The 71,519-nt window shown below is 39.0% G+C and overlaps 5 protein-coding genes across 7 annotated transcripts in view; 3 read left to right on the forward strand and 2 right to left on the reverse strand.

Moving 5' to 3' along the window:
• Positions 1–1,690: 1,690 nt before the first annotated feature.
• Positions 1,691–22,828, reverse strand: gckr (glucokinase (hexokinase 4) regulator). The gene is given in 20 exon segments (XM_038294759.1): positions 1,691–2,037; positions 2,105–2,239; positions 2,338–2,481; positions 2,910–2,993; positions 6,271–6,374; positions 6,451–6,547; positions 6,873–6,949; positions 7,029–7,126; positions 7,256–7,354; positions 9,582–9,700; positions 9,827–9,878; positions 9,880–9,924; positions 10,224–10,318; positions 10,389–10,442; positions 10,524–10,590; positions 10,686–10,759; positions 10,845–10,913; positions 10,988–11,056; positions 11,121–11,270; positions 22,487–22,828. Coding segments are annotated over 20 exon segments (2,115 nt in total). The 3' UTR covers positions 1,691–1,896.
• On the forward strand, positions 22,827–31,870 carry LOC119789701 (XK-related protein 6-like). Its single transcript, XM_038294749.1, has 4 exons — positions 22,827–23,410; positions 26,013–26,209; positions 26,671–27,088; positions 31,227–31,870. The coding sequence occupies exons 1-4, from the start codon at positions 22,827–22,829 to the stop codon at positions 31,729–31,731; spliced, it is 1,704 nt and encodes a 567-aa protein (XP_038150677.1). The 3' UTR covers positions 31,732–31,870.
• Positions 31,871–45,137: 13,267 nt separating this feature from the next.
• Positions 45,138–49,275, reverse strand: enpp4 (ectonucleotide pyrophosphatase/phosphodiesterase 4). Of its 2 annotated transcripts, none has more exons than XM_038294771.1 (7): positions 49,026–49,275; positions 48,643–48,930; positions 48,462–48,563; positions 46,797–46,995; positions 46,543–46,716; positions 46,083–46,352; positions 45,138–45,994 (listed from the first exon to the last, which is right to left on the reverse strand). In XM_038294771.1, the coding sequence occupies exons 1-7, from the start codon at positions 49,248–49,250 to the stop codon at positions 45,897–45,899; spliced, it is 1,356 nt and encodes a 451-aa protein (XP_038150699.1). In that variant the 5' UTR covers positions 49,251–49,275; the 3' UTR covers positions 45,138–45,896. The 2 variants fall into 2 exon arrangements, with proteins under 2 accessions (XP_038150699.1, XP_038150698.1); XM_038294770.1 differs by having other exon boundaries at positions 48,462–48,566; positions 49,026–49,250.
• A 3,322-nt stretch (positions 49,276–52,597) lies between these two features.
• Positions 52,598–62,792, forward strand: clic5a (chloride intracellular channel 5a). 2 transcript variants are annotated; one of them, XM_038294768.1, is made up of 6 exons: positions 52,598–53,347; positions 59,461–59,570; positions 59,831–59,956; positions 60,037–60,143; positions 61,443–61,624; positions 61,699–62,792. In XM_038294768.1, exons 1-6 carry the CDS (start codon positions 52,637–52,639, stop codon positions 61,861–61,863), a joined length of 1,401 nt encoding a protein of 466 aa, XP_038150696.1. In that variant the 5' UTR covers positions 52,598–52,636; the 3' UTR covers positions 61,864–62,792. The 2 variants fall into 2 exon arrangements, with proteins under 2 accessions (XP_038150696.1, XP_038150697.1); XM_038294769.1 differs by lacking the exon at positions 52,598–53,347 and adding an exon at positions 55,723–55,955.
• Positions 62,793–68,882: 6,090 nt separating this feature from the next.
• mgat5 (alpha-1,6-mannosylglycoprotein 6-beta-N-acetylglucosaminyltransferase) overlaps positions 68,883–71,519 on the forward strand; it is a 79,824-nt gene continuing 77,187 nt past the window's right edge. Inside the window, exon 1 of the mRNA XM_038294761.1 lies at positions 68,883–69,020. The gene's annotated coding sequence lies outside the window, so the exon portion shown is untranslated. The remainder of the gene's footprint in view (positions 69,021–71,519) is intronic.

The raw sequence follows: 71,519 nt of genomic DNA on the forward strand, positions 1-71,519 counted from the left end.
GGAAACTATCTTTTGAACTTGAAGATTTTTTTTTTCCTGAATTTTTTATTTTATTTAAGGAGTTTAGAATTAGAGGATAGTATATTTTGAGGTCAGTAAGTGTATTTTGAAACTCCATATCAATGCCAAAACAGGGCCATACATTTTAAGCTAAAAAAAAAAAACTTCAAATCTGAAAGCTTGTTTATTTACTTTTGAACAAAATATTACTGGTTTAAATGTATTTCTTTTAAACAAACCATTATTTTTCTGGTATACATTTTCAGGTTTTACATTTTTTTAACAAGTTTTTTTTTTTATTTGACAAACCTTTTGTCCCTAACTTAGCTCCATACTTTGCTTTAGCATGACGGTAGAATCGCTCTAGAGAGAATGTTGTTTTGTTAGCACTCTACACAACCCTGCAGCATCCTAACGCCTATGTCATGCTTTATGTGGACTTCTATTCTGCCTTCTCTTTGGAGCTTCCATTAGTCTCCACATAGAAGAGTTCCACTTTCTGAAACTGTAGTGCTGAAGGGAAAACCTCAGAAAAAACACCAGTAAGACCAAGGAGGCCATATTGGACTACAGGAGATACAGGTGTACTGAACACTCTCCTCTCTGCATGCATGGGTAATTGATGGAGCATGTGGATGGCATACATTTCCTGTACATCTAAATTTTCATCCACGGCTCCTCTTGTTGGGTTCCTCCGCCGACTGGACAAGAATGGGCTGCACAGGACAAATGTTTCTGCTTAAACAAATTGAACTAAAATTCTTCTCCCAGTGCTTTCTGATAAAGACGCTTGTTGCCCTTGACCTTTTTAAGGTTTTTACTTAGTTTCTTCCTACAGCATTTGGCTCTGCGCTCTGGGTTCTTCCAAAGCTGCTAAACTGTTTTCAAGACGCAAACACACACTAATCCGGTACCTGTGACTGTGTGTTACATCATGCAATATAGCCTACATGGACAGCCACAACCCACAAGCTGAAGATCATCTGTGAAACATTAACTGGCTTAGAGATTTCAGTTATTCCGAATAAAATCACAGCGTGGTTTGTTAAAAACATGTTTACAAGATGTGGAAAAAATGAAATTATTTTCGAGAAAAAGTGGTACTTGGATATGTTAATTTCTTCTTTCACTTCAGATTAGAGCGACAGTGAAGTCAGGCCCTGAAATCGAAAGGTTGACGGTTCAAGCCCCACCTCTGGCTTTCAGTGTCGTCGTGTCATTGGGCAAGACACTTCACCTGCATTGTCTACTGATGGTGGTCAGAGGGCCCGGTGGCGCCAGTGTACGGCAGCCCCGCTTCTGTCAGTGAGCCCCAGGGCAGCTGAGGCTGCAATGTATCTTGCCACCATGAGTGTGTGAATGAATGGGTGAATGACTGTTTGTATTGTAAAGCGTTTTGAAGTCTCCTGACTTAAAAAGGTGCTATGTAAGTACAGGCCATTCACTTGACCAAAAATCTTCACATCATGAGGCTGCCAGCCTCTCTGAGTTTCTTGTCTTCGCTCTCTCTGGTTTCCTTTCTGTCAATAAACTGGTAATCTTTTACCCTGCCTCTTAATGGTGTTCTGCATGTGGGCAAACTTTTAGGATCCCATCATGACACACTGAAAGGGACTTTTAGATTAATCTGTAAGCTGTGATAACAGGGCATAAACATTCAAGATGTGTTTAGTTATAAAACGATGCTGTATTTCATTGGTCGTACCAAAACAACCTACCAGATATTTCAGCAGGAATATATTTAATAACACTCGTACTAAACAATGATAATATGCAATTACTGCTTACTGACTTGATCTCAGTTCCATCATATTCTTTATAATATAATTTAGATTAACCGCTTCTTGTTCACGTATCTTCAGGTATAAACTCTCAGTAGAGTTCATTATTAGATGATCAGAGCAAGCCTGATGATGAGGTGTGTTTTAGCAAACATTCCTCTACGGCCTCTCTGATGATTGCCTTGCGCTCCAATAGAGACTTCGCCTCCTTTACAGAGCAGCCAGTCAGCAAGCAAACCAGAGCCAATGGAACAACCTGAACAACAGTCAGAGAGAGCCATCAGTATAACTTCTTACATTTGAATCTTCCTGTACTTCTGTACCTTCTCGCCTTTTCCGGCAGCGTCAGTATGTGTTTTTAAGTGGTAGGTCATCATGTCCTCTGTGAGTTTGTCCACTTGATAGATTGCCTTCAACAGGGCTTCCTCACACTGTGACTCCGATCGAACAGACAGCTTCTAAAATGAAACATTTTTGCAGTATTAGCAAAAACTTGTGCACTGTGTTGAAGAGAAGATATAAGAGATCAGAACGATCACCTTTTATTTTTTTATACCTGAAGTAATCGTGTGGCTCTGTGGTAGAGCTTGCTGTTGGTGACTTGCAGATTGATCATGTAGTTCTGGTATACCTTTCCCTTGAAGATGTGAGCTCCAGTGCTCACTGCGTTCAAAAGCAGCTTGGTGGACAGCTCCCACTGCTGAGAGATGTAATCAAATCAAATTAGTCTAAGGAAAACCAGCTTATTGCATCGACTTATTGACTCTTCAGCAATCCAATGCATGCTTGGTGTGAGGGATGCATGACTGGGGTTCAAGGAGACAGAAGCAGAGATTCAGAAGGCAACTGTCAATCAGCTCCACAGGCGACCCTGTCCAGGGAACACACTGCCAGCCAAAAGAACCCCAAGCCAGCTCCCATGTCAGATGATGAAAGAGAGCACATAATCCTAAAAATATTTGTTAGCTAATCTGTTTAGTTAATCGAAATATTAGTCTTTCAAATATGTTTGGTTCTTTGATTTAATAATTAAGGTTACCCATGAAGGAGGTGGTAGACTAAAAAGGTTGACATAAATGGGCTAAACTCCTGCTTTAGCTAAATGGTAAACGTGTGCTGTGTACCTACCATGTGCTGCAAACTAATGAAGACAGTTGTTTCTTGGGGCCATGTGAAATTGAGGGCGGATGAACACAGTTTATTTATTTCATCCTACAACAAAGAGGAAGACTATATTATACAGATTAATGCATTTTGGACACCTTCACATTTTGCCAAGTTAAAACCAAAAGCTTCAGTGTATTTCTTAGTACTTGATAGGGTTGAAAAACATAAAGTAGTATGGCATCTATTTTTATCTCCACCACCAGGTGGTGCCCTGTCCTAGTTGGGCCTCCCTGCACACCTGCGCAGGGCCGTGCAGAGACCACTAAAGGGGCAGGTGCTCAAAAAAAAAAAAGGGCACATCTTATCGCATTTTAGGACAGAATATTAACAAAGTCACATAGCTTTCAGAGTTTAATGAACAATGATAAATTACAAAATTGTGAGACATACAATCAAAGCTAAGGGAAATCTCTACATAGAACATAGAACTATGCATATGTAAAATATTTTATTAGTAATTTCTTTCTGCAGGTCTATTTTGTTATAGGAAAGTATTACAATATTCAAACCTGCAATTTAGCCAAAGATGTAAATCAGAGCTGGACCACCAGACATATTTTGTCTTTACAGAATTAAACTGTTAAAAATGCATACAAGGGCACAATGCAACCTTTTAGTGTACTGTAATCTATAAAAAAGAATGTCTGCCTGGTTTGCTGTACTGACAGTGGAGATGGAGACGGTCCATTCAGAAAAGCAGAGCTGCTGCATCAAACTTTAACTAGAACTGCAGAAAAAAAAGAACAAAACAAACATTTATTAATGCAGGTCACCATGAGAAAAGCCTACTCTGTTTGTGTCTTAGTGTATTTTGTAAGTACCTATATACATTTTCTTCAATCTTTCCTCTTCGTTTTTTCTTGTCAGTTTCTCTTTTCTTTTTTTCCTCATTGTCTCATCTTTTCTGTGTTGAGTGAAGGTCAATGTCTTATTTATTTCAGTCTCTTGCCTTTCTTTTTCCCCCAAACTAAATCCAAGATTATGATCCAAAAACTTATTTTCCGTCATGGTGATTTAACTGTTTAACAACAAATTTCCAACTTTTAAGCATTTTTGCTATTTTTGTTCTCTTTTGTTCACAGCAGCAGTTTTCTGTTAGCCATGTCTTTAAAAATGTTAACCTCACTGTGAATGATTGGCACATCCTTCTCGATTGCCAACAAAAGAAGGTCTGACAACCGATCCTCCTTGCATAAGCTGCGCAGTTTTGTTTTCACCAGCTTCATACATTATATCTATCATGGTAGTTCTAGATGAGTTCTCCTTTAAGATACATTTACCTAACGCTAGAATAAATGAAATGTACATCATGCAGCAAAGGAAATTAGAAAATCAGACATAAATCCATTATGGAGATGATAGGTTTTTGACGGGCGATGTGCCCCTACTGCATAAGTAATACTGAAGAATGTCCTACTATCATTAACGACACAGGGAAGCTTTTTAGTTATCTTGCTTTGCTAGCAAAGTCATTAGCTAGCAGCTAGCTCATAGCACAAGAACAACAGCCTAATGTCTGTATGATAAAAATACTGAATCGATAAGAACAGCTTTTCCTCACCTGGCTGTCTCCTCCCGCTCAGTAGTTCTTCAGAGAAAGGTGCGCCGCGTCCTATACTTTCCTCCGTTTAAACCGCTACTCTTTGCTAAAGTAGAGAAATTATACAACGTTCAAAGTTTTCCGTTGTCTGACAAGTAGGAAGCCTACTCCAGTATTTTCACCAAAATTTATGTTTTTTAATTCACAAAAAAACTGTTCTGTAATCATTACAGAACAGTTTTTTGTGAATTAAAAAACATAATTTTCACTGTAAAAGACTAAAAGCACAGAGTAAACAGTGTTTTAGATCAAACAATACTGCATCATCCATGGGGCTCATCTGGTTTCACTTACATGTCTATTCAGGTTGACATTGGAGAGGCGGTGCAGACTGAAGACATAGCCATCCGTCCGATCAAGGTTGATCTTGCTTAGGGCCAAATGAGCAGCGGCCACAGTGTAATGTGGAATGTTCGCTACCTTTAGCTCCGCAGTTAGCCGCCTTATCTGACTGTGCGAGAGGCAAGTGCGTCGTCACCGGCAAAAGGTCAAAGGTAACAATGTGACCGGAGGGCTTATTGTATTGTTTTTCTTGTCAAAAAAAAAAAAAGATAATAATAATAATTTCAGTACATGTGTCAAAAAAAAAAAAAAAAAAGGGACCAAAAGGGCACATTGGGATCATGGAGCAAAAGGGGCAGGTGCTCAAGCCCCCTTAGCCCCCCCCTCTGCACGTGCCTGCACCTGCGGCTCATTGGACCATTACTGGAGGAGTATTGGAGCAGCGGACTGTTACTACCTTGACGCCAGAGTGTTTGCCAATTTTGGGTACTCTAGCCAAGCTGAGATTAGCAGAGTCTAACCTAAGCTTTGTTCCTCTGAGACTTATCTAGTTTTTGTCTTTGCTCTTCGGCAGGAAGCCTTCCTGAGTAACTGGACCTTCTCCCCCTGGAAGGATTTACTGAGAACACACTAAGCAGGGGAAAACCTCCACATGATCCGTTCAAGTCCTCTTAGGAAATCCAAGTTACAGTCTGCTCCTTTACTCCTCTGGGTCCAATGCTTGTCTATCTGTCCGCCCTCCAACGAGTTCCCTCTTCTGTGGATTAACCCCCACAAGCTGGATTCAAGGATTGACAAGAGCCCCCTCAAACGTGAGTCCCTCTCCTGTAATATTCAAGCCTCAGTCAAATTTCCTACAGTCCCTGAACTGATCACTGTGATCTCCCCTTTAGATTTTCCTGTTCCGGTTCATCAGTCCACTGAGTTCGAAATCCAACTTGTGTTAATCATCTACATTTAATAAACCTGTTTAACGTTTTCCCTTGGTCCCTGAGTGGTTCTCTGCTTGTGGGTCAGATCGCTTAAACCCATCATGACAATATTTAGTTTTTTATATTTATTTTGATAATAATTTAATAATATTGATGCAGCTGTAAACCTGACCAGAATTAAACTTTGTGGGATAATTAATTGACCTTCTTATATGCCCCATTGCCCCTACAGAAAAATAGCATCCCCTAAGCATGACTCTCTCTCAGCTGTGCTTTGCTGTGGGGATTCCTTTGTTTAATAAAAATAATTCTAGAAGAAAACATTTTAGAATTGGGAATAACTTGGTGGAAATTTGCCTTCCAGTGGTAAAAAAAAAAAAAGCAAAACCCTAATTTTAAGAAAGTTCTCATAAAATCGAATTAATTTTCTTGTTTCAAAGTGGCAAAATAATAACATTCAAGAGCTATATATTCTTTTGAATAGCACTACAGATGAACAAACAAATACTTGTTGTTCGTTGGTGTCTCCATCAGCATGATGATAAACAGAATGGATGTTAGATGTCTTGTCCCTCACTCTGCGCGCCAGCCTTGCCACCCCGTCGACATCATCTGCAAGGAGAGGCTGTTAAAACACATGCTGACTCAATCTGCACAGAAACCAATCATCAGTGATCACTTGCGTTACCAGAATGAGAGTACAGAAGCAGAACCATGTCCTTGTCAGTGAGACAAGGCAGGACGCTGTTCAGAAAGTCATCATGAGTGATACCAAACTCACAACCCTAAAGACAGAAAGGAAAAAAAAGAGAAAGGGTTTCATCTACCATCCATCTGTTTTATTGTTTGGAAATAAAAAATAATTAAAACATGTCTCCTTCTCCTTTGTCTTTACATTACTTTCAGTAGGTCTAATAATAAAATCCATTGACGTTTAGGAGTTCAATAAGAACGTTAATCAAGTATAACGGCTCTTAAAAGCACCATTTGGAGAACTGCAATCTCTGCCTATGTGTAAATCTGTTCAGTTTATTGTTGAGAAGCATTGTTAAAACTTGAAGCTGAGTTGGATGCATTAATTACCAATTAAGCTGATGTTAATTCACATACCATCAAATTTAAATCACCCTCTTTGTTGCCCAGCTCTTTGTAGCCTCCGCTGACAAAGCCTCTGATGTCTTCATAGTCTAAGAGACGCACAAACGAACACATTTAGAACATGTCGAAGAATAAAGAACATTTGGGGTCGTTTCTGGCTTATTTCACCTGCTCCAAAAGTGGGTTTACATTCACTGGCGTCAATGAGGCCCAGCAAACCGAGGGAGCCCCAGCCCAGGTAACACACCCGCCTCCCACACTGCAAACTGAAGCACATCACTGTCTAAAATGACTCAGAGCACCTTAAGATATTCTATTTATCCAAACTATAATACAACAGCAGCTCTAGTCCAAAGCATGCAGTCAGCTGGATTATGTCATTTCATGGTAATTACCTGTGTCCAGCAGCCTCCATGAGAGCAGCAATCCCCTCTGCTTGTGAGTATGTGATGTCCAGAGCTTGTTTATAAGATTTCATGCGCTGCAGAATCCCACTTTGTAACATAAACAATGTAAAAAAAAAAAAGAAACATCAGTCTCAATTTTTGTTGAACTAATCCAACTGGGTCTTAAATTTTATTTTGGTACTCAAAGTAACCTCTAGAGGTCAGCAACCCCTTGCCGAACATAAAGTGCTTAGGCATTTTGATTGAATCTACTGCTTAAAGGTTTCATACCAACTGCCTGCTTGTATGTGTTTAACTGGCTGAAAAAAAAAATACAACTATCTGTGTTTTATTTGCTTCTATGCCCTGATGTGTGGCAGCAGAGTATTAAAAGAAAGCCCCTCTAATGTGTAAAGCTTGTCCTGGTTTCTCAAGTGGACGGTTTGATGGAGGTGACTTCAAGCTGTTGCCTCCGAAAACAAATAAGCACTTAGAGAGCGGTAGGCTCCTCTGGGTGCAGAAAGTAGGACTCAAGGCACTATAAAGTCATATCGGGGTGACTAGTGATAGCATTGATGCCTGCTGTTGATCAAAGATCAGAGTATTCAACTCTTGTTTAGAGGCTTGACTTTACCTACGAAACTTAAATGGGGATACACAAAATTGCTATGAATGAAACCTTGAAAACAAAATTACTCACTAATATAAAATGGTCTAGCAGAAATTGAAACAATCCTTGTTAATGATAAACCCTTAAACAGAGGCTAGTGCATCCTAAAGACAAAACCCCAAGACTAAGACCTAGACTTCCTTTATTGTCATTGCACAAAAAAACACAAGGTGAATCTTGACAACGAAATGTAGATTACTTGGCTACCAGTGTAATAGAGCTAAGACCTTGTTCCTGCACAATAAATATGTTTTCTATAACTAAGAGCTAGCTATATACAAGGTAAGAGTATATATATACATATATATTGCACTGAGTTATTGAATATCGCACTGAAGAGTTATTGAAAACATTAGATTGAAGACAAAACTAAACTAACGACGAAATACAGTATGAGCAGAGTGTATGCAGTTCAATGCAGTGAGGAATGCTCTGATCTTTATAGTGGAGAAACTAAACATCTCCACAGACGCATATCTTGGCTGTACATCTACATCTTATGGACAAAGGACATTCTTTTGAGGACCAGAATGTTCACATTTTGGACAAAGAAGACAGCTCGTTTGAAAGGGGTGTGAAGGAAGAAAGAAAAACCAACCTTAAACAGAGGAGGTGGGCTCGGGTTTGAGCTTTTAAAAACTTACAGTGTAGTGATAGAATTGATTCCTTCCTACTGACAACGCAACCCCTACCCCCATACAGGGCACCAAAACATCTTGCCTTGTCAGCCAGGCCAACAATTCCCCATAACGACCCCCTATCAGAGGCATAGACCAGTACCGGGTATTCCAGTCTAACAAAGAACCCAAATGACTCCCCATTCCTTAGGTGCGGACCCGTTCTTCCCGTTCAATTTGCATTTTTTCTAAGCCAAAAGAAGGATTTGTTTTGGGACACTCTATAAAGTTGAATTCAACACTAATTCTGACATTTTCAATTGAAAAAGCTTCCTGGGTGGGAAGTGAAACATCTTCAAACTTGGAAACAAACTCCAGTGGATTGTTTTTTAACTTTTTTTGGAATTTTTAAGATAGAGGCAATATGGCTCACCACCCAGGTCGACATGGCCTTGGTGGTCAGAACAAGTTTTCACAGAAGTAAGTTGCACCCTGCACAAGTTGTACTGACTATTTTATCTAAATAGGTTTGTTTTTGAAAAATTTCAGCTTTGTTCTTCAGATTTCCTGTGAAAGAAAACCTTTTTTTAATATTTTAAACATCTAGCTGTGAGTTTTTGACGTTGTCTTTCATTTATATTCTGTTTGCTTTATGCTGTGTCCCAAAGCCTGGTACCACCACCCCTGTGCTTGGCAATTTTTACAGATTAATTTAGTTGGAAACCCCCCACTCGCAAAGTATATTAAGTCATTTGGGACGTATTAGATCAGTCTTCATGTAATCATAATTTACTCCAACTTATGCACCAGTAGTGGAAATCCTAACCAGCAACTGAATCCAGCTGCATGAGCACTAAAACAAATAATAAAAAAAAAAAAAAGAGGAAATCATAAATCTGAGACGAAAGCATTTAGTTGGAAGTAGTGCATTCGACTAAAAGTCTGACTGCACAGCTTCAGTTTCAGCTTCAGAAAACTTAGATTACAGTTCCCAATCAAGCAGCTGCTCATAAAGTCCTCTGGACAGTATCCCTGTACTTATACGTACTTGTATGTGATGGGTGTTTTTGAGAAATTGGCAGCATGAGCGGCAGAAAAGACGACCTCCAGGAGAATCTTAGTGGCGCTGCCTCCCTTCATCCTCGAGGAGCCGCTGATGGCTTCCGGCTGAGCGGACACAAGCATTCACACACTCAATCTGAGTCACTGCCGGGACATTTTAGAGGCTTGACACAAACACAACATGAAAAGTTGGAGGAAGAATTGGGATAATAAGCGCCGGAGAAGGAGTACCCCGAGTGCTGGGTTGATGAGGAAAGCCTTTTGCATTTTGGAGAGCTCTTTCCACCACACTATGAAATGTGAACGTGCAGCCAGGTATTGGCTCCTTCCTACACAGTGAAACACATTCTATTCAGACCACTTTCTTACAGCTTTTTCAAGCAACATTTATATAATTATAAATAGATAATTCAATACTTTGTCATTTTACAATTACAAAGTTCTGTGTATTCTATTAGGATGTTATATAACAAACTAAAAGTAAATAGGCAGAGCTGCAAAAGGATGGTTTCAGACCTTAATAAATCCAAATCTTAATTAGAGTAAGGATCTGCATCCTTTAAGGTGAGACAGTGATATTAGGTCGTATGAATACTTGTGCACGACTCCGTAGATTAATGCATCTCACCTGGCCTGATGTGCAGGATTAAAGCCTATCAATACAGGCGTGTAGACATCAGGATGCTGTAGGCAGACATCCAACTGACCGGCCACAAATGGAGCCTGGTGGGGTGCACCTATTAGAACCACTCGATCTGAAGTATTAATGTGTCCAAATACAAATACCACTTACAGACAATCCACAGGAGATGCCAATGAACAGGACTCTCTTCTTTCCCTCAGATACCTGAAGAGAACAGGAATAGTGATGCATTTCTCCTGTTTCCATTCAGGCGCCTGATGCGCACTAAAACGTGACGTTGCTGACCTTTCTGAGACTGAGCGAGCCCAATATGGGGTCGTCCTCTGGAGCCTCTTGGGAGGAAAATAGAGCTCTAAGGAAAGAGGAGTATAGAATTGAAAATATGATTTTTTTTGGATGCCTGCAGGTTTTTCAGGCTTCTACAAAATTAGAGCAACCAAAAAGCACCTGTCTCCTCCTGCGATGATGTATGAACAGACCGCACTCTGGTTCAGCCGCCTTAGCTCTCTGTTAAATCCTGACTAAAAAATATGCATACACAATACCAAAATCAACCTACTGTTTAAGCTCCTGTTTTATCGGAGCACCCAAGAAAGTTATTTTTACCGTGATGAAGAATGCAAGGCGCCCAGAAGTGCCACAGCCACTAAGTACGATGAGGCTGTCCTGAGGATCCTGTAAAGTAAAACCTAAATATAGTCCCAGGTCTAATCCATGTTAGTGAGCTGAAACATCCCCAAACAAGATACCTCTAAAATGAGCTGCACTCTCTCTGCCACCTTCATTAAGGTTTCCACCACTTGGTTGCTCAGAAGTTTCTAAAAAGAACAATAAGTGTCATATTACTGCAACAGAAGATACTCAACAACCATATGATTGTACCTCATAGGCTAATCCTGACTCTTCCTGAAACATCTGGATGTCGCAGGCATGTAGCATCTTCACGATGCTCCTGGCTGGAGCTCTATCTATTTCACGGGTTATAGGGTTGGACATCTCTGACACAGAAAGGGCAGGCTCATAACCTGTAGACTGAGATTGGAAAAGTGGTGTGAAGACTCAACTTTGCTCCAAAATAGTGTCACTGTCTACAAAAAAATCCCGCCTTAAAATTAAGAATTATATTTTTACTTTCACTTTATTGTTTCCTCATTCTTTCACTTTTAGTGGCTTCAGCACAGTATGCCTCTCTAATACGTTAGCTTGTAAAAAGTGCTGTATTTCAGTTTTAACAGGCCATTGGCCACATATCATCTAAGCAACATCCATCCATCCATCATCTCCTTTTTGGTCCTCGACAGTGTCGCGGGGGGCCGTTGCCTATCTCTGGCAGTCTATGGGTGAGAGGCGGGGTCCATCCTGGACAGCCTGTTGTAGGGCAACACAGAGACACACAACCATGCACACACACAACCACACTTAAGGACAATTTAGAGAATCCATTTAAACTAAACATTTAAACTTAAATTTTTTTTATCACAATTGTCAGGTTGCCTTTAATTAGCATGACTTTATAAGGATTTTGAGTCCATCTCATCACTATGTTGCCTTCTTTTTAAATGCATTACTTTATATGTCAAAAAAATCCCATGTTTTACAGTATTATACATTTTATTTAAATGTACATAATGTCTCCTCAACATTGGGAGCAACACAGATCCGACCAATTCATTAACAGTCATGTTTTTGGGCGGAAGGCGGAATATCCAGAGAGAACCCATGCATGTACAGGGAGAACATGCAAACTCCATGCATGGGCCGGGAATTGAACCCGGCACCTACTTACTGCAAGGCAACAGTTCAACCCATTGTGTAAAAACTAAAAAGGTAATGGTGCTGGACCAACACCAGTGGATGGCATGGCTGCTTAAATCATAACCAACTGGAAACTTTCCTCCAGACTCTGTAACCTTGATTTCCAAATAAAATGCTAAGTTTACTTTCATCCAAAAATTAGACTTTAGACCACCAAGTAATACTCTGGTAAAAACTTCAGTAATGTTAGGGAAAATGCAATAACTATAATCCATTTCTTGGATATGTTCTATCTACCAAACATCCTCCTTTCACCCAACTTTCTTTAATGGTCTCAAATGTATGTTTTGGGTTTACCCTATTGTGTAAATGTATTTTTTTATATATATATTTTAAATCCCAACATTTCATTTTTTCCCCAAAACATGATAATTAGAATAAACTACAATGTCTTTTTTGAAATATGTTTGAATTTTTGTGATAGGATTCGAGTTTGTGTGGGTTGTTTTTTGTGTTTTCCTCTCTCATCATTACCAGAGGAGTACTTGAGCAGCGGGCTGTCACCACCTCGACGCCAGAGTGTTTGCCAGTATTGGGTACTCTAGCCAAACTGAGATTTGCTGAGTCTAACCTTTGCCTTGTCTCTCTGAGTCTAAGCTTTGTCTTTTGTTCTCCAGTAGGATGCCCTCCTGATCCACCGGATAAGCCTGGTCTTTCTACCCCCCTTGGAAGGAATAATTCGAGTCACACTGAGCAAGGGGAAACCTTCACCAGACCCGTTCAAGCCCACTTCAGGAAAACCCGGTGACAGTCCGTTCCATTGCTCCTCTGGACCCAACGGTATTATGCCTGTCCACCCTCCAACGAGTTAATTCCTCTCTGGATTAAACCCCCACAAACTGGACCCAAGGGAAAACCTAGAATACCCCTAACGTGAGTCTTTTCCTGCTATTCACCAGTCTCAGTTTATTTTTCCTACGGGCCTTGAACTGATCTTTGAGATCTCCCCTTCAGAGTTTCCGGTTCCGGTTCACCAGACCGCTGAAGTCCCACTGACATAACCCTGCATATAATCACTCTCTCTTTTTTTTGTCAACCTCTCAATAAACCTGCTAACTTTTCCCCTGGTTCTCTGAGTGAATCTCTGCATGTGGGTGAGATCTTTAAAGCCCATCGTGACATTTTGAGCTTCATTAATGAAAAATAATGACTTTCTAATTATATTCTAGTCATTTCTGTCACATCAAAACAGTAGTAACTGGTCAAAAATCAATAAAAGGGATGATTATCTGAGTATTTCAGAGTTCATCTAATGAACCAAGTATTTAAATCAGGTGTGTTGAAGCAAAGTTGATTTTAAAACCTGTAGAAACCCAGCACCACAGGACTGAAACTTGACACCTATACCCTAAGAATAACCGAATTGTGATCTAAAGCACAAAAGAGTAGATACATGAGATCATAAAGATGTCACAACCTGAATTAGGACAAATGTGAGAAATTAAATGAAATTAAATTTCATGTGCCTATATCTTTTATATAGTCCAGATACGTAACACAGAACTGTGAGAAAAGAAGAGGCACCAGACCAGGTGTTCTCCCCACTGCTCTGCATGCTTAGCATTTTCGCTGCACTAAAACACAGAAGGAGGTGAAGGATGGAATATGAAATTGAATACCAATAAAACATAAATGGTATCTTCTATTTGCAACATTATCATTTGTTTTTAGTGTACGTCCTTTGTACTTAATATTTTCTGTTAATATATGTTACATTGAGTGTCCAAGGCAATCATTAATGCAGAGGATGAGACAGTAATAATGTGTAAGTGTCATGCAGAAGTAATCATACATCTAAAACTTGAATAAATTTAGTCATGATAAAACCATAGGCTTTGATTCTTTCTATTGGGATTTTTGCTTGGACAATAAAAAATATTGTGTTTTTTTTATATATAATGGAAAGCAAATGGAGGTCTATAAAACATGTACAAAGAAAAATGTGAAAAAGTGTCATGCATTCCTAGTCAGCCTTCCTGAGTGAAAACCATCTCTGGAATTGCAGCAGAGTCCTTTCATGTTACTTTCATGTAACATAAACATAGAGACTGAAACCTTTACCCTTTCTGCCATCGGATTTTGAGATGCATACATGTGTGCAAGTTTTCCTCCACAGATATTCTTTCTGCTGATCCCACTGATCACTCGAACCGGACTCCACTCTCTTCCTCTGGTTATATCCCCCCACATTCTGCCTGCGTTGGTTCCTTTTTCAGAAACTCAACACAGCATCCCCTCCCTAAATGATGCAGCAGCAGACTCCCTGGCCGGCAGGGAACAATGTCTGATCTAATGCATAACAGAGACAGAATATCTCACGCTGAACGGCCCTTCTCTCCCTGCCTCAGCTGGCGAGAGCAGTGCACTTTCTCATTAGGATGTTCATTCTGTGTCTCAGCAAGATTCATTTAAAACCTATGAAAAGCTCAAAAAAGCTATTATCAATAATTAAGTCTCCTCTTGCTTCCTCTTGGATAATCTTTGTGTTCCTGAGTAGAAGCTGCTGCAGTGCTTCGATGAACAATGACCTTGAAAGTTCAGGGAAGGTTCTTCGATTGCATAGAAGCTTTAAGATCTCCTCTCACTGGCAGTTAGCTTAAAAATCCCCCAAAGACGGAATAAACCAGTAACTCCATTCAGTGCACTAAAAAAAGAAGATCAACTTTAACTATTATCACCTTAATTTGAGAAATCAAAGACATAATTTAAGTGTTGAGAAGAGTCACATACACCTAATGAGGGTCATGGGCTTGCTTTAGCCAATATACATCCTCTCTGGTAACTCTAGCAACCAGCTCGTCTAATTACAAATTTCATCATTTATGTAATTATCTATATTTTCATAAGCTTTATTAAGCAGATCATTTTGCAATTTAGGTCAGCTACACTCTCAAAAATGTTAGCAAACTTATCCATCTGTCATTCATGTAGCAGACTGACCTCATGCTAAGGCTAATTCTTTCTGGCATTACGATATGAGACATTAAAAAATGCCCAATTGCCCTTAAATCATCAAATTGATCTAAACAGGCTTGTATTTATGTCATGAATCCTGGCACTGAAGACTGGCTTAATAACTAACATCATTCACCGGTCTAACTCTGCCCAGTTTCTAATCACCGCTCATATAGTCCACCTGCACCTACCTCCATTTAAGGGGCTTGCATCCAGTTATCATGGCCAGATTATTCTTGTTCTCTCCAGCCAGTGGTGAGTCTTTTTAGAGTTCCTTGGTGTTTCTTATTCCCTGATCCTGACTTGTTCTGCCTCTTAACCATTGAGTCTGCCTGTTCCTGTCTGAGCAGTTTGCCTGAACTGTCTTTGGACTCCTGGATCTCCTAACCAGTCTGTTGCTGTTCTGATCTGTTTGCCTGACCTGGCTTCGGACTCCTGGACCTCTGAGCCTTCTTGTTATGATCTGTTTTCCTGACCTGGCTTCAGACTCCTGTTGTTCTCTGTGGCTGCAGCATCTGGGACATTCTGGACAGCGCTCAAAGCATCTTGCTGGCAGCCCATCGGCTGTACCCTATCTCGTCCTCTGGCTAAGGACTGAACGGTAATCCAGGCTAGTGACTCACGTGTTCATAATCATCCTCAGATTATTGTGGTCACAAACCTGTGTTTCTCTCCTGCAGAGGTTACTCTCCTAGATGCCCTAGCCACCGCAGATCTGCCTGTTTTTAATCAAGGCTTTTTGAAGTAATCCCAATCCCCATGTCTATCTTGCCTTGAATACTGGGTCCTCTGTTCTGGGCCTTGACAATTTACAGTGGAGACACTACTGATCACAGCTGCAAGTTTGGCTAGACAAAAAAATACATGTCATGCCTGAAAATAGTAGGCCTTTTTTTAATTATGGCCACCTGAAATTTATAATTGTATTTAAGCTTGTGTTGTGATAACCAGAACAGTTATGCTGTTAATAGAGTCAGTGTCTGTATGTATGTTTGTGTTCTCAAAATATACCTGTCATGATTTATTTTTCTGGCTTTTCTTGTTGAATATTTATATTTTATTGTCTATTGTTTGTATTTTAGTGTCTTGCCATATAAGTATATTGCTTTTGTTGGGATCTGGAGGCTTTGTCCACTTTCTCCACCAGAGGGCGCACAAGATCTCTTGGGGGCATGAGCTGACTGCAACACCTGTCTTCCATCTGCTCATCAGGAGGCCCTATTTAAGGAGGAGGAGGATAACACTTCCCTGCCAGAGTGTTTGCCAGTAATGGTAGAGCTAGACCTGAGCCAAACAACCAGATCTGAATCTCTGATTCTTTGTGAACCTGCCTGACCCTGTTTCTCTCTGCCTGACAGATTTAGTCCTGTCTGAAGACCTGAAATCCTGGAGAATTATCTCTGTCTGGAATCTGCCTGTCTGCACTCAGTTAAGCCTCTGCCTCTCTGCCTGCCTGCACTCAGTAAAGCCTCTGCCTCTGCCCTCAGTCCTCTGCCTGCCGACTAGCCTCTGGACCCTAAAGGTTCCCCCCCCTGCAGCTCTGCTCCGCCTTTGAGCATGCAGGTATTTACTCCAACAACTGAAAACCTGCAGTTTACCTGGATCAAACACTAACCCCTCTGTCCTCCTCAGTGGTGATCCCCTCGTGACCTGTCTGCCGAGTCAAGAACCAGTTCATTCTCATTGTACATTTCTAAATAAACCTTTGAACTTTTTCCCTGTCTCACGAGTGTGACAGCTTTTTGTCTCGTTTCTTATGTCCTGGTCATAAGAAGCAGATTGATAATAATTTGTGTTGTTATAATGTGGCAGCGGTCGCCATCATAAGTGCTGTTCGAATAGAGCTGGCAGTAAGGAGGAAGATACGCCTCTTTGGGCATCTATTGACACAGGCCACAAAAATACATTATTTCTTAACATGTACCCTGTGTGAAACATAAAAATATAAACTTTTTTTGGTTCACTATTACATCTACATTTGTATAACTTGAGATTTTGTAGTCATTTTAGGAATACATGTTGTCCAGGATTTGACTAGCATCATCTGTATCCTTTACTGTTGTATATTGATGTCTGTGAGGTTAAAGGTTCAGATTTGGTACAGCGGTCCACATTTTGTTTTTCTACCCTGGATGGTGTTCTTACTGTTGACCCCACCAAATGTGTAGAAACAGGAGCTAGTAAGAGGAGGTATGAGCTACAATTTGGTGTATGTACACTCACCGGCCACTTTATTAGGTACACCTGTCCAACTGCTCGTCAACACTTAATTTCTAAGCAGCCAATCACATGGCAGCAACTCAGTGCATTTAGGCATGTAGACATGGTCAGGACAATCTCCTGCGGTTCAAACCGAGCATCAGTATGGGGAAAAAAGGTGATTTGAGTGACTTTGAATGTGGCATGATTGTTGGCCAGAAGGGCTGGTCTGAGTATTTCAGAAACTGCTGATCTACTGGGATTTTCACGCACAACCATCTCTAGGGTTTACAGAGAATGGTCCGAAAAAGAAAAAACATCCAGTGAGCGGCAGTTCTGTGGGCGGAAATGCCTTGTTGATGCCAGAGGTCAGAGGAGAATGGCCAGACTGGTTTGAGCTGATAGAAGGGTAACAGTGACTCAAATAACCACCCGTTACAACCAAGGTGGGCAGAAGAGCATCTCTGAACGCACAGTACGTCGAACTTTGAGGCAGATGGGCTACAGCAGCAGAAGACCACACCGGGTGCCACTTCTTTCAGCTAAGACCAGGAAACTGAGGCACAAGCTCATCGAAATTGGACAATAGAAGATTGGAAAAACGTTGCCTGGTCTGATGAGTCTCGATTTCTGCTGCAACATTCGGATGGTAGGGTCAGAATTTGGCGTCTACAACATGAAAGCATGGATCCATCCTGCCTTGTATCAACGGTTCAGGCTGGTGGTGGTGGTGTCATGGTGTGGGGAATATTTTCTTGGCACTCTTTGGGCTCCTTGCTACCAATTGAGCATTGTTGCAACGCCACAGCCTACCTAAGTATTGTTGCTGACCATGTCCATCCCTTTATGACCACAATGTACCCAACTCCTGATGGCTACTTTCAGCAGGATAATGCGCCATGTCATAAAGCTGAAATCATCTCAGACTGGTTTCTTGAACATGACAATGAGTTCACTGTACTCAAATGGCCTCCACAGTCACCAGATCTCAATCCAATAGAGCATCTTTGGGATGTGATGGAACAGGAGATTCGCATCATGGATTTGCAGCCGACAAATCCGCGGCAACTGTGTGATGCCATCATGTCAATATGGACCAAACTCCCTGTGGAATGCCTCCAGCACCTTGTTGAATGTGCCACGAAGAATTGAGGCAGTTCTGAAGGCAAAAGGGGTCCAACCCGTTACTAGCATGGGGTACCTAATAAAGTGGCCGGTGAGTGTAGTTTGAGCATTAGTTTATTCTTGTGTCCTGGTCTTTGCATTTTATTGATTTATTTATTCCAGATCGCTGTTGGTTTTTTTCCTTGATTTAGTATTTTCTTTGTGATGTAGTTTAGATTCATTAATGTCTCCCTCCCCAAGTCTCCCTGCTTTCAACCTGCCTCAGCTAATGCTTATTTCCCCCTGTCAGAGCCACCTGCATCTTTTAGTAATCCTCCCCTTTTCCCTCAGTAAATAAGATCCCTGGTTCTCATTGTTCATAGCTGGATTCCCCTGTTAGACCGTATGCTACTCTGACTGTAACTCAGCTTGTATTTAATGACCTGCTCTCCCTGCTGGTTCCTTTCTAGGTTCTCCTTTATTCATCTACGAATTACATTTACCACAATATGTTTCTAACCTTGGATTCTGCACCACCTACACATTATAACAATGCATACAATGTCTACCGTCTTGGATTTAAATTTTGCAGCTAAATATGTATGCTTTGCCTTTGAACTTGCCTGTGAAGTTCATGACATGGTGAAAGGGATGTGTCTTTATTGTATTTATGTTGAGCAAACATTCCCCTGCCATACTATAATTCTCCTGCCAGAAATATCAGCAAATCAAAGGAAAGTTATAAGTAAAAATTGACATACTTTGTGTTTATATTACAGTTTATTAGTATATTACCGTACATAAATCTAGGGGAAGGTGCTGCATTTCAGGGTTTATTCTTCTTGTGATCTACAGGCATTGTACCCTTATAATGGTTTATCTTCTTCAGGAAAGAAATGTTTTGTTTCTGCAGCAAATCACATTAAAAAAAAAAAAAATTATACCAACTTCCCTTGCTAACAGGCTCTTAAACAATTCTAATTCTTAGCAAATATTCTGACACCCTAGAGTTACTCACGCCCACAGCTTTAGTACTTTATTTTTAGGAAAAGTGCGTGAAACAAAAAGACTAACAGATAATGTTTAATATTTATAAAATCCATTACTTTTAGCATAACATTGTAGAACTGCATTTCATCTTAACTATTATTTATTCATTTGGTTTAAATATATTTACTGATCGTTGAGTCACATCAACTGCAGCTGGATGTGAGCTTTTATGCTCATTTTTACAGCCTGAAAGCTGTCAGCATTCTCCCCTGCCGTTCTCCCTACTGTTCTCGCATTATCTTCAACAGAGTGAACCTTATCTACATCCACACAACAACCCAGTTCGCCATTACTATCCATCCTGTTTCTCAGGCAAAGCCGTGCATCATTAGTGCATCTGAAGCTCCTCAGCTGTCACGTGTACAGCTCCTAATTTTCTTCACTTGTCAGTAGACCCCAGCAATCTCCTCCTGTACACATCATTCTGCTTATATGAGAAGTCCTAAATGCAAAAGCGAAGAGGAGGAAGGATTCTTAATTGGAGTGTCTTTTTAGTCTAATTGCATCTGGGACCTCATCAAGCTCCATCCTCCTCACAACCCCGACTGACATTCGTATGTGTGTCTTTGTGATCCCCGTCAAATTGAAGGCAGTTTATGGTTTGGATCATATGAATTTCACAGCTGATTTAACTGCTGCCTGTTTCCCCCTCGCTGAGGAACAGAACTAAATAATCAACATGCTGGATCTCAGGCCCTCCAGCGTTTTTTTTGCTAATTCATTCTGAGAAATATTGTGTAGTGGCGGGTTGGACTGCAGCTGTAACATCATCTTTGACTAACAAGGTTGCCTTTTCTTTAGGAGGGGGAGAAAACCGGTCCAGGTAAGCTGAGGCGATCTCAGGCTGTATAATGTGTAAAAATGGATAAACCCAGGTTAGATATCTCTAAAGGGTTCCTTATGTCTGGATGTCAGGGACAGAAATCCCATGCTTCCAGCTAACAGCTGTAAAGCTGTTAGCTGTCTCTAACTCTGTACTCTGTACTCTGTCTCCCATGTCCTTCAGCCTTACAGCTGTGGTTGTCATGACAACAGGGGCTAATCTCCAGTGGACGGCGAAAAAGTGCAAGAGCTTGCATGAAAACGTGCTTCTGATTTCAAATAAACGGGAGTTTATTTCACAGCATCTGTAGGATTTTTTTTTCTTCATTTATTATGTTCCTAGAATCCCTCCTGATTTTAGGACTAATACCTGTATATTTTGCCCTACATCATCTATGAAGAAAGAAAGCATTTATACTCATTAGTCTTTTTTTCTCTCCTATTTTCCATTCTTTTACAGTGAAAAATGTTCTTTTATGTAATTCTATCTTTGCAAAGAACCCAACATCCCGTTTTTAACCTTCTAAAAAATTATCTAACCTAAACTACATGTGTTCTTCTTTTTCATTTCCTCTCATTGCTCATTTCCTCATTGCTCAGCAGGGACCACCAAAGCATGTCACGGATGATTAGGGTTACATGACTAGAAGGCAGCATGTGGGTGAATATAAGGTACATAGATTTATACCGGGAACATCAAACAAAACTGGACTGGTTGTTTGATTTTCTGCGTGGCTTGTAGTTGATAACATTTTTACAGAAGACGATTAGGGCCACTGGAAAAAAAAAAAAAAAAAAACAGTTAACTGATTTTTAAATTTTATTTCAGTATAATATGAGAAAAAAAAGTCTGAATTCTTACTTTAATCTCAGAATTTGTCAAAGTCTTGGTTCTGTTATGTTGTACTTTGCTCCATGTTTTATTGGTTCCTATTCCTATTCCTATTTTGTTGTATTTTCTGGATATATTTCAGTTCTTAGGTTTTTATTTGTTGCCCTCCTGTTGGTCCCCTTATCCCTAGCTCCTTTCTAGACTCTTCACACCTGCTCCCAATCTGCCCGTTAGTTAGACCATGAATACTCTCCTTGTGCAGTTCCTCAGTGCTGGTTCCTCGTCTTACCTCGTCTCTCCTCGCCTTTCCCTGACTGCATGTGCTCTTTTCCCCCGACGTCTCCATGGTTCTGGTTTGTGTTCCATTTTAAGTTGGATTTTTGGATTCCTGCCTCTGTTACCTGTGTTGATTCATTAAAAACTGCAAGAACTGACTTTTGATTTCAGAACTCTGACTTTAATCTCAGAATTCTGAATTTAATCTCAGAATTCTGAATTTAATCTCAGAATTCTGACTTTAATCTCAGAATTCTGACTTTTTATTTCAGAACTCTGACTTTAATCTCAGAATTCTGACTTTAATCTCAGAATTCTGACTTTAATCTCAGAATTCTGAATTTAATCTCAGAATTCTGAATTTAATCTCAGCATTCTGACTTTAATCTCAGCATTCTGACTTTAATCTCAGCATTCTGACTTTAATCTCAGCATTCTGACTTTAATCTCAGAATTCTGACTTTTTTTCTTCTCAGAATTTTGACTTTTTTCCACTCAGAATTCTGACTTTAATCTCAGAATTTTGGATCTTAATGTAGATGGGCACCATGAAGGAAGAGAGGGAGCACTCAGCTTCTCTGACAAAGATGTGAGTTGTTTGGGAGGGCCAGTAACACAGTGTTGGAAAATGACGAAATTAGGCAACGTTTTACATGCCCAAGGGGTCCCGGTGATGCTATTTGATTAATGGAAGAGCAGAAGGTGTTTAAAACAAGAGAGATGGTCTCTAAAACAGACATATGGCTACAGCTTGATGCTAAGATGTTGATGTTAAACTGTCAGAATTCGGTCAGAATTTTCCCATATTAAACTGAAATAATGTTTAAAAATCGCTTTATCACATTTTGCACCCATAAAGCAAAAAGTCAGCAGGATGTACAGATGTGAACAGGGGGTTAAAGTTGTTCCCTCCAGCAGGGGGCGCAGTGGGAGTGCAGGAAAGTGAGCAGAGGGGAAACAGGAGCTGCAGAGGGGTTGGAGCTGCAGAAAGCAGAGGGGCGGACAGAGGTGGCAGCCGATACCTGGAACGATCAGGCTGCAGACGGGCGGCATGAGAGCCAGACCTCGGTGGTTTTAATTAGACAGGGAGGCTTATAGAAGGAACCAAAAATTACCACCTCCCCCCCCCCACACATACACTTTGCTTTTACACTCAGACGAGCGCGCGTCTTTAAACCAGCAGGAGATGCATTACGTCATAACCTCCCATCGCCCTGGATGACCGCGCTCGCAGGAGTAGATGATGCGGGGCTGCTGGAATAGAAGAAAACCAGATTGCGCCGCTGCCGCACGCGAACGTCCGGGGGCGGTGTCCCGCGCGGGGCACAGAGAAGAAGGGGAGCCGCCCTCGCGCGGCCGTCGGCTCTGATGGCTCCTCGCGCCCCGAACGGGAAAGAGACACAGCAGTCGCCGCGGCGCGAGAGGGAAGAGGACAGGAGGTACCTGGGAAGTGACGTGGTGTCCGCGCCCAGCCAGCAGTCACCACGGTGCGGTTGTCGTGCGTTTCACAGGAGGGCAGGAGCGGCAAGGGGAACATGGCCGCGCAGTCAGACGGCGGTAAAGCCGGGGTCGGCTGCGGCGGCGGGTTCGCCCAGCTGTACGATATCGACGCTGAGGAGCCGCTGGACTCCGCCGCCATCCACATCTGCCAGTGCTGCCGCTCCTCCGCCTGCTACTGGGGCTGCCGCTCCGCCTGCCTGGGCTCTCTGCTCGGCGGGGGCCAACCCATCGGAGGGGTCGGTATCCGGGAGACCCACTGCCCCCCACGGGAGCAGCTGTGGTTGGACTGCCTCTGGATCATCCTCGCCCTGCTCGTCTTCTTCTGGGACGTTGGAACGGACCTTTTCCTGGCGGCGGACTACTACCAGAGGCAGAAGTACCTCTGGTTCGGCCTCACGCTGTTTTTTGTGCTGGTACCGTCCGTGCTGGTCCAGATTCTGAGCTTCCGCTGGTTCGTGCAGGACTACACCGGCGGGGGGCTCGGGGAGGTGGAGGGGCTCACAAAAAGAGGGACGGTGGTCCAGGGATGCCTGTATCCCGGGAAGGACCGCCTGCAGCTGGCCACCATCTGGCTGTGGCAGGTCATCATCCACATCCTCCAGCTGGGACAGGTGTGGAGGTGAGAACACACCTGCTCCTCTCCTCCAGAAAAAAAAGAATGGCAAAAAATCATTTAGCCACTCAGACAAACGTTACAGTCTTTTAAAAAGTTTACTTTATGTTGAAACAAACAGCAAAATGAAAGAAGAAATGGTTTAAAAATGAAAAGAATTACTGGCTAAAAGTGACGCTCTCCATGGTGCTGAATCCATTCAATTTGATGCTTTCAAACAACATTCTGAATTTTAAACATTCTTACAACCAAAAAACTCAAGTATTCATCATTCTTTTTATATGATTTAGCCCAAAAAAGGTTGAAAAAGCTGAAAGGTGTGAGGGGCATTTGCATCCAGACCTAAAAAAAATTAAAATAAAATCCCCAGCAACCTTGCAAAGTCACATTATTTCTTAGAAATAAGAATAAACTAAATTTTTTTTTAAACGGCGATGGCTGCATCCTATTGAAGGAACATTACTTCAGCAGAGCCAGCAATGGCCATAGTTTATGGTGGGATGAGTGAAGCTAAATACATAGCTATCCTGGGGGGAAAAAAGTCTAAATGCAGAGAAAGACTTGTGTCAAAGGTGGAGGTTCACCTTCTAGCAGAATAATGATCCTAGAATTGTATCTTTCAAAGCATTAAAATGTCTCCTTCAAAGTCCTGAGCTTTAACTAGTATTAAAAATACCCCAGAAGACTCATCAGTATCTGAAATTTTCCAGCCTTAACAACATATCGGCTTGTATCTGTAGCATGATGAATAATGTGGAGCTAATTAAACAGGCATCTGTCTTCTCACAGTCCGGCAAAGAGGTCAGGACTCTATTTCTGTGCGTTTTTGTGTATGTTGGCGTGTGTGACGAGTGGAAAAACGGTGTCACGGCTCTTCCCCACGAGTGTCAGCGTGCATGGGGAGTACAAAGAGGAAAAGCATCTGTGCTTCTGGCAACTCCTCTCTCTCACGCTCACTATTTATCTCTCCCCCTCCCCATCTGACACACACACACTCAGTGGGAAATATTTAGGTGTTAATTGAGGTGCTAAAAGCACTGCTAGAGGAGCAACATAGAAGACACGCGTTAAACTAGTGGTGGTAGTGGCATTGTGTAAGTGCAGCACACACACCCCCTCTGTTTTCTCCTACAGGACCCTCTAATGGTGTCCGGAGGCTTAAAGGTAGAGTTATGTATGTTTGTGCAACAGCTACTCAGCTTTGAGTTGTAGGGTTAAAACATCCCCCTCCAGCCTCTCCGTCCTGCAAATGGCAGAATGGACCCGCCCACCTGGATGTAGGGAGGAAGGAAATGGTATAGCCTGATTGAGATGGATTGCTTTAGAGATGAAGAGGCTGTGTGTAGAAGGGGGGGAAGAGAAACGGAGGGGAGTGAAGACGGGGGAGGGTGGAGGGATAGAGATCAGGAGGAGGAAGAGAAAAGAACAGGAGTGGTGAAGGGGGTGGGGGATCTACTTGGATAATTTAGAGGCACATCCTCTCATGTCAGGGCTTATCGAATTTGCCTGCCTGTCAGTATTCACCTGAGCATTACAGAGAAGACTGATTTGTTTTTTTCCAGAAATCTACACCCAGTCGTTATTGGTGTTAAATTCCATTTTAATTTTGTGGTTTTAATGATGGCAAAAAGGGTAACGCATCAAACCATTTCAGAGATTTGTTAAAAAAAGAACAAGAATTCAGTGAAATTTAAATAGATTTTGTGGACACAGTTGCATTCACAAAAGTTCTAACCGACATACATTTCAAAATAACTCAAAGTATTGGTTGTAGCTTTTTACATACAGGGTTTAAACTTTACAACATACATTATATAAAATCAAAACAGTAAATAAAAGAGGAACTCATTGTGCTCAAAAGTATATTTTCTAAAGACAACAATGAGACAGGTATTTTTATAAAGTTCTACTTAAATCTGCTCTAAATCAGTTTGGACATAAGTGAGACTTTGCAAACTCCCTTTATTAAGATGCTCCTATCGGGTTGGACCCCTTTTTCAACTGTATAACAGCTTAAATTCTTCATTATAGATTAAATAAGGTGTGTGAAATAATTCCTGATGATAGTACACATCCCTCCCTTCATCTTACAGCCAATCACAAACAAACAACCCTCTTAAAGTCATTTAAAACCCCTTTCTAATGCTAGGATTGAACTTTACATTTTTTATTCATCAAATGATGAGTTTCCTGCTGTCTATGTTGAAAATTCATGCACTTGTCGCTCTATCTTCCATTCATACCTACTTTTCTTATGTCCTGTAACGCTCATACTGTATATTAGACATTCTTCCAATAGCATGCATAATGCAGGACCATGTTCATGGTCTAGGACTCATTTGGGAGGCACTCATAGTATGTTTCTTGCCCACATCCTTCTCACATTTAGAAATCCACTCAGCATGTATGGATCAGAGCATTCAGATTTGCAGGGATCAGTCACTCCACTATTCGTAGTAGCTCACTCAATCTTGACTCATCTGCTGATTGTATTCCTCATTAGTCAGTTGTTTTGTCTAGAAAGACATCAGATCTTACTCTAAATATGCGCAGATGGTGTATATTTAGACCAGTTTCTAATGTAGCCTCCGTATTATACCCCCCATAGGTACATCCGAACGCTGTATCTGGGGGTCATGTCGCGGCGGCAGAAGGAGCACCAGCGGCGGTGGTACTGGGCCATGATGTTCGAGTACGCCGATGTCAACATGCTGCGCCTGCTGGAGACGTTCCTGGCGTCGGCGCCCCAGCTGGTGCTGCAGCTCTGCATCATGTTCCAAGAGAACCGAGCCGGGACCCTGCAGTGTAGGTGTCATTAATGCCGCGTTTTCCATGCAGCCAACAAAGCACTTGTTAGTCAACAGCTGCATGAACAGTAATTAGCTATTTGCTCACATTGGGCTCAGTAATGTGTGGCTGCAGATGGTGCTCAGTGTTTGTCCAGGTATTCTGGTCTAGAGAGAACCTCCATACGTGTCATCTCCCTCCTCCACCTTAATCATTCAGGATGTGCATCATCTAGTAGGCCTCTCACTGGTGTTAATCATCCCTGTAACTCTTGACTTTTTGGACACTCGCTACTTTAATGTAAATACATAACCAGAACTTAAGGGGGTGGATGGACAATCAAAATAACTTCACCTTACAGCATCACTGCCAAATGTTTCTCTGGTGCCCTAAATAATGATATGACCAACAGCATTACACATAACACCCCCAAAGAGTCCTGAATATGTCCCAGGATGTGCTTCTTTCTGTCTCTTTAGGCTTCTCCTCCCTGGCCTCCCTCCTCTCTCTGGCCTGGGTTCTGGCCTCCTACCACAAGCTGCTGCGCGACTCCAGGGACGACCAGCGGAGCATGAGCTACCGCGGCGCACTGCTCCACCTCTGTTGGCGCCTCTTCACCATCTCGTCCCGCGTCCTCTCGCTTGCCCTCTTCGCCTCCCTTTTCCACATCTACTTCGGCATCTTCGTGGTTCTGCACTGGTGCGCCATGGCCTTTTGGGTGGTCCACGGGGGCACCGACTTCTGCATGTCCAAGTGGGAGGAGGTGCTCTTCAACATGGTGGTTGGCATCGTCTACATCTTCTGTTGGTTTAACGTGAAGGAGGGACGGACGCGTTACAGGATGATAGCGTACTACACCGTGGTGTTGGCAGAGAATACAATCCTTACTGGCCTGTGGTGAGTCATAGTGGATTCAATCAGAATTAAATGTACTGAAATATAAACTGGATAATTACCTCCTTGCTAAATATTTCATGTCCTGTTTGACTTTTTTACATCGCTTCGGATTCCACTGAAATCTGCAGTTATTAAAAATGCCAACGCAACATTGCATTTCCTTTTGGGTGCACCCATCCTTTATTTATATTTATAATAGGGATGCACGATATTGGGATTTTGGCCGATATCCGATATGCCGATATTTTAAAACTCATGTAGCCGATAACCGATATCAATACTGATGGTAAAGCTGGACAAAAATAAGTAGTCATTGAAAATAGCAGTTTTGTTTTCCATTTCTGACATTTTGAAAAATAATATACTCAAATATATTTTCATATGCTGATATCAAATTGATTTTTAAAAACGCGGTATCGATCTATTTTACTTTCAAAATCTCGTGAAATTTCATCGTTTCTTTTACAAACTCTCGCGATATTTTGCAAATTCTTGTGGGATTTTGTTAGTAAAATAGATCGATACCGCGTCAATATATCAACATATAAAAATATGGCAAAATTTCGTAAATTTTCGGGGGATTTCGTAGCATAACGATGACATATAGCAATATTTCATTAGTAAAAGAGATTGATATGGTGTTTTTAAATGGCAATATATCAGCATATGAAGATATTGTGATATTTTAATGTATCAATATTTTTCCCTCGTTTTTAGAAGTTTTTAAGTCTGTAAAAAATAAGTTTTTGAGGAAGAAGAAGAAGTAGTATTTTTTTTTTTTTTTTTTTAGACTTTAGAAACTCAGAAGCTGATCAAATATCGGGTTAAATATGGTGGCTGATGTCGGATATTCAGTTTTAAGGCCGATACATGCCGATACCGATAGGGGGCTGATTATATCGTGCATCCCTCATTTATAAACTACTAGTTCTAAGCTATGAGAATGCTCTCATTTTTTTTATATGTTGTAATTAGACTTTCACAGAATATGTATTTATCAGGACTGAAACAATTAATTGGATTCATCCTGATTATTCAATTAATCGTTAACTGAGGCATAGAAATTCTAAAATAGCCCTTTAGCTGACAGAGCAACTCACTTTGAGCAGTAATTATATCAAAAATTGTAAAAAAATAAAATAAAATAAAAATATATATATATATATATATATATATATATATATATCAGCTTGTAGCTTCTGTCCGTCAATCTTTTCTATCCAGAACTCCTCAAGCGGAAACGTTTTAGTTTCACCTGGTTTAATTTGGCAAAAAGTCTTCTTTAAGGAATCTTTGGTTATCCGATTATTAATCAAAAAATAATCGACAGATTAATGGATTTGCAAAATAATTTTTATTTGCAGCCCTTGTTTTTAATAAAGCAATACTATATTTTTTCTAATGAAAAGCCATATTTGTTACACACTGTCCCTTTATCTCATCTTTAAAAGCCAGTATATACACTACCATTCAAAAGTTTGGGGTCACCCAAACAATTTTGTGTTTTCCTGAAAAGTCACACTTATTCACCACCATACGTTGTGAAATGAATAGAAAATAGAGTCAAGATATTGACAAGGTTAGAAATAAGGATTTGTATTTGAAATAAGATTTTTTTTACATCAAACTTTGCTTTCGTCAAAGAATCCTCCATTTGCAGCAATTACAGCATTGCAGACCTTTGGCATTCTAGCTGTTAATTTGTTGAGGTAATCTGGAGAAATTGCACCCCATGCTCCCAGAAGCAGCTCCCACAAGTTGGATTGGTTGGATGGGCACTTCTTGCATACCATACGGTCAAGCTGCTCCCACAACAGCTCAATGGGGTTCAGATCTGGTAACTGCGCTGGCCACTCCTTTACCGATAGAATACCAGCTGCCTGCTTCTGCTCTAAATAGTTCTTGCACAATTTGGAGGTGTGTTTAGGGTCATTGTCCTGTTGTCGGATGAAATTGGCTCCAATTAAGCGCTGTCCACTGGGTATGGCATGGCATTGCAAAATGGAGTGATAGCCTTCCTTATTCAGACTCCCTTTCACCCTGTACAAATCTCCCAACTTACCAGCATCAAACCAACCCCAGACCATCACATTACCTCCACCATGCTTAACAGATGGCGTCAGACATTCTTCCAGCATCTTTTCATTTGTTCTGTGTATCACAAACATTCTTCTTTGTGATCCAAACACCTCAAACTTGGATTCATCCGTCCACAACACTTTTTTCCAGTCTTCCTCTGTCCAATGTCTGTGTTCTTTTGCCTATCTTAATCTTTTTCTTTTATTGGCCAGTCTCAGATATGGCTTTTTCTTTGCCACTCTGCCCTGAAGCCCAGAATCCCGCAGTCGCCTCTTCACTGTAGAATTTGACATTGGTGTTTTGCGGGTATTATTTAATGAAGATGCCAGTTGGGGACCTGTGAGGTGTTTGTTTTTCAAACTAGAGACTCTAATGTACTTATCTTCTTGCTCAGTTGTGCAACGTGGCCTCCCACTTCTTTTTCTACTCTGGTTAGAGCCTGTTTGTGCTGTCCTCTGAAGGGAGTAGTACACACCATTATAGGAAATCTTCATTCTTGGCAATTTCTCACATGGAATAACCTTAATTTCTAAGAAGAAGAATAGACTGTCGAGTTTCAGATGAAAGTTATCTTTTTCTGGCCATTTTGAGCGTTTAATTGACCACACAAATGTGATGCTCCAGAAACTCACTCTGCTTAAAGGAAGGTCAGTTTTGTAGCCTCTGTAACGAGCTAAACTCTTTTCAGATGTGTGAACATGATTGCAGAGGGGTTTTCTATTCATCAATTAGCCTTCTGAGCCAATGAGCAAACACATTGTACCATTAGAACACTGGAGTGATAGTTGCTGGAAATGGGCCTCTATACACCTATGTAGATATTGCACCAGAAACCAGATATTTGCAGCTAGAATAGTCATTTACCACCTTAGCAATGTATAGAGTGTATTTCTTTAAAGTTAAGACTAGTTTAAGGTTATTTTCATTGAAAAGTACAGTGCTTTTCCTTCAAAAATAAGGACATTTCAATGTGACCCCAAACTTTTGAACGGTAGTGTATATGATTGTACACATATATGTCCAATAAGGTAGCTTTAGATTACTGTTAGGTCAAAAAAGGAAGTCCGTCAAACTAACTGTTTTCGTTAAATTAAAGACAAATATCTATCAAGGGATAAACTATCCTGCTGAGAAAGAGGTTTTAGATTTTCCTTTATTATTAAAGTATTTAATATTAAATCAGTGTATCTTTACCTTTTTGAGATTGTTGAAAAATAACTAGAGCTGTCATTGCTTCTCTGCTTTGGTTAAATACCCAACAACAAGCTTATCATGATAATTACCCCCCTAGAAGAAATATATATGATCTATATAATATATATATTAAGGTTTGTTTAGGGTCTTTAGCTGAATTTTCTCCAGAGGTTATTTTACTCCCCGAGTACAGTATTGCAAACTAACGTCATTTAAATTGGTGCAGGAATCCCCAAAGTCAGTCCTCGAAGGGCCGTAGTCTTGCAGGTTTTGGATGTTTCCCTACTCCAGTACAGCTGATTTTTGATTAACAGGCATTTCTTGAATTACAATCATTAGAATCAGCTGTGCTAAATCAGGGAAACGCCTAAAACCTGCAGGACAGCGGCCCTCGAGGACAAAATTTGGGCATGCCTGCCTTTGTGCTACATTAAAAATAAATAAGTGTTCCCAGTGATTTAGAAAACGCACAGTCAATATGACTGACATTTTTGAAAATAAATGCACCCAAACATCTGGAAGATCTTTGAAATGCATGACAGTGAAATAGAAAACATGCTGACTAAATGCGGGAAGCCAACTTTTAGATCAATCTCTATGTCCAACAAGGTGTTCTGATCCAAACACTTTACCTCTTGACCTCATTACGCTGATTCCGAAATGAAAAACATAGTGGCGGTGCAGACAGAGCTACAGTTTAGATCAAAGCTAGGTGGTGGGCTGAAAGGTGGGCCTGGAGGACCTGACATTTTCATTCTCATATTCTCTCAGTCTAATCTGACTGAACTTGACTTCAGTCAGATGGGTAAAACTTTCCATCTACATCTGCCCGAGCTAATGTGGTTATATCTCCTCTCGGTTGCAGGTATGCCTACAGGGACCCGCTGCTGACCGACTCATACGCCGTCCCCGCCCTCTTCAGCGTCTACCTGACATTCGCCGGCGGCGTCCTCGTCATGTTCCTCTACTATGGCTTCCTGCATCCAGCCACCGCCCACCTCCAGCCGAGCCCGGCCTCTTCCTGCTGCGCCCAGCTGCTCTGGGGTCTCCCGCTTCCCCCGTCAGCCCCGCCCACTGCCCCGCCTACCCCGGCCCACATGACCAAGTCCCAGACAGAAGAAGACGTGGCCGAGACGTGCCTTCCTGTCTTCCAGGTGAGGTCCGCCCCTCCGACCTCCAAACCCGAAGGCCCGCTGATAAAAATCGACATGCCCAGGAAGCGTTACCCGGCTTGGGACGCGCACTACGTAGACCGGCGCCTGCGGAGGACTATAAACATCCTGCAGTACATAACGCCGGCTGCTGTGGGCATCCGCTATCGAGACGGACCCTTACTGTATGAACTGTTGCAGTACGAGTCGTCACTCTGACACACAAACACACACAGAGTCACACCTGAGCACATACAGCACTATAAAATATAGACGTGGATGTTCAAACTTTCCAACTTAGGGGAGACAAAGGAAAAAAAAAAGTCACTTGATATAAGCACATGCCCACTAAAGCAATCTCATTTCTAAGCACACACACACCTCTCGTACGTCTTGTGGGTATGACTCAGCAAGCTGCTTCAGTCCGTTTTCCTCTTTCTCTCTAGTCGCTCCTCACTGGGTCTCATTGTTATGAATTTCCCTCGCACGCTCTGCCAAGGAGGAAAAAAAAAAATTTTGAGAAAGAGAAATGTGTACACCTCTGCAGAAGCACCCGACCGCGTCATCTATGATGCGATCGTTACACGTAAAACAATGAGACGCAAAGGTAAGTAAATAGTCTCTTAAAAAACAAAGGGGATTGTGAACATGTGGTTAGTCTAGTCAAAGGTTTGTGTAAATATTTTCTTATGTACAGAGCAGATATTTTTAATGTAATGTCAATTTCTGGCTGAACAAAAAGATCAAAGACAGCTGTGGAAGTTTGTTCTGAACACTGAAAAAAATTATTCAACTGCTTTTGGCATTTACTTAATCATATTTAGTTACTTTAACATGATTAAATAAATGCCAAAAGGAGTTGCCTTATTTTTTTTTTTTCAGTGTACCAGAGAGTAAAACAGCCCTGAACGGGGAACGACAAAAACAGAAGACAGTATTTATATCACTGACTTACAGGAAAAAGCCTCATCCTAAGTTTTAGTCATTTATCTTGAGAGCATCTATCCAATTTTCTGGATATTCAGGAATCTGAACAGTGAAGTAGCTGTATGTCCTGTCTGCAAGTGGAAACGGTAATGGAGCTGATCCATTATCTACTTTTCATACTGAGACCAAATAGTACACTAACTACCAGAAGTCAAATATCTTGGAATAAACCGTTATTGATACATTCAATACCAATATAGAAATTTTATTAGATTAATTCAAAGTTAGCAAAATAACAATTTTTATTAAATCTTTGATTAAAGAAATTGAATTATGTCCATACTTAAAAGAACAGCTGAAAAAAACGCTCCTTTTAGGACAAAACAATGTAATAAAAACAAAAGTAAACAATGCAATCCACTTTATTAAGTTTAACTTATTGTCATTAGCTTCTTTTAATAGTGCTGCATTCATTATTTCACTAAAAATGATCTTAGTAAATTTATTTTATCTCTGGGAAAACATGTTTTTAGACACACATTTAAAGTGATCCAAATTTAAATATTTTCTTGTAAATAGTTATGAAGAAAAACTGCACAACTATTCAAAGCTATAACACTTAAAACTTAGCTTTATTTTGCCAGTGAAGTAAAACTTTATAATAAGGTGATGAAAAGTTTGTGAACTACTAGAGAACTAGGAACTAATGGGTAGTTAATGGGTACTTACTGGGGCACACCTAGCTCAGCCTTCTAATGGGACTTCTGCTTAATTAACGGGGAAACACAGAGTAACTAACCAGGAACTAATATATCGTTACCAAGGAAACCAAACAGGAACTAATAAGGAACTAAAGGGTAGTTAACCAGTACTTATAAGGGAAATACTGGTTTGTGACTGCAAAAATAGTGCAGAAATTTTTATTGTTGGTTCTGAATAAACATTAAACCTGTGAAGTCAGCCTACGAAAAGTACTTTACTGCGGCTATTATTTAATGGACTTTGTTGGGTCAAGCATTGTATTAAGTAGTTAACAAGGAACTAATCATTGCCCAGTACGTGCCTGACCATTATCTAATGATGTTTTGTTGGCCTACACTAAAGTAAAACATTATACCAAGTACTTTCTGAGTAATTATTCACTACTTAAATACCACCTTACCATTAACCAATGTTTTTCGAACCCTTAGGTAAAGTGAAACTACTACCGGTACCCATTTGTTTCAGCTTAGTTACTCTATGTTTCCCAGGTAACTCAGCAGTAGTAATCAAGCTGGGCTGGGTTTGCCCCAGTAAAGTATTGATTACTGTTTAGCAGAGATGGCAAAAGTACAGTACTCACTTTCCGTACTTGAGTAAAAGTACAGATTCTTGTGTTAAAAAATACTCTGGTAAAAGTGGAAGTACTGATTAAACTTCTTTACTCAAGTAAAAGTAACAAAGTACAGGCTTGTAAATTTACTTAAAGTGTAAAAGTAGAAACCACTTTTTTCCTGCCGTTGCCTACATTTTAAATGGATGTCTGCCAATAGGACTAGATCTGCGTTGTGTTCATTTTCAATCATCTCATCGTCCATGCTACTATGCTAACGCCACCGCCACCAAGCTGCAATGATTTGTCGCGTATGAATACTGCCGAATCTGTCGATTCATCTTGTAGTGGTGCGTCAAATGCAACGTAGATTCCCATCCAATTAGATTGAATTTGGTATTGATGACGTGAAAAATAATAACGGTAACTCCATTGAAATGATTCAAAACTAAAGTAACGAGCCAATTTTTTAAAATGTAAGGAGTAGAAGTAAAAAGTCGCCATAAAAATAAGTAGTAAAGTAACGTAAAAATATCAGAAAAATCTACTTGAGTACAGTAACTAAGTATTTGTACTTCGTTACTTCCCATCTCTGCTGATTAGTTACATTGGCGCTCTCTAGTAGTTAATCAGATTTTGTGTACCTTATTGCAAAGTGCCAGATCAATGGATTTGCACCAATCATCCTCTAAACACATCTGCTGATCGGCTATTTGTGCTAAATTAACTGACTGATTATGATTTGGAAAGCAAGAAAACTGTCTATATAAGGTCTAATTTTTGACAGTAGATATTGTATTTAAGCCTCCAATACCAACTGTATTAAAGAATGAATTTGGGGACAAATAATAATAATAAAAGGTTAAGCAACATTGGACAGCTCCAAAAGCACTTCAGTTACTGTTATTATGGCAGAGTGGCTACATGGAAGTCATTCACCGCTTACTATGATGGCTGGAAATCAAATTAGAGATTCTCAGACGAAAGGAGAAAGAGAAAATGATTTGGCTCAATACAAACATTCACATGTCATGTTAGTAAAAAGAACTACTCATCGCCTAAATGACAACATCCCTACTGTGAAGCATGGTGGTAGCGGTATCATGCTGTGTTCCTGTTTTTCCACAGAGAGCTAGTATTTCTTAGCTAGCTAAATTGATTCGGAATTTATATAAACATTTATAGTTACAGTTACACTCAATAAAACTTCTTTTATTTAATCTCAAAAGCTAATTTAATATGAGACAAATCTGACTAGCTATTAAGATGTTTTATTAAAATTGGAAAACTATAGTTCTATTATAATTAACCTCTATTTATAATTTGAATTATTTTTTTCATAGATGGAGAAAATTTTTCCGGAACTCTCTACTTTAATTACTTTCATATAAATGTTTTGGGCTAATAAATACTGCCTGCATATGACAAAATGAACAATAAATAAAAACATTGCAGATTTCATGCTAGTCACAGAAGAAAGCAGGTATCTGTATGCACCATTTGTTTAGTGAAGAAAGAAACATGGAAACACAGAAATGGACATGAAAGTTGTGGTGCGTTTTTGTGCATTTGTTATCTAACTGTTAATTTTCCAGTCTGACTTAAAAGGGTTGTGGGCGGCTTTAATATTTCACTCAGACTGTCAAAAACTGCTAACGCTCGGTAAATTGGTTTGTGTCCATGGTAGACGTCGGCAAAAAAAAATCACAGGTTTGGGATCTACAGCAGAGTGCAAATACACTATTGATTATTTCTGATCCATGCGTAGTGCTTCTGTGTTTCTTATTCAGCTGATATAAAAACAGTTGTGGACTTTAATCGTCACGACCCCCCCTGGATGACTTGTCTTCTCATGCCTCACGTCCAGTATCAACTCCTCCAAAAGCCACCCACTGCTGAGCTGTGATGTGTGGCTCATTATTTATTTATTTATTTTTGGTTTGTTTATCCCTGGTATACAAGCTGTTACATTGGCAGGCAACAGCAAATGGTGCCGATGCATCAATCATGGCCCCGTCTGTGGGAACGGTGGAGAAATGACACACTGTCGGAGGGGGCTGCTCTCACACCATGGGGTGGAGTTAAAAAAACAAAAAAAAACATGTTTTGCCATGAAGTTTCATTTATGCAAGACAGACAAACAAAAACGTTTTTTCTTCTTCTTTTTTTTTTTTTTACCTTTTAAATTTTTCGGACATAATTATTAGACATGTTAATAATCTTCCCGTTTTGGTCTAAATTTAATTCAGTTTATTTATATAGCGCCAATTCACAACACATGTCATCTCAAGGCACTTTACAGTTCACCAGATCATACAGTCAGATTTATTCAAAGTCTTCTATCTAAGGAAAACCAGTTGATTGCATCGACTCATTGACTAAGCATGCTTGTAGCGACAGTGAAGAGAAAAAACTCCCTTGAAACAGGAGGAAACCTCCAGCAGAACCAGGCTCATAAATAGTGTGACACATATTCTTGTTTAAGCTTGACACTACATGAAACTCTTGCTAACATCTGCATCAAAGATTTCTTCTGGGTTTCAAATTATTCTTGACTACATTTGTGGATCTTTAGCACAATCTGCCATATCTAAACCAGAATTCCTCTTTTATTTATAAATACCACTGCAGCTACTTTTTCGTTTTTCAAATACATTCATATGGACAAAGGTTGCACAACCCCTCTCCTACAGTAAAAAGAATATACAAACCTCTAGTTATTATGTTGCTATACTCTTTTCTCAATTCCCTTTCCTCAGTTTAAATAATTAAAACAACAAAAAGTAGGCTTTACTTACAGGAGTACTAATTAACAATACAATTCCTTTTTCAACATCAATCTTTTCACTAAAATATTCTTTCTGTCACGATTTTTAGACATTCATTTTGTATCTCTGCTTCTGTCTCCTTTAACCCCAGTCGGGCTCAGCAGATGGCCGCTCACACTGAGCCTGGTTCTGCTGGAGGTTTCTTCCTGTTTAGGGAGTTTTTCCTCTCCACTGTCGCTACAAGCATGCTTAGTGTGAGGGATTTCATTCGAGTCAATGAGTCGATGCAATCAACTGGTTTTCCTTAGATAGAAAACTTTGAATCAATTTGACTGGATGATCTGTTGAACTGTAAATTGACTTGAGATGATATGTGTTGTGAATTGGCGCTATAGAAATAAACTGAATTGAAGTGAATTAAGATGTAAAGAGAAGCGCCATCTCCTGATCAGACTCTGTAATTCAGTGTAAGGGTGGAGTCAGAGTAAAAAAACTGGGACCGATTGGGATTGGCCATTTTGAATGGTTGTAACTGTATGGTCTCTTTTACCTTAGCATATCACAATGGTATGCCAAAATATGTTTTGCATTTTTTTTTGCACTGACATTCGCTGTAATATTTGTTATTCCCCCTCTTTTAGCTCACAACCTGCCCATAAAATCAGTAATGACAATTTTTTTTGGCTCAAGCTAATGAACAATTACCTCTTTGAGCAGAACTTAGCTGGAAACACCAATTTAGCGGAAAAAAATCCTACTTCTAAAGAAGTTCCTACATAACCTCGTTAATCATCTTTACTCATTTTTACAACAATTAGTTGTAAACTCTTGCTTCGGAGAAAGCAGAGCTGCAAAAACAGAATAAGAGATAATACATTCTCTGTTTTTGCAGATTGGATGCAGACCTTAGCCATGCTGCCCAGCTTTTATCAAATTTTCCCTAAATCAGTAGAATATTTGGACTTAAGCTGATAAAACAGGACTACAGCAAGAAGTATGAGAAAATATATGCTTGAAACATTGTCTTAGCATGAATACGTTAGCATGGAGACGTTAAGGCAAATATTTGGTCTGGAGGTGCTAGTTAAACACTAGCACTTGGATAAAAGATTGCTTTTATTGTCTGACTTTTTTCAATATTTTTATTTAGGTTGGAAAGGTTGCCTTCATACCCTCATACACCTCTCATTTACACCAAATATATCAGAGCAATCAGAAATTACATAAGAGGATGGACACCCTCTAGATTTGCTAGTAAATTTTCCCCAGGTTTAGTGCTTATAATAATCCAAGTCAAATAAATATATGCAAATATACATGGAAAAGGAGAAAGAAAGAGGACAAACAAAGCATGCTAACGTATTGATTTAGACTTGGATAGTAAAAATAAATGAAGGAGTTTTCATTGTTTTTCCCTGGTGCTAGCCTGATTTAAAAAAAAAAAAGAAAAACAGCAACAGACTAATCACATGCCACAATCTGGCGAATAGATTTAGTCGATCCAGATGTGCAACAGAAGCAGCTTTTCTTGCTGTTCATATGGTGCAAATGCTCTCAAGATACAGAGTCAATTGGCTGCTAATCCAATTTCATATGGTGCAAACATGAAACACGTGTGTACTTATGGTGCAATAAGGGCAGATGTCTCTTTGAATTATATGGTGCAACTTGAGTACTGCCTTCAGTTCTCGGCCAAGGCTGTGCCAAAGGCTCCTACTAAATGGACAACTGCTCTTCCTGTCTTGCAGAAGCTATGCAAGTCTCCAAAGCATGGGGATATGCTTAGTGTACACACAGACACACACTCTATCACAATCACAAATGCACAAACACAGGGTTTTTCCTCTGCAGCAGGGAGATATGTACACAGCCACACGGTGAAAAGTAGGGTAACAACACGGGATGTACCTCAGTGCTCAAACACACGCACACATTCAATGTCTAATACTCCCTTACTCCTTTATAATTTGGGAACAATATTCTTATGGTGCTATTATGTGAACTGGAAAGATTTTGTATAGTTGATGGCATCCAAGGATCTAGCCAAATATGTTTAGAGAACCTTAGTGTTTTACATTCTGACTGAAATGTGTAAACCTCTAAGGAGTGTATGTGAAAACTGCAGCACCTTGTTTATGTGTGAAAATGAGCGACATGTTAACAAAAGCTACAATGCCTTATCCGCTCCATTGATGATATCCGGCTCATGGCAGGGTGGTGCTCCTTTCCGTTACACTCTTGAGGTGGATGTGGAAAACAGCACACTGTGTCCGCACTGCAAACCGACTACGTGCCATTTTGAGAACACAGTCATTTCCTGCTCGTTTCACAAATTGTGCTTGTGAATTTTCTTGCATGAATGTTGTAGATTTGAGGACCCGACTGCACACATTTCATGTCAGCCAAGAGGCTTAGATGGCAATTCTGGGTTAGCAAAGGGAGAAATCATTTCGACCATTTAGCTTTTTCTCCTGCTTGGACTTCTTATCTTTTTTCCCTTCCCCTTTGTAAGTCAGTTTCCAGGTTTAAAGCAGCCAGATCAGGTCTAAAACAACCAAATAATACAGTTTTTCTTTTTATACATGGAAGCCTTCATAGAATCTAGACCGTGGAACCATAATCAGTGTGCAGATGTCTTCTTCACTGGGACTGCAGTCAAGTTTCTGCTTCATCTACAAAAACCACAGCCTTAGCCACGCCCACTTTGTAAGATATTTGAATCCAGCCAGTGCTCTGTCACTTCTTGTATGGCTCTACATTGACAGCTATGCAAAGTTACAAAAACCAGAACGGCTTTGGGCTTAGAGAACCTTTAAGATAAAACCACATCACTGTTGTTTCACCATTCCTTTATTTATTTTTTCTAAATCTCAGATGATCAGCAGCTTCTATTATGTCAGCATCTTTCTTCGATCAGAAAAAAATGCCAAAATGCAAAAGCAGTGCCGTGAACCTAAAACAAAAAACGGACAAAAGATGAGCCAGATGTTCCTCAAATGCGTTGATTAAGTTAGTATTAGAACGTTTCAGCAGCTCTATCAAAGGATAAGGGTTAATAGGGAATATCTAAATTATTCTCAAACCATTTTAGACCCTCTAGAGCTAGATATGAGGAAATTAAGAGGATTTTGTGCTTTCGAGATCCTTCCGTTTTAAATAGTGCATGTTAATTGGGGTCCAATACGTGGAACTCACAGTAGAGTCATCCTCCTGTTTTATTCAGATTTGTTTAAACCATTTTTAAGGAAAAGCTGACCATCTGGCAATGAAAGTGCGATGCTTTGTAAGTTCCCCGAACTGGTCAAATTGTTGTCGGTTTCACTTTTAGTTGGCCAACCGGGATGCGAATGTGAGACCTCTTATAAGTGTAAGCAACAGGAGGGCCTGGTTTCCTGCTGTCAATAGTGGACGCCAATCTCTTTGAGCTTCAAGTCAACGCCTGTCCAAAGTGGCAAACAAGAGTTGGGTAATAACTTCTGCAGCTCGAAGCAGGGCGTCAATCAATCAGGGACGCTCATCCGGGATAGTCACTTCATCTGTCATTAGACTAGCTAACGTTACAGATGCTCCCGACTCAGCGCAACCACAATGTTCTATATCATGTGGCAATGTTCAGTCAATCATATAGAGTAACCTCACCGTCATGTCCAGGCAACGGCGTAATGACACAACAGTAGGCCCGTAAGCAACATTAACTGGGTGGGCCCCATATGAAGTACAACACGTGATAAAGGTTCAGGATACGGCGACAGTTCCATAAATCAGCCAAGAAGATACAATTATGCAATTCTCAGTAGTATATGATCACACATCCAACACGGAAAAATAGTGACTGCGCACCTTGAATGGAACCGTTGGTGACAGCAAGCATCACATCCATGAAAACATGTTGGTGGCGCACCATGCATGTCCATGAAATCACATTTGGTGTCCTGCTACACATCCATGAAAACACGTAGGTGACGGCAGCCCAGACGTAGGCAGAAATAATAAAAACCAGAAACAATCAGATTAGCCAAACCTCAAAGCTTGTATTTTAAAGATTATCACTTTACACAGTACTGGCAAAGTGAGCACACAGACACGCAACAGACCAATCCAGGAACCCGGTCGCAATCTTTACTCACGGGACTGGTAGCAGCAGCAACATCCACCTCTCCCTTTTTGGTTCTTTGTAAGAACGTGTTTATTTTCGTAAGTTTTTTCCATTCTTCCAGCAGGTCTTATTTCCTTTTTCTTTTCTGGAATCCGCTTAAGTTCCTCTTTTTGGTATCCATTGTCACTAACACATTTGGTTTTGGTTTAATTTACGCTCTGGTTTTAGTCTAACACCTCAAACCTGGTCCGTATTTATGTACGCAACAGAATTAGGTATTGAATAATTGACAGAAGTTCTAAACAGAAGCCACTATGCTAATTTATCCTGCTAATAATCCTGTTTAATTTAGATGAAAGCTGCATAAATGAATGTTTGCAGACAAATCTAGTTTTAATAGCCAAAGATTATTTAAGTCCTCTACTGGTGATTAATTTAGAGTAAAAAAAAAAAGAATTCAACGTTATCTCACTGCTTCTACATTTTGGTCTAATATTCTCAAACAGATGTATATGATGTAATAGGTAATGTGCTGAAGCCCATCTGAGATTGGTATTTACTTATTTTTCCGCCTACAGTGGGCGCTGGTTGGAAATGGACACTTCACTCACGCTCCGCGTGTTTCACATATTGTGTGAAAAACATGTGACTACTATAGCCACTAGGTGGCAGTCTGAGTCAACAGATGATTGTCGCTGTTTTAATCACTCTTACGTGAACATTTTTAACGGAAAAGGTGTATTAGTCGTTATGTACGGAAGAGGGTTAGGGCCACTATAAAAATAAAAAACGTTAACTGATTTTTAAATTCTATTTCAGTTTAATATGAGGGGGAAAAAATCAGAATTCTGACTTTAATCTCAGAATTCAGACATTTTTCTCAGAATTCTAACTTTAATCCAGAATTCTTACTTTAATCTTAGAATTCAGACTTTTCTCAGAATTCTAACTTTAATCTCAGAATTCTTACTTTAATCTCAGAATTCAGACTTTTTTTCTCAGAAATCTGACTTTTTTTCCAATATTGAATTGAAATAAAATGTAAAAATCAGTTAACTGTTTTTTCAGTGGCCCTAATCCTCTCCCGTAGTAATGATAGATCTCTAAGTTTTAAAATGTTTTGGGAGCATTTAAAAATTTCCACAGATTACTTTTTTTTTTTTCCCGTTAAGATCGATTTGTTGGGAGGGGGACAAAACTGCAATGTAACTTTTACACAGAAAGATGAATGCTGCCTCCCGACTGAGGAATGTGTTTTGTATGTTAAAATGTATTTTTGGTTAAAACACAGGAAATATTCTGCTATCAGGGTCTGTTAAGCCTATGTGGGTCACTAATGGCTCATATGTTTTTGTTGTATCTTTTTCATTTATTTGTTTACCAAAGGTGTTTTATGTTTGTTCCAAAGCTGTGAAGGTCTCAGATTCTGTAAAGTTCAAGTGTTTCTCTTCTCAGAGCAGTATCTAACAGACCCGAGTCCAGCAGCAGCTGAAACCTTACCTTAAACCCACTCAGAATTAATCATGGCGGCAAAAGGATTTCAGATGTTTGACTCAGGTTTGGAAGTAAAAACACAGGGCAGGGTCAAACTATATATTCACTTGGATGTATCTATAAGACCATAGGCTTTTGATTTGGTCAGGGTCATGCGTTTTTTAATGTTATAGAAATTTGTTGTGCAAAGGTAGCATTTATATTCTCGTGGTTGGCATTTGGATTGTAAATAACTACATCTAGCTCTCCTTAGTTGTATTTATGTTCCATTAGTTTTGCGTAAATCGTACTTTCAAATGTAACTGATGGTAAATGTTCTTTAAGAAAATTCAGTATGTAAGGTTGAAGTAGGAAAAAAAGGTTATTTAAAACTGTGGTTTCAAAGGAACCCCTGCCATCTGTGTTGTTTCTAGTATAAGACACACTGATATTAGAACTGTAGGTGAGTTTAAATGATCAGAAATGATTAGCCAGACAGCCAGAACCAATTAGTTGTCTGCTTGGAAAGCACTTTTTCTAAGTCAGAGCTAAAATTTAATAACTTTTTAGCATAAAATTGTTAGCTTTTGTCCCAATAGGCTAACTAAATTCCCAAATATTACAAACTTTATCCACTAATAAAATTTTCAGCACTTCGGTGTAAATTTATTTAAAAATGTTAGCTTATTATTAATTCGTTAGCTGTTTTCAGACCGAGCTGTTAAATCATTTATTTATTAAAAATTCTCTCATTTTTGGAATAATCATATTTGGAAAGAAGAGTATTTGGATATGAGCTAATGAAAAACTTAGAAGAAAAACTTAGAAGAAAAAAAAGATAATTTGAAATGTTAGCTTAGCTTAAAACCATTAGCTTGTCTATGATCCAGCTGTTAAATAATTTATTGATTAAATATGCCTACAATTTTGACATAAGCATATTTGGAAAGGAGGGTATTTGGATACCAGCTAACAAAAAAATTGTTGTCTCTAACCAATCTTTTAAATCATTTATTAATTAAATAGGACTAAAGTTGTCAAACAATCATATTTGGAAAGGAGAGTATTTGGATTCAAGCTAATGAAAACTATTATATTTGAAAAAAAAAAATGAATTTGAAATGTTAGCTTAGCTTAAAACCATTAGCTTGTCTATGACCCAGCTGTCAAATCATTTATTTAATAAATATGCCCAATTTTTTTGGAATTCTTACATATGAAAAAGGGAAATATCTAGATACAAGATAATAAACAATTTAACATATGAAAAACAAAAAAGATTAGATTGAAATTTTAGCTTAGCATAAAACCATTAGCATGTCTCTGACCAAGCTGTTAAATTATTTATTTGGGAAAAATACTTTCATTTTTTGAATAGTTATTTATGGAAAGGAAAATATTTGGATATAATGTAAACTGGCAAATTGACAATTGCAAAAAAAATAATAATAATTTAGCTTGAAATGTTGGTTTTATCACAGAATTGCTAGCATGACTCAAATAATGTAAATTCCTGGCTGGATTTTTTTCTGAATATAAGCAAATCAAATCAAATTTTTAGGTTGTCCTGGATTAAGGCATTTTAAACATTTTAAGATTAATGTATTAATTATATCAATACATTTGTTTCACAACATTTTGAACTCAAGCAAGCAAACAGTTTGACATTTAAGCAGAAAATTACTGGAAAGCTGGCTGAAAGTAGATTTTTGGTGAGATTATTTATTCCACTCAATCTGAAGAATAGTTGAACAGTTAGACAAATGAAAGAGAGGCTGTCTGGCTGCCATTTTCTGTATTTAGTTCCAGAAACGATGGCTATTGTCATCAAACTGCTCCTGCGTCAGCACATCAGAACACCATTCAGGAAAATGCTAATTTTAATTTGTTTTCTTTCATTTTCTTTGGTAGATTGGAAGAGTCGCATCCATAGACTGTGTAAAAAAAAAAAATACCGTCTGTGGTCTGGCCTCTAATTTACAAATGTTTCAGAGCAGCCACAAATGAGACGGTGAAAAGGACACACTGTGGCGTCTCTTGTTTTAGTCTGTGTGTTCTGTCCACCAGTGTCACGGCATTCTGGGAAGAGTTGAAAAGTATTTTTTGATGGCTCTAAGAGGCCAACATTAGGAAATGTGTTATTTTTGTTACAATACCTCCTGAAAATAAGTCTATTTATCTGTAAAGAGACAAAGATTTACAGTAATGCAGATGCATAAAGATGATTTTAAACAGAGATGTACAGCTAATTTGAACACGATACAGAGATCTATTGTCAGTATTGAGTTTGATTTTATATATTTGCCATTTTATTACGTTGTAATGTTGTGACTGCAATGGAGAAAAAAAAAATACAAAGGAATACAAATAAATTTTTCTAAACGTGTGTTGCACTTTTTTCCCCCCACTGATGATAAAATATGAAGAAAACAAAACACAGAGATTCTATTACCTCAGATTTATTATCATTATCTCTTCTCACATTAGTTGAAAAACAAAATATCTTCCCGCTACAATAAGCAGTAACACATGTGCAAAGCTGCCTCTTTGTCATGCTATTTTAATATATCTATGATGGCCGTAAATTCATATAAGGTGATTTTTTTTTTATAGAAAACAAATCAAAATTTTGAGTTTTAAAATATGAATTAAGGGAAACTATCACATTTATTGAGAGCCCTGGTAAAGATGGAAAAAATAAACTTTATTTCTAGTCTTTCATACTTATTCATACACTTTAAAAATTCATTAAAAAATTAAACCGTAGCATTTCAGTTAATTCCTGTTTTCGCTAGGAATAAAGTAATTATGTCTTGGCATAAAGGCCCATTTTTTTAGCCAACCTCAGCTCTACCAGGGGTGTCGACAATTACAAGTAAAAAAAATAAATCAAAAAATATTATAAAATGAACAACGCAAAAAGTATTCTCTCTGCTGTTTCAGTAACCTGAGTTCTGCTTGCATGTAATCCAATAAAGATCCATGAAATAAACTAGCATTTTAACATTTACATATATGGATGAATAATGTGGAATATTCAATATTACACTTACTTTTACAACCAGGATTGCATTACTTTGTCTTATGTTAGGTTTTAAAAACCCACTAAATCATCTATCCTCTAAGGGATGCTACTTATTTAACTTTGGAAGAAGAGTAAAAAAACGTCACTTTGCTGTTTAAACATCTTGACGTTAAAGTAATGAATTTAAGCACAGTGATTCATTTTTATTGTATGTTTTGGTCATTTTTGGTGGATTTGTCTGATTTGAAAAACAAAATATCAACAACCTGTTTTCAGAACTTTCAGCAGCAGCGGTTCACAGTTTTTAATCCCTGCAAAATAGTCCCCATAAGATAACCAAACCTCCATCTTCTTTGGTAATAACTTCCCTTATTTTGATTTCACCTAAGAAAACCATTAGTAGTCATCGATACTAGGTTTACCTTTAAATTGCGCTTTGAATGACAATATAAAAAATTTAAAAAAATCATGTATTTTGAACCAATCTGTGTGACAAATCAGCCTAAAATACAAGGTTAATCGTGAACTACTGGCTCCCTCTGCTGGCCAAAACAATGAAAAACAAGGAAATGCTCACAATCACAAACGTTTTAAAACGGCCACATAAACAACAGCATCAAAATCTCTGAAGCGTGTCGCATTACTTAAAATCAAACATACAGTATCCATGGTAACAGCTACTTTTACTCCACCTGTAGCAAGTGGAAGCAAAACCTGAGGGTATGTGTTGGGAAACAACCACATGACAGAAGAAAGCAAAGCAGAAGCGGAGCTTTCGGTGGTTTATGGAACCAAGGGTTCGTCATCGTCACAGAGAAAGTCCAGCCTCTGGAAGGGCCTGGGGCCTGCGGTTGGACGGGAGCCCATGCACCGGAAAAGAACTGCAGAAAAACAAGTCTGGTTAGTTTTCTGATTAATCAATGCACTATGCGTAAAATACAAATAAATCACAAGATTGTTAAGACTCACCAGTGATAATAGTGAGCAGCAGCAGGACCCCCACCACCAGGCCGATAACCACGGAGGTTTCCCAGCAGCTCTCGCCAGCTAGCAGACACCGAGCGCTGGTCAAAGAGCCGTTGTTGGGCTGTGCCGGCACCGCCAGCAGGCGGCACATGAGCGGGTAAATATCTACGCTCTGCAGGCTCTTCATCTGGACACCTTGGCGGAAGCCGGGGCCCGTCGCTGCCAGGAAGGGATGCATGCTTGGCAGGGAGTTGTAATACCCATGATCACCTACTATGGAGAGCAAATAAGGGCTGCCGTTAGCATTAGCATTAGACTTCTATAAAAATGTATGTAGCTAGAAGCCAAATTCTATCCGTTCTTAACCAGCTTTCATTTTTAAATCTAATTTGTGGTACAAATCAGTAAGAGAGTTGGAGAAAATTTGAATTAATTCACATTTTTGCACAATTTTATCACTTACGCCTTGGCAGCTTGTTTCCCCGCCTCACAATGGTCCAGCCTTCGTCAGCGATCAGTAGGATCGGTTGGATGCGAGGGTTGTTCCGATAGTGGAGACCGTCTGGGATGGATTTCTTCATGTACGCCTTCATGTGAGGATGGCACTCATTCAGTAAGCTGAAGACCCGCTCTGGATCTGAAGCAAATCAAGCAGAGGGCAGGTTATAGAAGAGGAAGAGCGGCAGAACCAACACTACGTGGCTTTAGCCTGATTACCTTCTTTGGGGCGGAGCGCGGCGACAGGCGTCAGGTCCACCAGAGTATAGTTGTCGGGGTGGAGGCAGTCGTCCAGCCGTATGAGGCGATCGGCGGAGCACTGCGCCATGCCGTGGTCACTGGTCACTATGAGGTTGATGCGACCCCAGAGGCCCGTCCTCTTCAGCTCGTCCATCAGCAGCCCGATATTGTCGTCAACCTAGATTACAAACAGACAGGGGGGGGGGTTACCATAAGGCAATACTAGGCAGTTTCCCCAAGTTCCTGGGGGGCCCATACAACTCTTCTATGTATAGTTAATACAACTATTCCTTATTTGTGGACATTAATTATGCTTTTCATAAAAATCCTTTCGCAAAAATGCCATCAGAAAGCTTATAATATTAAGTGTATCTCAGCCCCCCCTCAGCGTCCACCATATTGGATCAGTCCATTTGCTGCACATGTTCAGAAAGGTCCAAACAGACAGCAGCAAACCATTTAAAAACAAACGGTGCAAAGAGCATTGTTGCCAATTTAGCACTTTGTTGCTATATTAAGCAACTTTTCAGACCCCTCTAGCACTTTTATTTTAAAAAAGCTCCTAGCGCCAAATCTAGCGACTTTCTTCTGCTACTTGAGACTTTGGCGACAACATATAAAAGCAGCGAACTCTGCTCTCCAGAGCAAGTCGATTCGTAACCCCGCCTCCTGCTCTCTGCTATCTTTTCTGCTGTCATGATTCATGCAGCTATTATTTCATCCAAATGTAAAATGAAGAACAGATAAGCAGATCATGGCTTGTCTACAGTGAAAAGAAGGAATCTGTTATTCACTTTTGCAGTTGCCTTTTTGGAAACACAGGAAGAAACAATCGACTGGGCTTAGTGCTTGGAAAAAATCTTTCATTCCGTTTGAGACAGCTGAGTATAAAACATAGAGAGGAAAACAACAAGAAAAGGTACATACAAATAATGTATGTCTATTCTATTAAAAATTCTGTATCTCTATAATGGATCTGTTTTATGTTTTGTCTTCTCAATTTGTGGGCCCCCTGCTTGTCTTTGCCTAGGGCCCAAAATTTCCTAAATCCACCCCTGCAAACAGGAATAATCATTTCTAATTAAAGAACTTTATTATTTCCACTCAAGACTTTAACATCTGTCTGATTGGCAAACACGAGCTTCTGGGCGGATATTTACGTCTTTTCTGGCAGAACTGGCGAGAGTCCAGATCAAATCGATCGGTTTTCTGGCAGTGACTCAGATATTAAGCACAACCCACACATTTAATTACATCTAAGGTCAGATATTCTAACATAAGTGTTCCAAAAATAGATTTTATTACTTTTAATTATCATTATCTTGTCGGAAGCTATTAATGTGTCCAAGTTTCAACCATCCGACTTAACTACCTCCCTTTACAATGCAAGGAGACTTATAAAGCTGTTTAATAAGGCTAGATTCTGTCAGTAGCCATTACTTCAACCAAGATTAAACTGTTGGAAACATTGAGAGAAATATGGTGGTGGCTGCATCATGCTGTGGGGCCGTTTTGCGATTATGGCTGCATTTTATCAAATGATTATCATACTGGAATTTGTATTAATAATTTTGCAAATTCATTCAAATTATCAACTTCTTAAGCTTCTAATGAGCCATTAAATGTGCAGAAGCGAAACACTACCTCCTTTAGAGCTTTAGCCATTGCTGTTTTGTTTTCAGGACCAAAAGTGTGACCCGACCGATCAGGCTCCTCCCAGTAAAGAGCTGCAAACATGGCTCCCGGCTTCTGGCGAAACAGGAAGAGAAATAAGGATGTCAGACATCTGCAGATGAACCCTTCCACCTCAGGAGACCATCTTTACCTTCCCGTCTCCTAACATCCAGTTTGTCACGTTCCCTAAGCGCTGCTGGAACGTCACATCGGGGTCGTAGTGGAAGAAGTGCGTCGGTGTGCGGTTGGTAACGTCGGAGCCAGGCCACATGGCGGCCGCCGTCTCGTAGCCGGACTCCTGAGCGGTGAGCCACAGGGGCTGCGCCGAGCTCCACCACATGGGGTCGCTGTCGTTCTGGAGGCTGAAGTGCTTGCCGCTGATGGGGTCGTACATGGTGCTGGCCAGGATGTTGTGGGACTCTGCGTACAGCCCCGTCACCTGGAGAGGAGACAACACCGGGCTTTAGTCATCGTTCCTAAAAAAAAAAAAAGCTGTGGGTGTGGATACTTTTTTTTTTTCTGAAACATGCTGACCAGGCTGTAGTGGTTAGGAAACGTCTTGGTGATGAAGACGTTAGTGAGCTGCTCCACCAGGACCCCCTGGCTGTACAGGAGCTTCAGGTTAGGCATGGGAAACCTCTGCAGGTAGTCGGCCCGAAAGCCGTCAAATGACACCAGCAGCAGCGGCTGGGAGTTGTTCTCAGCCGCCGAAGCGCCAACGACGCCCCACAAGAAACCCAACAGCAGTCTGGGAAACATCCTGAAAGCAAAGAAACAAACCAGGCGCTAAAAAAAGAATATATATAGACAGCTGCATTATAGTTTCACTTCCTCAAAACTTACTTTTGTCCTTTGAAACGAAACCAATAAACCTCAAATCTAGATGAGAGGTGTGAATAAAACGTGGGTCAACAACCAGCTCTTATAGTATTCGAAACAACTTTCTAATAATCAGAATCCGCTGAAATCCCAGAAGGAGTTGGATGTTTAAGGTGAAAATCAGGACATTAAACTAAGCTGTTTTTACTCCTGCTACTACAAAATGCAGGAGAAAAAAAACAGCTTAAATTGTTTGAAACCCAGTGATTTGATTCAGTAAAAGGAATCAACTGAAGAGCTGCCAAAAAGTGCTCTTTCATAACACACCCTTTCATTTTGCTAAATCAAATCACTTTGCTGCTAAACTGTTTTGGATTTAAGTTGTGATCTAAAAAAAAAAAAAATGTTTGGATAAAACAAAATCAGCGTCTAAACTTTACAGGGCTTTAAGAAAGGTTTCACCCTTTTAGGTAAAACTTAAGTGTAGTTTTTTAATTATTATTATTAAAAAGCTTAAGTGTTTGTTAGAGTAGAGTTTCTGTGATGCTGTGTTTTGTTTTTTGAAACCAAAGATCAAATAAACCTGTTTTAAGAATAGAAGCGAATAGAGAAGGTATTTCAGTGGTTTAAAGGTTTTCTGCACAGCTGTGCTGACCTTTGACCCCATTTTGCTCCATTTTTATGTCCAGATACATAACCTGGTTCAATACATCTTTCAAGTTTCATCAAAAAATGAAATTGTCTAGAGCCATTTTAAACGTAATGTCGTTTTTTTATACACGTGTGTATACAAATTAACAAAATAAATCTGCCTAAGACTAAATAAAGCTACAAAATTGAAGGTGTGTAGCAGTTATGGCTACATATATCTGTCAGCTCAGCTATTTCCCTCCATAAATGTGAATAATAGACAGAATATAACATTATTACCACTCTGAACCATTAAATTAAACCCTGTGCTTCAATTGAAAGTAACTAAAATGTTGATCTAACCTCAGTATATCTGAGAAGTTTGTGTTGCCTTAAGCAAGATCCTTATAGTAGCACCGGTGGTGGTGGTATCATGCTGTGGGCCGAAGATGTGAGTTAATAGGATGATGGTTTAAGCTACAAAAAACAAAGTTAACAATGATGCCTAAATCCAGACCTAAAGGCAATCATATTAGTACGTGTTAAAAAAATGATATGCTCAAAGTTGGAGCTCGTGTTGTCAAAAAATCCACAGCAGGTGACGTCATATTTTCACAAGGCAGCGTATAAATGACCAGGAAGCGTCAATAATGGCAACAAGGAAGTGTGTTTTTTAGAAGGACACTAGTTTTTGTAATCTTAAGAAAAGAAACAAACGGAAGCAGAATCAAAGTGTGTCCCGTTAAATGACCAAAACATTTTTTTTTTCGCTTTCACTTCAGCCAATAGCCTAAAGCTCCTTAGCATATATTTACTTCCTCGTTCAAGGCTAACATTTATTTCAGGGTATATTACCTGTTTTTAAGCTCGCTGAAGGTCCCGCTGGCTCCCAACAGCTTTGAATAACTCTTCCACACGGACTATTTTTGCAGCCACATCCTCATTTAGACCCCAAACATCACAAACAGTGACAGGCTAACCTACAAGCTAGCGCCTCTTGCACATATTTCCGGTTGAGAATTCCAAAATAAGACATCTGAGCAACAAACGTACTGCAGTGGATTCCCTTTCAAGACTTTATCTCTTGTTTTTATATAGGTTTTACGTTAAAAACAAATTGCGTTATAGGCAAGCTGTCATAAAGTTATGAGACTTTTCTTTAAATCACACAGTTATACGTTTTAAATATACGTTGGTTTTATTTTGGTGAGCAATATTACCGGGCTCAGACACCAATACATCTGTTTACAAGAGGAACTGACAGTTAAAGCAGCCAATCAGCAGCTATTTTTATATAACGATCAAAATTACCTGTCCTTTTATTCAGTTATGCAGTTTTATTTATAATGCCTGACTATTATGATTGTCTTTAAGTTATTTGGAGCTATTTGAGATTAATGCATTTAGTCTGAGTTGCAATCAAAACTAGTTGTCAATTTTCTCATTGATGTGAAATTAAATAATTAACTTTATTGACAATCATTCCAGAACATATTTATTATATATTTATAATAAATTTCAGTCTCTAGCAGCCTCCAATAGGTTCTTCCAGGATTACATTGTAGTTAGTTTCATCTACTTTAGCTATTTTTCTATTTTCACATTATTTATATAGAGATGTAAATTTATAGTTTTGCATGTAGTCTGACCAGAGCCTCATTTTGCAGATGAGTTATGTATCTCCTCTAGGGATGAAACAATCAATCGGATTAATCGGTTATTGAAATAATCGTTTAGTAATTGATTAATCGTTATCTGGAGTGTAGAGACTCTTAAACGTGCCTTTAGCTGACAGAGCGACACATCTTGAGCAGCAATTATACTAAAATTGTGGGGGAAAAATCTAAACATTTTGCTTTTAAGATACAAAATTGTTGTTGTGTTTCATGTGCTCTATCCAGTTTCATTCGTTTCATTCGTTTTAATTTAATAAAATTCTTCTTTAAGCAACGTTTTGCAATCCGATTATTAATCGATTTATCAAGAAAAATGATTGAAAGATTAATCCATTTGCAAAATAATTGCTTGTTGCAGCCCTAATCTCCTCCTTAATTACCTTTGGCCTGTTGGCTTATTCTCTGAGCAATATTCTCCTACCTAGCCTATCGGTTTAGGTCAAGGGTGAACAGTTCCATTTCCTGCAACTTTTAGACGTATCCTTGGTCCGACACACTCGAATCAAGTAAATAAATGATTAAGAGGACTTTGAAGAAATTGAATGCATACAGAGGAGGTGTACACCTAATTTGATTCAGGTGTGTTGGACCAAAGATGAGACTAAAAGTTGCAAGATAGCAGATAGTCAGGACCTGGAATCTACCACATTTGCTTTAAGTATACCCCGACTGCAATGCAGATGTCCTTTTAAAGTTTCAAATGATGTGGGTTGATTCTATTTTGGTGCAATATTAAAATCTGCATGTTAAATCGAAAGGTCAAGTTTAAAAGAAATGTACATTTTTTAAATTTCCCTCATGCAGCCGTACTTATCGTCAAAGGACATTAAGAGGGACAGCGATTTTATGTAGCCATTGAATAACTTTCTTTTAAACCAGAGTTGTACTCTTTTATTGGGATTGCCTTTTAGCCATACATGTCCAAAGTCCTGCGTTGCTCTTTGATAAGATATCCTGCATTGGATAACAGTCCCTCTGCTGTGTACCCTGACACACAGACTGTAGAGTCCTTCAACCAGGATGGATCCCTTCAAAGAGAATGCCTATGAGAGACCAGATGATGAGGAGAATGAGAGAGAACAACGAGAGCACTCCTACCAGAATCAGACATTAGATATGCATGACTTGACCGACCATGTCACATATGAAGAGCCTTCAGAACTAGAGCACATCTATCAGACTCCGTCGGACGACACCTACGAGGTAACCAACGATGCAACATATGAAGAGATTTCCGAGCAGGAGCGCTCCTACCAGAATCAGTCCCCAGCTATCTATGAAATACCCAGGGAGTCCCCCAATGAAGACTCCTCAGATCATTCTTCAGAGCATGAATACACAAGAACTGCAGAGGATGGAACGCCGGTTCCCCGGTCCCCTTCCCCAGAGCAGCCTCCTGCAGAGGAAAGACGAGGCAGTTCCTCTTCTGTCTCATCCTCCTCGTCTTCCTCACCGGCAGAGAGAGACGAGAATCTGGATCACAGCAGGGGCGAGATGGAAGAGGAGGAAAAGGAAGAGAGCGAGGATGAGGAAAAAGAGAAGAACGTGGAGAGACGGGAGAGAATCACAAATATGAACTTGGACCTGGGGGGTCCAGAAATGGAAGTGGAGGCGAAGGAGTCATCGCGCAGATCTTCATCATCGTCTTCATCATCATCATCATCATCCGTCTCTGAGAAAAAGAAGCCAGGGAATAAGGTGGATGGGCCAAACATCTGTCTTTATGCAAGGGTAAGAAAGTTCTTGGTGTGTCTCATGCTCAGATACACAAACCTGAAGGTGATTCTCATTAAAAACATGTCTACAATTGACTGAGCAACTTTAATCATTACATCATCACGCAAACGTCACTGCTGTGTTTGTGTTGTGGCGAGGTGACGAGATGTTAGACTGTTTCTAAATATAACTGTAGTTGAGCCGACAGGAATGCTCTGACTCAGAGGGCCGCCAGTTCTAGGGCGTATGCTGTCCCTCGGCCGTGGCAGCGCAGGTTATCTATCCAGTAACAACTGCATCGCACATACAGAGTCACTCATTACATAATCTGCAGGTTCCACTCTAAAGTCCAGCAGCAATGGAAATGTGAAGGAGATAACTGAGACGGCATGATGGTAGAAATCCAGGGACCAATGTCAACCGTTGGTAGCACTAAAGTTTCACCTTGACAATATGGCTAGATTAGAATAACTGTGAGCACTGATATGTTATCTCTGGATAGATAAGATACCGGCAATACCTTTTTTTTTCATAAGTTGAAAGATCTCATTAAACTGGCATTATTTGATACCAGCAAGTAAGAATTTTATAAACAGCTACAACCTGTGCTGATCAAACCTGCTGCATAACCGTTTGTGTCCGTGTATTAATCATCAAAAAAAAACAACACAAAAGAACGTAGCATTAGATTAAAACGCAGCATTACCACTTAGCACAAATAAACAGTTCAGCATTTAGACCTGAATAAACATCAGTTTTGGTAAATCGTTCTTTTTTCAGAGATCTAGTGGAACATATTTACATCCGGAGGGTTCGAAGTAGCTACTTTCTTTCTGGCTGAAACCATTATCAATTGGCCATAGGAGATTGTTGGAATGTAAATTTGCAATTTAGTTAATTAAGGTCTTGATCAAGTGCATTAAAGTAAGGCAATAAATACTTTACCAGAGAATCCCACCTTTTTTGTGTTTAGGAAACCATCTTTATGACATAGAGGGCCCAACTCTCAAACTGGCTTCTTAAAGTTGGGTAAAAACACCAAAGCTGGGAGTTTCCTATGGGTTGGGTCACTCCCTTTTAAAAGGACTTTGGGCTTTTTGTGTTTAATGTACAAAAAAGATATGCATAGCATAAACAAGGATAGATAATGTATACTTTATACTACTTATTAACATTTACAGCGGCTAACTTGACAGGATACTATCAGTCTTGATTAATTAACTGATTTTTTTAGTTTTATTGCTTCTACTGATAAAGCTATCAAAACACAAACATATCTCACGATAATCTGAGCAGTTCTCTTAAAAGATAAGGTTGTTTTAAACCTGTAAAAGTCATGCATAAAGCTCACTTTATTAAATGTTTGCAGTTTAAAAACAGGGGAGACTGAGAAAAACCTGCAACAAGGTTTAAAGACCTTTTCTTGCAATATATAGTTTTATTTTTAATTAAACTTAATGATAAGTACACAGAGAAATACTTTCCAAATATACCTTTTTTTGATTAACATACCTGTTTAGGCTATACGTATCATTTTTCTTCTTCAGGAACTGAACTGAACTCAAGCTTTCAAACTTTGAACTCACATCTTGAACCTATTAATTCAGCGTTCAGATTTAGATGGTCAGTCATCTAAATGTCGTTATTTTTTTAGGAAGATTTGCAGGAAAAAAAGCTGCTAACAGTTTAAAACAACATTTTCAAGCTGCTGCTTTGCATCTAAATTATGAATGACATGACCTTTGGCCATGCAATGATAAAGAAACTTTATTTGCATATAAGATTGTATGGCTTGCTCGTTAATTACAATAATTAGAATAAGTTCTTCCAAAGTGAAAAAAATATATATTTTTTTAGTTTAAAATATTGTGCAGTAGCGGATGAGGTGAATTCTCAAAACACTTAGTTGCAATAGATTTTTTTTCAGGGGTATTAAAGTAAATGGGGTTAAATAAAACAACAAATGCATACTTCTCTATGTACAAAAACATATTTAAGTAATGTAGTTTCTTCTTTTAATCTGGCACACTATATATTTATATAAAAAAGCTAATTTTTTTGCTGTAAATGGAACTGGACTTGGATATTTCAGTTGAAATATATATTTTTTTTTTAAAGCTGCCATTTCACAGTAGATACAGCCCTGAAGTAAAGAAAGGCGAAGACCCAGATAGCCTGGGGCCCTTTTACTTCTTAGGGGACAGTGTATCAGAGTCATCCAATTATAAGTGAAAGCTGTGGAACCTGCTCCTTCGATTCCACAGAGAGGTTATTTTCTCCTGACTCCGTCACGCCTTGCAGCTGAATCCCAGGGTACAAACTGAACCCCTGCAAACTGGCCCACCCCACCCCACCTCACCTCACGCACTCCCTGTCCTTGTCACGCTCTCTGGCATTCGTCCCCAGCTGATCCTCTGTCAGAGCTGCCATGGGACAGAGCGGACTGCACCCAATGGACTTGGATTAGAATCTGCTGGAAACTGACACGGCTAACCATTAAAATAAAATCCACTCCTTAGCTGTGATACCTAAAGAAGCGAGTCAGTGTTTTGTTCTTTTTTTGACCATGACGGATACTGTAGTGGAGGAGGACAAGGACCCTGATATTGAACTTTTTGTTAAGGTGGGCACATTGTGTGTGTGTGTAAACAACTAGGCTCTCTCTATATCAGCTTCTGTATCATTTCCAAAACAAATTTTCTGCACACAGATTAAAACACAAAAAAAAATGCAGCCCATGCCATAAAGTGTTGTGCATTCGAATAAAAACGCATGCCACAGTTAATATCATTTAAAATCGTCTTTCAAATGTTTAAGTGCAGCTCCTTTAAGAGGGTGCATGCCATGTTGTTGTGGTTGGGTGCTGATTTTCCATGTGTTAACCTGACACCGACCCACATTCATGCACTGACAATCTCTCTCCTTCTCTGGCCCTCTCAATTATTACTGGATTATTTTCACTATTGAGATTAAAAGCTCAAATTATCTTCTGTTAATGTTGCTATGATTTAACATTTAGGACTTTTGCTTATTTGTTAGACAGACACCCCTTCTTTATTCAAGGCAACTGAGTTATTTTAAAAATTAGAGCAGTTGCAAACCTTATAGGAAAGCGAGAATGTTTTATATCTTTAGATATCCCTACATTGTTTCTGAAATATGCGGAAAACTTTAAATATGTGGAAAACTTTAAATATGTGAAAAAAGCATCAGAGATTTTCTCTGAAACTTTTTTTCCTGTGCTGAAAACAGAGGAAAATGGTTTGTTCAAAAGCTTAAAATTATGAAAAATGATACGCTGCAGAACATTTCGGGTCAATTCCTTTCTAAATATGGACTCAAAACCACACTTTTAAAATGTAAAATTTTAAAAATTCGAAGTAGAACATATTTCATGCAACTCAGAACTTGTAGAAATTAAATTGCTAAAAATATTTCCCAAACTTCCAATAGAATGACTGCAAAGCTAGTGTAACCATCACAATGAGTTAAAAAACCTGGAATGTTTATATAAATAATATATATTATTTTTAATCATTTACTGTATTTTATTTAAATGTTTTCATTGGAGCAGTGTTTGCTAATTGTGATGCCTGTTGTCTTTCTGTTTTAACTAGTTTTAGCCCAACAGCAATGTTTACGTAGCTAATTTAACATTGTGTTTTACTGCAGGGTACTTGCTACAAAGAATTGCCCTTTAGGGGATTAATAAAGTCATCGGATTTTGCTATAACTTTTTGCTAAGAAGGGAATCTCAGTTCTTTTTAGGCATGAATGCATTTCATTATAGGACAAAACACAGATTTCAGTAGCTAAAAAATGCGGTTAAAGTGTAAGAACCAGAGGTTCAGATGGGCAGTGAGGCGGTTAATGGAAGCTGTGTGGATTATTAATGCCGGACCTTGTATCTGATTTCAATGCAGTGTTCGGTTACAGTTCTGCTCGTGCAGACTCAAACAAACAATCCCAGCACATGTGAACCTAAGAAACTTTTTATAAAATTTCAAATTAAGCCGCTGTCGCCCTCAAGATGCTGCCAAAACTATTTAGATGCCTGCCTCTAAATATGCAAGAACTTAAAATAGTATCCTAAAAGCTTTCATATAGACTTGGTTTAGTATATTTTTTATTCTTTGTCTCAAACTGCAATGTGCATTATTTGATAATTTGGGTGATAATGAATTGGAAATAATTGTTTTCTATTATGTGTTTATACCATTGTTAATGCTAACGACATTCAGACTCTAAAGTGCAGCAATATGAATGCAATACCTTGTGCAATATCTAATGTGCAATTTGTATCTAATACCTTGTGCAATAACCTGTTTATATATTTGATACCCAATGCAATAACTATATATATAAATTCCCATCAATATTAATACCCCTTTGATACCCTGTGCAATAACCCTGTATAATAATCCAGCTAAATGCTAAATAAGAGACTTCAGCTGTCATATATATATATATATATATATATATATATATATATATATATATATATATATATATATATATATATATATATATATATATATATATATATATATATATATATATATATATATATATATATATATATATATATATACGCCATACACCTTTTCCTCCTTTTGGCATCTTCTTCTTATTTTTGACTTTTGAGCTGTTGGCTGATGTAATGATTAAATTGCTCCATAAGAATATAGGGGAACATGTTGGAAGCGTTTGTGGGTAAAAGAGGATTTCCAAGGGAGGGTGTTATAAATCCCAACATGTGGTCATTTAAAAGAAGCGTCCTTCACAAGCTTCCTGCTGGATCTGTAAATGCTTGTACCCACGATTCAAAGGAAATGGACAAAGATATATAAAGGAAGTCCGGGGTCAGAGGTCAGCTCCCTGTCTGCACTGCTGGGATCCTTCAGTTGGTTCTGAACTTCTGATGCCATCCATGTGGGGGAGTTATGGGTTATGTTATGTTCTATTTGCTGCTTCCACAAAGAAGATGGAAATGAACACCTTGGCAGGAGAAGTGGAAGGAAAATCCATATATGGTCTGCAGAGGAAAAGAGACACCAGCTCCTTTCCTCTCATTATTAAATACGGTGTTCTTCTTCTTAGTTACTCTCATATAAACATGCCTGAGCTCACCTATAGGGTGTGTTCTGGGGTATTCAGTTGTGGTTGTCAGCTCTTGGAGTTACATAGAAAATTTTTTCTCTGTAAAGAGGGATTTAGAACCTGCCCTCCATCCTTTTAGAGAAATTTTCTTTGAATTTACATTTAAATCACAGATTTTTTAAACCAGTTTTAAAAAAAATCTTCCCTTTCTGAGCACATTTTCAGTTAATATACACAAAACCTCATCCCTGTGAGTTTTATTATTACTTTTATTTTTTCCGTAGTGTCCATCATTTTTTCTTTGTGTTTTTTTATTAGAAGAAATACACATGCTGAGGTTTTAAGTTTAACTAGTTTTACTCCCTTTGTAGTCACTCTGTGGGTCTCTGCAGGACAAATCGTACATGAGTTTTGAGACCTCTGTGTCATCAGTGTGATGTTTCTGTTCTTTAAAACCCTGACTTACACAATCAGACACTCGTAGTGTCCAGAAACTCTATAAAAGATTATATAGAAATGCCAAATCTATGAAAAATAATGCAATGAATGATCTAATTTTACATACAAACTGTATGTTCTTTATGTTTAGTCACAAAGTTCAACGACAACTCTAATTAAAAAAAAAATAGAATTTTCTTAAAATTATTTTGTGGTCCAAGATTTATTAATAAAGAATGTTCAGAATCAAAAAATGAGACAGTCTGGAATTTTTTTCAAATATTTTTCATTTTTATTTCAAATCCTACCAATTTTAGCTGGCTTGATTGGGATAATTATTCCCAACTAACATATATATAATCTCTAAAAGAGGATAAGTGGATTTCAGCTGCTGGATATGTCAGATTTACCTGATTAACTAGGCCTCATTTGTTCAATTTGACAGCGAGGACTAGTGGAACTAGCCTTGGGATAAATAGAGTCAGAAAAAGCATGCTGATTTGAAAGTATATTTCTAAATCATTGAGATTAAATGGAATATTCTAATATTTTGTATCTGTTTTTGTGCGTTAACCATGTGTGTGTGACAGGCTGGGAGTGATGGGGAAAGTATTGGAAACTGTCCTTTCTCCCAACGTCTCTTCATGATCCTTTGGTTGAAAGGAGTAGTCTTTAACGTCACTACTGTTGACTTAAAAAGGTAAAATCGTCTTCCTTGTGAGTTTACTTGATAAAGTTAGCTGTAAAATCAATTAAATTGAAACATTCTTGTCATTTGCTGAATGAATTAAACACCAAAGAGGGGTTTAATCCAGATATATGAGCTGATGTGTTGTGTTTGGCAGGAATATGCCATTAAAATGTCATCAAGTTGGATCAAAAACATAAGATATAAAAGTCATTAGCTGATGTTTGATAATATTGTTAATATTCTTAACAAAAATTGGTTATTTTTATCAGAAAACCAGCCGACCTTCACAACCTTGCCCCTGGAACGCATCCACCATTCCTTACCTTCGAGGGAAATGTTCTAACCGACGTCAACAAGATAGAGGAGTACCTGGAAGAGATGCTGGCTCCACCGAAGTAGGTATCACCTATACCTCCGTGTATGACAGGGATGAGCGTACAAACAGCAATCTGACTAAAAACAATCTGCCGTTCAGGTATCCCAGGCTTGCAGCGAAGAACCGTCAATCCAGCGTTGCAGGAAATGACATATTTGCCAGGTTCTCAGCTTACGTCAAAAATACACGACCAGAAAACAATCGCTGTGAGTTCACAACTTATGAGACCATTTTGAAAGAAGTTTAACAGTGGCTCTTAGGAGTCTTGTTTTTTGTTCATTATTGTCTCTTTTTCAGTTTCTTCACTTTTTCTTGTATTTTATTCATTGTACATTTGGTTTAATCTCTTTATGCCTACTGTCCTTTATAAGGTAGTTTCTTAGTGACTTAGTTCTGCTCCATTGGTGTTGATTAGTCTTCCTTCCTCAGCTCCCCTGCTTACATTTTCTCTACTGTAGGCTGTTTCACATTAGGTTTTTTAAATTACACTGTCACAAGTACAGAGCAACGAAATTCACTCTCTACATTTAACCCATCCTGTTGGGGAGCAGCGGGCTCAGGGAGCCAGGCCTCAGTCCATGAGAGTGGGGCTTGAATTCAGAACCTCTGGATTCCACTAGGCCGCCACTCCCCCAATAACATAACCCCCTAATTAATGGAACCTTGATTCTGTCATTCTCCACTCTTCCCTCAGCGTATGAGCTAAGTGGTTTATTTTAATCCTGTAACCGAGCAGTTGAAAGCTTCCTCATGCTCAACCCATGATCCTGCTTGACTGTACATAACATGACTGTACATGACTGTACATAACATGACACCCAGAGCATAATGCTGCCATCACTGTGTTTCACTATCTATTTTCCTGATAAATGTGCTGTATATTCATCACATTTGAAGTTTTAAAGTGTTCAAAAGTATATCTGTAATCTTAAAAGTGTCAAGATTTGGTTTTAAGGTTTATGTTAGGACCCAAAAGCAGAAGCTGAGAGGCAGGGGTGAGATCTTGGAAGGTTTAATGAAAAATCAGGCGGCAAAAACAGGAATCCAAAAATCCAACTTAAAAATGTACATCAAAACAGAAATCCAAAAAAACCAACATGAGAATTGAACACTAACCAGGACAATGGAAACACCAGGGGAAAAAATCATGAGGAGCCAGGGCAGGATGAAATAAGACGAGGAACCAGCAAAGAGGGACTGCAGAGGGAGTGTATTTATGGCTGACTGAACAAAGGTAGGACTAATGAGCTGATAGGGAGCAGGTGTGAGCAGAGCTGGTGAGAAAGCCAAGGGAAAAGAACACAAGGGGGCAGCAGAGGACAGACAGAAAAACCTAAGCAATTTAAATGAATCCAGACACCAATAAAGCTGGAAAAACCTGGCTAAACTTGAAACTGAAAACTTAGAGAAAAACAACAGAACCAAGATAGTTACGAAAAGGGTGTGTGATTTATTTATTTATTTTGCCATGTAATAACATTGAGAGCTGCAAATATGTGTTTCAGCGTTAGAGAAGAGTCTGAACAAAGCCTTGGCTAAACTGGATGACTACTTGATGCGACCAATCCCTGACGAGGTTCAATCTGGACGACATAGCGGCGAGGGTCCTTCCACCCGCAAATACCTAGATGGTGATGAGCTGACCCTTGCCGACTGCAATCTTCTCCCGAAGCTTCATGTTGTTAAGGTAAACTTGCATTCTTTCAATTTCTCTGAATGCGACGCATGAACTCTGGCGCTTTAACAACTTCTCGTCGACAGGTGGTTGCAAAGAAGTATAGAAACTATGACATCCCCTCTGAGTTTGAAGGGGTTTGGCGTTACCTTGACAACGCCTACAAGAGAGACGAGTTCACCAACACATGTGCAGCGGATGTGGAGATCGAGCTAGCCTACCAGGCTGTGGCCAAGAGACTGGAAAAGTGAACGCAGTGTAGTGATAGCCGACAACTCTTGATTATACAAAAACATTTCATATGCTCCTTATAACTAATTTAACGTTTTTAAAACTGATTTGTAAATATAGAGTCAAAATGTGTATTAGCAAGTAGAATAGAGAAGAATGTGGGGTCTAAATGACAAATGTTTGTCTTTTTTGGTCTAATTCATGCTTTTATCAACAAAAACTCAAGTTAAAAAGCAGTGAAGCATATTAAAAACAGATAAAGCCAAGTCCATAGCATTTCTATAGGTAACGTCTGACCAGTAATCTAAAGGATAAAAGCTTTGACAGGGTGTGTGTAGTGAATTGCTTCTAGGAGTGTTTTCTCTAAATCTTATTGAGCAGAATAGCCTAATTTGCAAGCTTTCTACAGCTAATACAACAATGCCATTTAAGCTATGTCAATTGACAAGAAAAAAGTATTATTTTGTGAAAATTAATCTAAATATGTCCTTGAAGCCAGATATTTCATATTATTTAAGCGTATCAAATTATTTATATTTCCTAAATGCAGGAATATTTCTTCATTAAATATCTTCACAGTTCAAAGTTTTGCCTGACGACTTTAGAGAGCCTATTTGATGGTGTCAAAAAAGAATTACAATAATCCATCCAGGAGCATATATTACTGATTTCGGATTATGCCTAAAAAAGAGGCTTAATTTTCAACATCTATAAAGAAAGATTGATTATTTTATTAAAGATTTAACCAGGTTATCAGTCTTAATCATGCAATTTATTTCATTCCCTCAATTGGTTAGAGTAGACTTGAAATGAATGGGTACAGATCAGCACAGAGTAAGCTGTTGGAGGATTGGGGACTGAATTAAATAAATCAGATTTTAAATCCATGATTTTATGTCACTAAGACAACCAAGAAGGTCTGAATAGAGTTGGCATCTGTAGGAGGAAATACCAAGACATTCATCAACATAAAAATGGAATAAAATCTCATATTTAGAGAATGTATGAATGATCAAAGGCACAGGGAGAAAAGAAGGGGCTCAAGACTGGAGCCTTGTGATACCCCTAAGTAAGGCCACCGATCCTCACTTAATACCTTCTTTCAAATAGGTCCACCAAATGGAAACGCCATCGATTTCTTTATAAAATAAGATGCAAAAAAAAAAAAAAAATACAAATAAAAATCCATGTATTAGAGTGTTAAATTGCAAAATCTGTGGCCAGAGCTTAAAGGTAACCTTGGAGCAAGATGGTGGACAAACCAGAAAGTAGGACACACGTGGGAGGATATTCAAAGCCACTGACTCAAGTCAAGCAGTTTTAAACTTGAATATGTATTTAGGGACAGGATGCAAACTAAATTTGATTTTTGATTTAGTTTTTAAATCACATTTTATTCTGTAATTTACCAATATACTCTTAGTGACTATAAACTACCCAAAACAATATAGGATCTAGTTTGCTTTGATGTGAGAGCCTGAGAAATAAAGCAGGTTGTGAAAAAGAAATTGCAACGAAATTGTAAAATTAAACACTTTGGGGATTCATTACAAACAAATTTCTATCTGTATAAAGTGAGCAAAATGCATAGCAAGGAAAGGAACTTACTTTGATAAAGTATCTTAGAAATATACATATGTTTTGTTGATGTATATTTTGATTTTGTTCCTTTATATTTGTATCACAATTAAAATCATAGTGAGATTTTCTAAAAGATTTCTTTAGCATATTCATTGGAAATAAGATTCGGTACATCACAATAAAGAATATGTTATTTTCCTTGCAGTAAGCAGACAGATGGTAGGTTTGCTGATGTTATTCTAAAAAAAACATGTGTTTAAGCCAAAGTAATTGAAGCAGTTGGAGCTTTTCTAAGTGATGCATGTCCTATCCCTTTTCTTTTTTCATTCTGATACCATTATCTCGAAATGTCAGGCCATAATTTCGTTATGTTTAATTAGTCAGAGGCTATAGGACCACACAGTAGGCTCTAGGAGTAGAAGAAGCATGCTTATGAAATGAATGACGCATCTGATTATACTCTATTGTGGTGTTAATTTAGCACACAGTAATGGAAGTTAAGCCTTCTGATCACAAGTGCCTTCGTGGGAATCAAGCTCACTTCTGCTGTACCTTCAGCTTTTTACGTATGTACAGTATATTTTGTGTTTTAATTTATTCAGAGTGATTTTCCACATTGAATATATCCTGCTCTATAGAGCTATGCGTGACAATTATATAAACTTTGAAATGTATTTTAAGATTCTGAAAAAGAGATTGTGTGTGTAAATCATCAGCTTCTATATCAGTGTTCTGTTTTATGATGACAAATGGGAACCTGCTGTGTTTACTATTTTCCATATTTGTATAATAAAAGCTATTTTCTTAGATTGTGCAAAAGAGTTCTGTGTGTTGTTGTTGTTTTATTAACTGTAAATTGCATTGTATTCAAATTAAGCATTAAAACACACATACGTAGGGAGAGAGAGACATTAGAGACAAAAATAGTCAATGTACCCTAATTGCTGTGTTGTATTGTAATAATCTAATAGATGTAAGCATGATTTTTTCAATTGATATTTTGGAAAAAAAATTTTTTTTTTTTATTTAATCATATATTTTTTCAGGGAAATTGCTGAGTCACATAATACTATGACCTATGATTAGAAACTTCAAAGAGCTGCTGCTGTAAAATAAGCCTCAGTAACACCTGGTGACCAGCAGATGGCGCTAAACACACAGTATTTGACTGTATTTTAGGGATCGTCTTAATTTTCTATACAGTCAATGACTAAATAGAAGCATTTTATAATATATTATATATATTATATGTTTCTGATTGTATTACTTTAGAGATAATTTTCAATAAATTTCTCTTGATTCTTCATATTCAGTCATGGCACACTTTCAAATTTGGCAATAAAATCAAATAAAACTATTTTTTTTTAGAAAGTTTTCTCATATTGTTTTCTGGAGTTATATATTACTTTTCAAAAGAAGGGAACTTTCAAAAAAATTACTTCAATAAAAATGTACATACTTAATCATTAGATACACTGCTGTTATGGTATTATCACTATCAATTGCATAAAGTGTGTTGTGCAAAAATGTTATTTTACCAAAAACTTTGATTACAATTTGGTTGATTGATTTGACATATGAAATAAAAAATATCCAATTTAAATGTCTAAATACAGACAACTAAACGCAGAAAGCATGCAGTTTTATTAAGTGCACAAGTAAAATTACATTTACAACAGTGTGCACACAGTAATTTGTTTTCTAGTTTGATATGTTAAATTTGAATTTATCTCATCTTATATGTTGAGGAACTATAATAATTAGAAAAAAGCTGCATCTTTACATATCCAGAGACTTTTTTTATGTTAATTTTTGTGAAGACCAGCTATTTCTGAGTCTTATCATATAGTATATAAAACGATAATTATATTAGCTCTGGCTGTATTTTAGTTTTTTTTTTTTTTTTTGAAAAAAGTGAATTTCAAGTATTTTACAGTCTTTTTTAGCGTTGTCTAAATTTTAACTATATCCATATTCTCAGCAGCTCTAATAAGTTTTTGTAGGCTACTTTGTTTTTTCAATACAGCTCTAGGAATTGATGTCCCGTAGCTATATAATAATGATAATAATTAAAAAAATAATAATTATAATAATGATTTAACTTTATTGATCTCACACTGGAGAAAATTACCTCTGCATTAAATCCATTGTGCGGCGCCTGGGGCACAGTGTGGGGTTAAAAATGGAGGTGAGAAAGGGAGAGGAGATACTAGTAAAAGATAGACGGAGGGAAAAGAGAGGGAAAGAAAAAAAGAGTCAGAAACACAACTGCATGAAACAAGAGGGTTGGAAAACAGATAACAAAAGAAACAAAAACACACAGGCCACAAAAAGAGCGATTATCCCATAGATGCCCAAGCATATACATTTATGTTGATTCCACAAGATGGTTCAGAGTTGTATGTATCTGCAGCTTCAACTTAGTATTTTGAATAAGTATGTATCTGTGGACACCTGGAACCAAATGCCTGTTGTATATATGCATAAGTTTGCAGGTGTATAATCAGTTTACAAACCCTCTTCAGAAGAATATGCTCAACAGCAGGCGTGAGTGTCCTCAGACCTGCCCTGCTAGCAGATCAGGACAAACATAGAGGCAGGCAAAGCCACGGATATCTTAAAGTAGCTACAAAATTAGAAATTTGTTTTATCAGATTACAGCTTCTTTTGCCACCTGTTTAGTACGTCCCCTACCTAGGAATTTGTAACATGTTACTTGTTATTTTTATTGATGATATGTATGTTTTGTATTAGAACTAATGTTTCCCCAAGTAGTTTATCTAATTAGGAAAGTTCCTCTGTCAGGATAAAAAGTCATCTTCATTATGTACATGGAAAAAATTTAGTAAGGGAATGAGAGCGGTGTCCTTGATCTAAAAACATAGTGTAATATTTTGATAAGGCTGGAGTCATTGAAGTGTATGATGTAATGATGCGTTGATGTGGTATACTGGAGTTGTATAAAATGCTTCTCTAGCTGTGATTTTGGACCGACTTGAACGAGAAGTTATGACTTCTCAGGAAAGAACCAGAGAGAGAAAGCTTAAAGGTGTGAACAAAAAGCTTTCCTTTACAAACATAGTTTTCTTTTATATATTAGGTAACCTCAAATACCTTTTTAGAAAAGCTGTAATTAAAGATGTATCTAAATACCTGAACAGAACTAAAGTAGAGTTGAAAAATGAATTAGGGACATATACCATAAGACTGTTTTTGCTCCTTTTTATTCAAAATGCATCAATTTGGGAGTGGGTATATTGGGTATATGTATTTAAAAGGTTATTTTTTTAGTGAATTAAACTAAATTGAATTGAACATATACATAGAAAATATACATTGATCAGCAAATTAAGATGTATAGTTATTTATTTATCATTTATATTTTATGTTATGATACGGAAAAGGATGAGGGCCGCTAAAAATATTTTTCAAAGTCAGGGAAAAAAGTCAACATTTTGAATTTAATCTATATCAATGCATTGTTGTTTTTTTAAACCATGTTTTTATTTTCACCCACACTGTTTACATTTGATCACTGCTGCAAATCAAGAAATGGAAATGTTATAAAAGCTGTACAAAACGAAATTTTGTTTTGTATGCACTCCAGAGGTGTCAAGTACTTAAGTACACTTTTTGGGTATCTCTACTTTACTCCATTACTTATTTCTCTTCCTACTTTTGACTTCTACTAATTACATTTTCACACAAGTATCTGTACTTTCTATTCCTAACATTTTTTAAACAAACGTTACTTGTTACTCTTGGGTTCGGTTTAATGTTTATAAATATTTATTTCACGTCATGTGCGCCATCCAATGCAGATCATTGGCTCCATCCACATCTAGTGAAAACTAGTATAATTGGATGAGTCATTTAAAGCAAACACTCTTTGGTTAGTTAAAGGAAATCATCAGAAGCAAGCAGGTTTGAAGAACATGCTACAATGTTGGATTCAGAAAAAGATGTTGAAACGTCTGAAAGGTCGGACACAGGCGAGAGCGTATCGGGAGACGGAGACCAACAAGACCTCACTCATCCTTGGCCCTATCTCAAAGAATTTTTCTAAATAGTCGAAAAATTGAGATTTCAGTTCATATAGTGGCATCTGGCTGTTTTTTTTTTTTAATGTTACTTTATACTTTTATACTTTAAGCAGTTTTTGGAGCACATACTTTTTCACTTTTACTTGAGTAAAGAGCTCAAGTTGATACTTCAACTTTTACCAGAGTGTTTTTAAACTGCAGTATTATACTCAGGGGCGGATTTAGGAAATTTGAACTCAGAAAACACTCAGAACAACACTCTGGAGTACTTTTTTGATATCTCAAATGCATCTGGAGATCTGGGAGGCTTCTTGCTGTCTGCTGACATTCAAATAATGGAGGTCTATGGTGCCCGAGACAGAAAGGTCCATAAAAGTCCACAAAAAACGTGTCAATATTCCTCCAAACTGCTTGTCCAATGTATTCCAAGTGTCCTCAGTGGGTAGAATCCAGAATTTACTCGAAACGAAGTCATTTAGAAGGTTTTTAGAGCATAAACAGTAGTGTATAGGATTTCCTGAAAGCGCGCACATGCGAGCTCACGACGCTACGGAAGCCGGCAGACCAAACCAGATGAAAGTGCGCATTCAGCGTCTGCTCTGCCAATAATGCAAGCGTAGAAGAAGAAATGTGCTGTTTACCTGTGCAAAGAAAGAAACAACGAAAGAAAAATGTCTGAGGACTTCAGTGTTGAGGAAGAGCATGAGTTCTTTGCCGAGCTGAATGCGCACTTTCATCTGGTTTGGTCTGCCGGCTTCCGTAGCGTCGTGAGCGCGCATGTGCGCGCTTTCAGGAAATCCTATACACTACTGTTTATGCTCTAAAAACATTCTAAATGACTTCGTTTCGAGTAAATTCTGGATGCTACCCACTCAGGACACTTGGAATACATTGGACGAGCAGTATGGAGGAATATTGACACGTTTTTTGTGGACTTTTATGGACCTTTCTGCCTCGAGCACCATAGACCTCCATTATTTGAATGTCAGCAGACAGCAAGAAGCCTCCCAGATCTCCAGATGCATTTGAGATATCAAAAAAGTACTCCAGAGTGTTGTTCAGCATGGGGGTGAGTAGAAAATGAAGGCTAATCATGTTTTGGGTGTACTATTCCTTTAAAGTTAGAATTTTGAGATGAAAGTCGTCAGAAGTCTGAGATTAAAGTCAGAATTCTGAGAAAAAAGTAAGAATTCTGACTTTTTTCCTATACTAAACTGAAATACAATTTAAAAATCAGTTAACTTTTTTTTTTTTTTTTTCCAGTGGCCCTAATCCTCTTCCGTACTCTTCCGTATTATGATGACGGTGGAGTAGCTGCTTTACTGTTTTGTGCGGGCTGTTAACACTCAGACGGTCCCTAACTCTGTGATTGGGCAGAAGGAAGGCAGGTGGGCGGGGCCATCCGAACGTTGTGAGCTGCCTGCTTTCCAATCTATCCAGACCGCTCAGCACGCCAGGCACACCACACAGTACCCTGTCCTTCGCTTAGCTTTTAACTCTCGCCTCTTCCTCCTGACATTACCGAGTCGGTTCTGGACGGATATACCCCAAAGGTAAGCTTTGATTTAACGGCTAAAGCCAGAAGGAGCCTCACAAAATGAGACCTTCTATCGGCGGTTGAGGAGGCGCAGTGTTTCAGCCGCGCGCGCGCGTGCGTGTATGTGTGTGTGAGCGACTTGTCATTGCGGTGATGCGTGTTTTTTTTCTGTCGGTGGGTGACCAAAGGCGGCACGGAACACCCAGGCTGCTGTAGCTAGAACCGGTATTAGCTGGAATATGTGGAGTAAATAAGCAAAAAGAAGGGCGGACAAAGAGCAAAACAGCTAACGGTTATTTAGCCATTTATGGAGCGAGGACGCAAGTCGCTGCGGTGAGGTCCGGGGTCCCATTGTTACCAGACCACCCGTCTTAGCTAGCTTATTATTAAAATACTATGTCACTGTTTGAAAAATATACAAAAACAAGGTTATCTCCAAGTGAAGGATAAACATGTGTCTTAAACAGTGTTGAATTATAGCTCAGGTTGTTTGGCTCCAAGTACCTGGCTTCTTAAGAATGAGATCCACAACAAGTGATCGTTGCTGTGCCTTTTTTCGCAGCTCAAGTTCTATTTTAAAGCAGATGTGGAGATGGGCTTATAAGCAGGTGAATGCCTTTGACAGGCGACCTTCCTGCTTCAAACGGTTGCACACTTCCTTGTATGTTTGGATAACTTTTGATCAGGCAGAGGCCGGTTCTACTGGTTTACTCAAACCAGAGCTAACCAACCTGCTGCCACTTATTACATTGGTTTCATAGATTTAAAGAAAGTATGTATTCAGGCTTTAATTAACCTGATTAATTATCTAGTATTGTGGGAATTCTTTAAACAAACTTTACATTTAGAGTCACTAGCCTGACTCTAGCTGGCCTAAGGCATATGCAAACTAAGCTAACGTTCCTAGATAACACCTCTGAATCTTTACATATCATGGTCTATCTTTATCTATCCATGTTCCTGTTTTGGAAGACCTGATCCTTTAGAATAGAAACTCCCTTTATTATCCCACAATGGGGAAATTCTGGTGTTTACAGCAGCAAAAAGATTATAGAAAAAATGGTCAAATACATGTGGACCTCAGAAAAATGTATAAGAATAACATAATAGTGAAGAGTTAAAAGATAAACAATAAAATACTGTACTATAACAATATAAAATATACATATGGAGTATAGTTAGGGAGTATGCCGCAAACAAACATGCAAACAAAACTCTCTTAAACTGGTCAACATGTCAGATTGCAGTATTATGGTTTAAGGTGGGATATTTAGCTGTGATGAAACCAAAATAAACATGGCTGTTCACTATCACACCTGCTTTGTCAGAATCTACTATTTCATATTTGAAAGAGGAAAAGCGAGAGAGTAAAAGATTAAATTGTTGGGGTAATGGCGAGTACTGGCTTATTCCTGGTGGCTGCTCTGCGGGGCCTGGGGCTCGGTCGGGGCTCCCGCCAGGTGGCTTGGCGCCCCTGGGGCCTCGGGTCCTCGGTACCCATGGCCGGATCTACTTTGGGGTGGCTGGCTGCCTGTGGAGCCCGCGGACCCATCCCTGCAGCTCCTGGGGCGTTCGCAGCGGCTGTGGGTTTTCCTTGGGAGACGTCTCTCCTCTACCCTTGGTGGGGGGTCGCTTTTTCTGAGTTGGCCCCTCCTGGGCGCCTTTGCTCTTGGGATCCCTTTGGATGTCTGGGGTTTGAGTCCCCCAGGGCTCGCCTCGGTGCTCTGGAGGGGCACGTCTTCGGCTCTTCACAACCACTATTGAGCATTTGTCCTTTGGATAAACTTTACATGCACAAGTGCACTCTCACAAACAACTAGAGGTGCTTGGCCCCAGGTACTTAGAGGTTCACTTCCATACAGAACGCCCTTATTCCTACGTTCAGCTACCACAGTATACATGTCACATTAAATACTACTACTTGTACTTCAGCAATAGAAAAAACTTTTTTTTGAAAGGTTTTTCTGTTCCTGTGCAAATGGGTTTGGCTGACATATAATGTCTGTGCAGTGTAGGGACTATAAATATGATATTCGTGACAACGGCACTGCTGCTGAAGTTCCTTGAAAATATAAGCACCAGGAACAGTAGTGAGAATCTTGGCATCCATTTTTTTCCTGCTTTGTGTATCAACTGTTATGGTTGCTAGGCAACTGAACTTAAGGGGGGTGAATGCCGGAGAAGGTTGCACCGGTTTGAAACCGCAGCCAAAACTCTTCCGAACTCCTTATTTTTACTGACTTCAAAAGACCCAGTCCAGGTAGACGGGGTCCTTGGAAGATGCAGCATCTAAAATCGAACTAACCCATTATCAAATTAACTTCCCGGGTTATAGCAAAGATCCCTTTTTTCAAAGCACTTGTCGCCTACTAGTGGCTTGGCAATTAAATTACAGAATAAGGTTTCTGCTAGTGGCGTTACAAGAGGATTGTAGTTAAAGATCTTGTAGATGTTTTTTTTATCAGAACCAGAATTAAAATGGCTTTTTCTTTAGCTATGATTCCAATTTAATGAA

This window comes from Cyprinodon tularosa, unplaced genomic scaffold, assembly GCF_016077235.1.
Source record: "Cyprinodon tularosa strain WSP-4 unplaced genomic scaffold, ASM1607723v1 ctg344, whole genome shotgun sequence".
In the NCBI taxonomy this organism is placed as follows: domain Eukaryota; kingdom Metazoa; phylum Chordata; class Actinopteri; order Cyprinodontiformes; family Cyprinodontidae; genus Cyprinodon; species Cyprinodon tularosa.

Bases quoted from the DNA above. Each gene is read 5' to 3' on its own strand.
- LOC119789701 (XM_038294749.1), top strand. From the start codon at position 22,827: ATGGCCGCGCAGTCAGACGGCGGTAAAGCCGGGGTCGGCTGCGGCGGC. The intron at 23,411-26,012 runs GTGAGAACACAC...TACCCCCCATAG, and splicing joins CAGCTGGGACAGGTGTGGAG to GTACATCCGAACGCTGTATC. The intron at 26,210-26,670 runs GTAGGTGTCATT...CTGTCTCTTTAG, and splicing joins CCGAGCCGGGACCCTGCAGT to GCTTCTCCTCCCTGGCCTCC.
- enpp4 (XM_038294770.1), bottom strand. From the start codon at position 49,250: ATGTTTCCCAGACTGCTGTTGGGTTTCTTGTGGGGCGTCGTTGGCGCT. The intron at 48,931-49,025 runs GTCAGCATGTTT...TCTCCTCTCCAG, and splicing joins TTCCTAACCACTACAGCCTG to GTGACGGGGCTGTACGCAGA. The intron at 46,717-46,796 runs GTAATCAGGCTA...GATTTGCTTCAG, and splicing joins CGCGCTCCGCCCCAAAGAAG to ATCCAGAGCGGGTCTTCAGC.
- clic5a (XM_038294768.1), top strand. From the start codon at position 52,637: ATGGATCCCTTCAAAGAGAATGCCTATGAGAGACCAGATGATGAGGAG. The intron at 59,957-60,036 runs GTAGGTATCACC...TCTGCCGTTCAG, and splicing joins GAGATGCTGGCTCCACCGAA to GTATCCCAGGCTTGCAGCGA. The intron at 61,625-61,698 runs GTAAACTTGCAT...TCTCGTCGACAG, and splicing joins CGAAGCTTCATGTTGTTAAG to GTGGTTGCAAAGAAGTATAG.